The 72,089-nt window shown below is 40.8% G+C and overlaps 1 protein-coding gene and 1 long non-coding RNA gene across 5 annotated transcripts; both read right to left on the bottom strand.

Moving 5' to 3' along the window:
* Positions 1–18,071: 18,071 nt before the first annotated feature.
* On the bottom strand, positions 18,072–23,420 carry LOC147441286 (uncharacterized). The gene is made up of 3 exons (XR_015184362.1): positions 20,556–23,420; positions 20,043–20,157; positions 18,072–18,373 (listed from the first exon to the last, which is right to left on the bottom strand). It is a non-coding gene; the product is annotated as an uncharacterized LOC147441286 (long non-coding RNA).
* A 31,787-nt stretch (positions 23,421–55,207) lies between these two features.
* On the bottom strand, positions 55,208–63,629 carry LOC147441285 (cyclin-T1-3-like). Of its 4 annotated transcripts, none has more exons than XM_086482965.1 (7): positions 63,483–63,629; positions 62,863–63,185; positions 57,008–57,089; positions 56,545–56,679; positions 56,279–56,454; positions 55,995–56,146; positions 55,208–55,920 (listed from the first exon to the last, which is right to left on the bottom strand). In XM_086482965.1, the coding sequence occupies exons 2-7, from the start codon at positions 63,069–63,071 to the stop codon at positions 55,547–55,549; spliced, it is 1,128 nt and encodes a 375-aa protein (XP_086339091.1). In that variant the 5' UTR covers positions 63,072–63,185; positions 63,483–63,629; the 3' UTR covers positions 55,208–55,546. The 4 variants fall into 4 exon arrangements, with proteins under 4 accessions (XP_086339091.1, XP_086339090.1, XP_086339092.1 ...); XM_086482964.1 differs by lacking the exon at positions 63,483–63,629 and adding an exon at positions 63,312–63,476; XM_086482966.1 differs by lacking the exon at positions 63,483–63,629 and adding an exon at positions 63,365–63,389.
* Between the last annotated feature and the right edge of the window lie 8,460 nt (positions 63,630–72,089).

The following is a 72,089-nucleotide window of genomic DNA, read 5'->3' as shown; positions in this document are numbered from 1 at the left end:
TGAATCACATCGTCGAACAAATTCACAGTGTTTTCCATCAAATGTCATCCATCAATATAGCTCTAGAGCTATAGTTTCATGAGAAAAATGACATCCTACCAGACTTGCATGTGCTTGTTCCAAGATAGGAAGGTATTCATGTTTATTGGCATATAATACAAGTTGTTGGTCCTTTCCTCGTTGATAGAGTTTTTGTACAATTATCACGTACTTGGTTGCTTCTATTTTGATTTCTCTTTGTCTTCTCTTACTCATATCTTTAGGGAATATCCTATTGGTTAGATACTCTACCAGATATCTACTCCATTATGGTGTCACAAAGATTTGGAATAACGTGACATGAGGTATGACAACCTTTTTGCTACAGTAAGAGAAATTGTTTACATATTCATGAATGTCTTTCCTCATTATAGGCCAATAGACCCCCAACCAAGTTAATCGTTGTAAGGTTTGGTCTTCAACAAAATGGAGTTCTACTATCGTTGTATGAGCTTGACTAAAATAGTTTGCATGTTTCTCGGGGCCAATGCACAACAATAGAATCCCATACTTGTTTCTTTGATATAGCCTTCCATCCAACAATTGATATAGAGGCGATTGCTCAATCAATCATGGTGTAATAGGAAGTGGTATCTATGAATCTACTTGATCTATGATCATCATAGATACAAGGTCCTCCGACCATCTAGGGACCATCTCCATGGAGAACAGATAAGCATCTAGTAAGTCATCATCTACCTCTTTTGGTGCATCCCCCAAAGTGATCCTTGAGAGGTGATTTCCTCTTTGGTGAGTTGTGCCCTTTTTTACTACCACTGTGAATTCAAATTTGAGTAGGATGATAAACCATCTTACTATTCTTTCTGTATTGCATGGCTTATTCATTAGATAGAGTGAGGCTTGGTGGTCTATGAAAAAAGAAAAACTTGTTAGCTAACAAGTAGTATTGAAATCTCTTAACTGCATACACCATTCCAAGGCCCTCCATTTCAATGGTGGTGTAGTTCTTTTTAACTGAGTTTAACTGTCTGCTAGCATAGGAGATAGGAAAGTCCATTGTCCCCTCACATGGCTGAGCTAATTTGCATCCAATAGAAAAATTTGAAGCATCGACATGCACATGGAAAACTTTGTTCCAGTCTGGAGTCTTCAATATTGGTGTTGATTTCAAGGCTTGTTTAAGCTTCTAGAATGACTCTTCACATTCATCCATCCATTCAAGCTGGGTAATAAGGCTATAAATGGGTTTTTCTTTGACTACATACATGTAGATGAATCTACGATAATAGAAAAAAGGCCCCATAAATGCTTGAACTTCCTTGATGTTGGTTGGTCTCGACATGGAGGTTCTTTCACCTTGGTCTTGTCTGGGTTTCCTAGTTTTTGTGCGTTGATCCATGTTTTTATGGCTAGATATCTCCTTGTTATTTTGTCCTTGACGCAATCTGATGCATCTATCAATGTCAAGAATTGAGTTTTTTTCTCCATCGCTGGTTTCAACTATTTTCTTTTCAGGTTATTTTTCCAATTTCTATGATACCTCTGTTGGCACCTATGATACTGATTTGGAAACTCAAAAAAACTTTTCTCTCCTCCCTTGACTAGAAGTCTTGCCCTTATGTGTTCTTTTTTAGAAGTCGTTTTTCCGTTGTGAGTGTCTCCTCCATCTCATTTGTGGCATCATTTGTGGCATCATAATAATGATTAGAGAAAATGTGTTGCTCCTCAATCTAGTCAATCATCAAGATCTGGATAGGAACTATGTCATAACCCTCCTCATCACAAAATATTGTGGGTGTGGATTTGTTAATGCATACATCCATGGTAGCTAGAATTTGAGTCCACACAGATGGTTCAAAGATTTTGGGTATGTATTCAACATCGTTGACCTCTTAGTCTAGTATCAAATCTTCTCTTCATAAAATACCAAACGCAAAAGCTCCGCACATCTATATTGGAGTGTCTTTATGTATCCATGATGGAAGTTTAGTTTTTATTGAGGTTTTCAAATCCAACTCCTGGATTGGTGTTCTAAAAACATCCTTGTAAGAACAATCCTTAAAATTTACTCGAGTAATTGATCCCACTTATTTCAAATAAAGATACTTGTTCCTCCAATCTTGGATCAATTGTATCTGTCTCATGAAAGTTCTTCCCATGATAATTGTGTAATCGGGTTTCTTTCCAAAACCTACAATGGCAAAAGTGTGCTGGTAGTCAGTTCCACAGAAGCTGCTTATCACATTTTTTTTAAAGTCCATTGGTTTTTCAATATGCCCGTCTGCCAATTAGAGTTTCATTCATGTTTGCCTAAGTGATGGTTTTTCCGGGGCCTCCCAAATAGCTTTTGTTGCTATGGCAATGTATGATCCACTGTACAAAACACCCATAGTCAATACATCATTGTACAGTATTGGAAGGGTTTTGTTTCCTTTGTTCCCCTCACAATAATTCCCAACTTTTTTCATGGGTATGGATTTGACAATTTTAGTCCGCACTTCCTTTTGTTGCAAGTCCATCAAGTTTTCTTGGGTTATCCCCTTTAATCCCATATTTTCCATGATAAATCGCAGATCCGTCCACAGATGTGGTCGTAACTTAAGCAACTCCCTCAATGTGATTGTGCCTTAAATAAGACTTGACATAATTGCCTGCAAGTTTACCACGCCCAAAGTTTGATTATGTGTATTCAATTTCATCATTTTACACACCAACAATTTTTCTTCATTTTCCTCAAGATATGAAGATAGCATCTGGAGCGTTCAAGCTTTTGATAAGCTTGACTGCTCAATTCCCTAGTCTCCATCCAAAGATTTTTTATCTAGTTCCATGGGTGGTTGATCTAGCCTTGCTTCTTTGATAGGAGCTGATTTCAGAGTTAGACTCTCGTCTTTTGCATTCATAACTTAGTCCCAGAGGTGGTTTGGTCAGTCTTCATTAACTAAAGGAACTCCATCCAACTCCTCCTCACTATTTGGAACTATTAGTTCAGGTACATCAGTGTCTACTATAGTTTTTCTCAAATCGTCATCATCTTGTGCTTTGTCTTTGTTCAGTTTGATTTCAATTTTCTATTGATTTTCCTATGATTTCCAACAAAGTTTTTTGTTTCTCTAACATGGACTGTGTGATTTGCACTGTCACTTTTGTATACTTCAAATTTAGCGGCTTCCATGTCCGGTGTTGGATAATTTTTCCATTTAGTTTCTAATGGATGACCCGCTTTCAATCCCACTTGGAAGGCTTCCAGTGCTACATAAATTGGTTCGTACATTTTGTCCACAAGTACAGAGCCTTCCGATCTTGGTTTGGTTTCTTTGATTTCCAAGGACAACGTCTATATCATCTGCTCTACGTTCTTTTGCAATTTCTCTTCAATATCCTTTTGTTGTTTCTGCCTAAGATCGTATCATATGCATCATCCTTTTTTGGATTCTTTTGATGGTTGGCTGACCCCACTTTCATTTTTTGCATATTCTTCCTATCTTGAGCCCTAGTAACTACCCTGAATTAGAACTGTGGGTCCCCTTTCAATGAGCTACTTGGCATAACTTGAACTATGTTTATGGTTGTCTTCCCTTTATTCGCTCGATTCCTAGGACAATCCTCTAAAAAATGTTCGCCCTTGCAACCACATCCTGCACAATAGAGATCTATTGATTTTATACTCTTATCTAGATCAAGAAAATCATTTATTCAATGGTCATTCACCCCGCAATTATGGAAATTCTTAATTTTTGGCTTAGGCATTGGTTTCATCATGGGTGTTCTAGCCCCTTGCGCAATGAAATAGACTAGTGTTACATCAGGTGGTGTCTGATAAGCTTGTTCCATTGTGACATGTGTTGATTGAGCGTATCACTTGCCCTCTACTCCCATTGTCATAGAGCTCGCCTCATTATATGGTATGATTGGTACTAGAGTCTCCTCATCCACTTGCTTTTCATACATCATGTACTTGACTGGTACATCATTGTTTCCTAGTAGTGGAAATTGTTGGTCTAATAAGGGTTGTGGCCTCTCCATCGCCATAGGTGGTTTTTGAACCGGTGCCATGTTTGGCAAATATCTATACATGGGTTGTCCCTATTATCTCATTGGCACGTGTTGGACTATTTTGTCATATTTGGGCTTATAATAGCACTTTTTCATTTCATGGTTCATCCATTTCCCTTTAATGGCACACCATTTCAATGGTTGGTGTTGTCATGTAGGTTGTCCTTGTGGTGGACCCTGCCCTGGCCCTCTCATAGGAATCCTTTGCATGTTATTCATCATGTCGCTCATGTGCATGTCCTCCATAGCATTAACGGGAGCTGCTATGATTTTTCCTAATTATTCTAGCACAATATATGTAGTTCGATCACTTTGTGCATCCTTGGAAGTGCTTTCTTCATTGTAAATCTGGCAATCGTCACTCAAGTCAATCACATCCAAGTTGCATGCTTCCCAAATGGTATGTTTTTTGCTATATAAAATGGCATGCAATTCCTTGTTAAGTAATATTTCTAGGAACAATAAGACAAGTTTCTCCTCGGTTGGAATTTCCAACTCGAGACAGCTATCGATATATTGTCTCATCTGACTCATACAATATCTCACGGTTTCTCCTTGTTTTTGTTTAAAGTTGTTGATTTGTGCCACGATACTATGCTTGATTCCCATTTTTGAGCAAGTGGCAACAAATCTCATAGACAAAGTTGGTAGACTGGTTATTGATCCTAGGAGGTATGGTATGGAACCAAGTCAACGCCTTGCCTTCTAAGGTTATCCCAAACCCCTCAAATTGCTTAAGGAATTCTGTTATATGTTCAGCTCTTAGAACACGTTTGAAGCTTGCTAAGTGGTCATAGAGATCCCTTGACCTGCTGTATTTTTTGGCCCACTTTTGGAAAATAGCTAGTCTACGATTATATTTTGCACTCGCTCGTCTGGCCAGTGTTCCCCCATTAACCCTCAAACCAATAACTTGGTTGGCGTGACTCATGTGGACCTCTTCTTATCCTTGTGTCACTCATTCTTCCCCAGTTAAATGTGGTTTTCGCTTCTCTACCCCCATTTCTATCATTGAGGTGACTGCCTCGAGTTGTACTTCCTTGTTTTGCTGATTAGACATGCTACCATAGGCTCTCTCATTTCTCCTCCAATTTTGCTCTATTTTAGGTATGGTCCACATAATAACTTCTCAGATTGAGTTTCGCTGGTATTTCAATCTCCCTTGAATTTATCATAGCAAAATTATTGCTATAACAATCCCTAAAGAGGTGGACTGGAAGTTCTGATAAACCTTTCTCTTTTACCTTGTACACAATTTTCAAGGGTGTCAATTCCCCTGGTTTGGCATCGGTAGTCTAGACCAAATCTATAACATTGTTGTCTTCCCAAAAATAGAATCTAAGTCTTGGGTTGTTAGTGGATATATGCTTTAGAGGTTTGGTGTCTATCAAGTTGTATACTTATACTCCAACACTAACGGTTCTTCTTTCGCAATCATGTTTGGAATCAGAGTGTCAGCTTCCAATCCCCATCTATCCATGCTGTAAGGATTTTGTCTTTTGTGGTATTGTACTATGTTTCGGTCCATGTATAAGGCATCTTGCTTATTTTCCCTAACCTCGTTTTCAAACTCAATAGTATGATTATATACCCTTACAACATATTCTTCATTAGGATCCAGATAAATTTGGACACTCGTACTTGTTAGTCTTAAAGAAGGTCAAAATATGCTTGAACTTGAGTGAGGTTCTGATCCCCGATTAGGTTGAAAAAGAAGATATCTCAGAACACTCGAGTCGGAGTAAGTATTTAACACCTCTTCTTCTATAGTCTCTGTAGATCTTCTTTGGTTTATTCTCCCTTTGATGGATGCCCTACTGAGATTTTCTCCCAAATTACTAAGATTCCATAGCACCCTACCGGATCTCAAGTTCATAAATGGACACAAGCAATTACAAAACATATACTTCAAACCTGGAAAGATGCTCTTCGGTTCAGACAAAGTGCTTCTAAGTCGTGCTTTGCCCCTTTCTACCAAGACGTGATTTCTTGCACACCATCACTTCAAGTCATTAAATCTCTGACAATTATAATCATCAACCACTTAATACACACTCAATAAGCCAAAATCTTGGGAATTTAGTGCAAATTATCTTAGGCGTGCCAAAGATAGCTACACCCCTTCTGTGAGAGATAATTTGGCTTTGACCACTTGAATGGAATTCTTATGGTCTACCAATGTTGTCCCTGGTGTCAAATCAAGAAAATCACTCTTCTGGTGAAACCTTTATCTTCGATGCGCCAAAGATAAATTTTTCCTATTTTAAGAATTTTTTGTCTGAAGTGATTTTCTTATGTTAGTGAATATAGTTTCAAGTCCCTCCATTGAGTCCCACAAGGTTTGATATGTATGTGAGTATTTTACCACCCTTTTTTGTCTTGTCTTGAAGGTTTTCAATTGTTTTGGTGTTTTCAACATTTACATAGCTCCAACGTGGTTCAAACTTGCTCAAGAGTTGTATATGTCAGTCAAAACTTTTGCAAAATTCACCCCTTGGTAGGAAATCTATCGTTGGTGCACCAAAGATAAATTTCTAAAGAAAATTGACTTGTTACAATTTTTATTTCACATATTGATTTTCCGAATGTTTTAAGGCTTCTCCATACTCTCGTTTCAATGTTTAGCCAAAAGCGATTTAACATTTTAAATGGCAATTTATCACCATATTTGGGCTCGACCCGGTTTTTTAGTGGTCCAAATGATACCCAAATCAATAGGGATGGTTTCAACAAGTTGTTCTTTCACCTTGCAAGTTTAGTTTTCCAAGTTCATCCCCAAAAGGCCCCTATCTATCTTTGGTGCGTCGAAAATGATCATGAATTTTTTTTGGTGTTTTTCACTTCACCTCAAACCAGATGCAGTCCTGACTGTTTCCTACTTACCCTACTCCTACTGAACATAAAAAAGAATATAGTACATGAAAAAATCAACTTTGAGTCTTAGATCTCTAATTATAACTGGGTGCTATCCTTGCCGGCTAACCACTAGTCTCAAGGATCCTTCATCCAACCCTATCTATCAAACTAATGCTACCGAGGTCCTCATTGAGTATCCCTACTCTCAAGCACCTTTCAACAATAATAAAGTCAAATAATGTTTAAATTTAGTCAAAACTAGAGGAAGTAATGGAAAATTTGGTGAATTCTTTAGAGCATGTCCTTAGGAAGCTATAGAGTGCTTCAAAGGTCGCAATCAACTGCCCAAAATAGGTGATTTATCTTTGGTGCAATTTTGCCAAGGCGTCAAAAATGGCTTTGGAGCACATGGGGATGATGATGATACTTTGCACATTCTAGGTATCAGGTTTTGTTGCATTTGGAGCACCGTAGCTACACAAATTCGTTGTATTAGGCTTGTGGTAAGAAGGTTAGCTTTTGGTGTTTGACACACACCTGAGACCTATCTAGGTGAGAGCACACTAGACTTGGATTTTTTGAGAGATTAGCTTTCTCTTGTAGCCTCCATGCACTAGTCGGGTCAGCTACATCCCACGGATTGACATTTTATGTCTGTGATTCTCGCTTTGTTGGCATCGATATGGTAAGGCTTGGCAGCCGACCGACATTTTGGCACCATTGCCAGGGACAAGGCAACCTAAACTAGCTTTAATGTGTGTACGGTGCGTAATGGATGAAAACAACTTGTAGACATGCACTACTAAAAACACAACTTCATCGCAAGAAACTTACATAGAAAGGAAGAGATTTCCCCTGAAACACATTGGTACGCTGAAAATTGCAATGCAACACCACACAAAGGAGACACAAAGAGATGAAACAGTAGAGAGCTTAGAGCACAACACATCAGTGTACGTTCACTTTCATCATCCAAAAACTTAGGTCAAAAGTTACAAAAATTGACTTGTATACCTTAGCCAAGGTTTAAGAAATGGATTCTAGCCAGCATCCACTAATCCAATTGGACATTTCTTCACCATCTAATGTAGTAAGCCTAATAGCCCCACTTGGAGATAGATATTTGATCACAAAGGATCCCATCCCTTGCTTTTTGAGTTTCTTGGCATGTTGTTTTAATGTATAAACTATGACATAATCACCTGTTTTAAATTATTTTGAGCAACATGCTTATCAAAAAACTCTTTCACCTTCTTTTATGAGCGTAGATAGAAGGTGTGGCTTTCAAGTGGAGCTCATCTACCTTTTCAGGGCCGTCTAGTCTTGAAGACATTTCATGGCCTGTCCATTCTAGTTGTTTAGCTACCCTTAGAGTTGGGATTAAAAAGTCCATGGGCAAGATATCGTTGAGACCAAACACCACATTATACGGTGTTGTTCCAATAGATGTCTTATAAGCTATCCTATAAGACCACAATGTAGAGTGCAACTTTTGATCCCAATCTGTCCTTGAATCAGATACTATTTTAGTCAATACAATGCATAAGGTTTTATTTGTAGCTTTAGCTTGTCCATTTATTTGTGGATGGTATGGAGCACACTTTTTGTGAATTACCATGAATTTATCTAAAAAAAATTCAATAGGTTCATTAATGGAATGTGTGCTACAATCACTGACAAGTTCTATTGGTAGACCATATCTAACAAAGATATTTTCATATAGAAATTTTGCATTGGTCCTTGCATTAGCTTTCTGTGTGGCTTGAGCTTCAGTCCATTTAGTGAGATAATCCATGGCAACAATGATATATTGGGTGTGAGTCCTATAAGCGGGAGGTGAAATTGGTCCTACAAAGTCTATACCCCACTTAGCGAATGCCTTGGATCCCATCATTGGCCTTAAAGGCATGTCATCCCTCTTTATTGGCACTTTGGGACGTTGGAAAGCATCACATCTTTTAACATATTCTTCAGTGTCCATATATATAATGTAGGCCACCATATTTCAGTGGTTAGGACAATTTTTGTTATATTATGCCCTGAGAAATGGCCTTTGCTTATTCCTCCATGTACTTGCTCTAAGATTGGCAAATATATACTTTTTGTTGCACATATCCTGAGCTGATTATCCTTTCCTCACTTATAGAGCTGATTTTCAATCAATGGGAAGTGTCGAGCCTCTATTCCTATGGCCCTTTGATGTGCTCTAGAGGTATTTTCAGGAAACGTTCTTGTTGTTAGATAGTCAATTATATATTGACTCCATTTTGGTGCAATTGTTACCTGAAACAGCGTTGCATGTTCTATTGGTGGTTTAGATCTACATGTAGCACAATTAGTAACATACTCATGAACATCAATGCATATATTTGGACAATAAACTCCTAATATTGTTTCAAGCACTGATATGTTTTTGTTTGTGAGCAATGAAATGCCAAGTCTTGAATATGTGCTTCTAAAAGATAGCAGTCATACTCTTCTGAAATTATGCATAATTGTAAAATGTTGTCTGAGCCTAAATGATACAAATGTCCGCCAATTAATTGAAAATTCTTGGATTGCCAAACCGTCTGTTGTGTAAATTCTTGCTCTGTTTATCGACCATAGGATAGTAAATTGACTATCTCTTGAGACCACTTAGGTACCATTTCAACATTGAAAAGATATGCATCAAGAATGTCATCGTCTACCCCTTTTGGAGCTTCTCCATTTGGAAATTTGGAAAGATGATATGTTCAAAGATGCATCTTCCCCTTTTTAACCACTATTGTAAAAATCAAACTCCAACAATATGATAAAGCATCATACAATTCTAATTTCGGTATTGCATGGTTTGTTTACAAGGTATAAAAGGGCTTGATTATCAATGAAAAACAAAAACTTGTTTGCAAGGAGATAATGCCAAAAAACTTTAACAACATATATCATCCCTAGCCCTTCTCTCTTAGTGGTAGTGTAGTTCACTGTTAAGCTGTTTGCTTGCATAACAGACTGGGAAATCCATATTTCCTTCTCCTGGATGAGCCAAGATGCATCCTATAGAAAATGCCACAGCATCAATATGAACATCAAAGATCTTTTCCCAACTCGGTGCTTTTAATACTGGAGAGAATATGAGTGCTCTCTTTAACTTTTTTAAAGACTCCTCACACTCATCCGTCCATACAAAGACTACTATAAGTCTATACAAGGGCTGAGCAATGACTACATACAATGTGTATAAACCTCATGTAATAACCACAATGTCCCATAAAGGATTGTATCTGCTTTGAATTGTTTGGTCTAGGCATTTCTACAATCACTTTAATCTTATCCAAATTTGTAGATATGCCGTTCTTTGAGAGGATTTGTCCCAGGATCTACCTTGTCTAACCATGAATACACACTTTTCTAGGTTAAGGCAGATCATATACGCATTACCCTATACGTATTGCACTTCTCAAATAATTTTTTGAGGTGTTTCATATGTTCATCTCTCAAGAGAGAGTGTATGCATAGATCATCCATATAAATTTCCAAGAATATCCTCAAGTATTCTTTAAAAGCATGTGCCATTAATCTCAGGGATGTTGGGGCATTAGTCAATCCAAACAGCATGACTCTATACGCATATATATCCCACTCTATGGAAAATTCCATCCTATATTGATCTTCAAGCGTGATTGAAGTTGGTTGTATCTAGAGAATCCATCTAAGAAGGAATATGCCCGCTTGCTTGCCACTCATAGTAGAACATGGTCAATGATAGGTTGGGGATAAAATTGTTCCTTATTGTGGATGCATTAACCTTCTTTAAATTGACACACACTCAGAGTTTACCATTTTTCTTAGGCACTACCACAGTTAGAGATACCTAGTCGGTGTGTTCTATCTTGTAGATGAATTTAGCTTCCTTCACTTTATCAATATCCTCCTTGATGCGCTTAGCAAACGTATCATTATACGTGTAGAGTCTCTGTTCGCTAGGCTTTTCATATCTTTTAATGGGATTGTGTGTTGGCATATTGTTGGATCTACTCCTTTCTCGGGGGGGCCACTTAATGATTATGTGACTATCACGTGAGTGCAGGAGAAGGGGTTTTTTATTTTTATTTTTTCTCACATTTTCACATAGATAAGGGTACCATGAAATGAAATTGGGACAAAAATTTACAGATTGAATAGGAAAAGGAAGTATTTTATTTATAAAAAAATTCACAAATAAGGAGTTTTAAAAATATTCCTTGAACGCACCTGATATACACAATTTATACATAGTGATGACCAAGCAAACACGCCCTTGTACTTCATGAGAAGACTTATGAGCTTCTCTTCTTCTTCCAGACACAGATCAGTTGCTATATAGACCAGCTTAGACTCTTCTCCTAGTTTTGCCAAGTCTATCTTCTTTGCATCCTCTGGCCCATCATATGACTCCTTGTCCTTTCTCTCTTGTATGGGATGTGTTATCACTACCTTCTGTCTCAGACAGTTAATTTTTTGTAGTGGGAAGGCACGCTCGTCTTGCTGTCATTTTTTTCATCCTCTTTCTCACCACTCTCTATTTCTGATGTCCACACTTCACTCTGAGTTTTCTTAAGCTCTCTGTATTTCTCCTTTTTCTCAACTCTGGTCCACTTAATTTCTCCAAACTTGTCTAGTCCTAGTTCTTTTGTTTTCTTGGGGTTTTTTTCAGTTTCAAAATTTTGAGTTTGTTTTCTTGGGTTTCTTATGATGTCTCGTGTCTTTGGATCCCGAGCTCTAGAGAATATTCCTAAAATTTTGTCTTTAACACAATCTTTAGCTTTTACAAACATCAAAAATTGTGGTTTGCCTCTTATTCTAGGCATCAGATTCTCTCTAGCCCTATGCTCAACTCTCTTTTCCTTACAGCATTATTGACGTGTAGGTTGTTGATTTGAAAAGTCATAGAACTTGTCATCCACTATTGTTTCCTCTTGTTCACTTGAGTTGTCAGAGCATTCATTATCTACGTCATCATCTCACTCAAGATGCTCTAGAGAAGATCTTACAGATCCTCTATTCCCCCAATATGAGTTTTGGCTCTTCGGGTTGATAATATGTTGAACTAACCATATATCCACTTAGGTCTTTGTCATATGTGGTCATAGGCACTAAGGCTTGTTCCTCCGGTTCTTCTACAGTGGGTGCATACCTAATTCCTACTGGTATTGCTCCTAGAAGAAGCGGTTGTTGCCCCAAAATTGGTTGTGGCCATTCAACCCCTACTGGCCCTGGTAAATTTCCTACTGTATACCTAGGAATTGGTGGTACTTGAGGAGGTTCTACTTGGGCTAGTGGGGCATACTATCTCTCTGTCACATATCTCTTGTTGTAGTAACACTCTTTCATCACATGATTCATCCATTTTTGTTCAATGGCACACCACTTTGGTTGCCTAGCCCGTGGCTTAGCAACCTAAGCCACGGGCTTAGCAAATGGGTTTAGCCCGTGGCTTAGCAAATGGGCTTATCCTTTTGAGAACTTCTTTAATAATTTTCTCTTGGCTTACAACTCCCTCACTCTTTTGTGCTAATTTTTTGGGCTTAGTTCCACTATGTTGTGATGACGAATCATCATCTAAGTCTCTATATTCACCTTCCTTGTAAACAACACAATTGTCTACTAGGTATAGGGCTTGTTTGGTCAACTCGTTTAGAGCTGAGCTCTTTTTCATATGGAGATCCTTTTGAAGGTCCGCATTCCTCAATCCTTGGATAAAACTGAGAATTAGCCTTGACTAGGTTGACAATTCTTCTACTGCCACTTTTCTAACTGATTCCCCCTCTTTTAGCTTGATCTTATGGATTTGCAAGACCGTATTGTGAGCTATCCCTCTTTGAGAGAATTCCTCCATAAATTCATTAAATTCCTCTTCTATGGTCTCAAAATCCCTTCTCTCGTCTAAATCAAAGCAACTCTAAGGTGCGTCCAAATCCTACAAACTCCATGGAAAAGTCTAGGACTTCCTTAGCTCTAATGACACACAAAAATGCTTCCACGTGATCCCTATTTTTGGAATATTTATTTGTTAACCCATTTTTGGACTTGAGACGATCTGATCCTACAGTGATCCCTCAATCTAAACATAGGATCCCCCATTCCTCCTCTATGAGATCTCTCTGGCCTAGGATATGGTACATGTTCCTCACCTAGGGTGCTCTTAATCCACAATTCTTGATTGGTCTAGCAAGTGGTCGTTCCTTTGCTTGTTCTTGTTCTCCTTCTCAATGTGGTGCATTAGTCCTGGCCGGATTTGATGTTCTTGTTCTACTCTCATCTTGGTATTGCTGATGGAGTGGTGGTATTGGTGGTGCTTCTAGCCCTGACATGGCTTGATATCCACCCCCTTTTGTGTTCAGTTTTGGTGTTGCAAACTACTCGAGCCATGCTTGAAATGATAGCGGTGAGGTTTGTGAGTTATGAGGGTTGGACAATGGCTATCTATTTGATTATGATGTGGTACTGTAATCATCTGAGAAGGGATTTGTAGATTTTATAGGGGTTTCTATGGGCTTTTGCTTCTCTATAGAAGCCTGTGCCAACAGTTTTGGCGTTATTACTCTCCCTACATCTTTTGGGATAATTGGGTTGTATTCTCCTTCGTACTTATTGACAAAAATGATATGGGTTCTAGTTGCAGAATCATATGAAAAAATGCACAAGACTTTGTCTTTGCTTAGTTCATTCACATGGGGTTCCATGCAATGGTAGTACTAAGAGATGACTCTCCCATACTCGTGCTTGTAAATCCCAATATTTTTTTGAATTGTAGCCACTCTCACTACTCTCTTGTCATGAATGTAGAAGGCTCCAAGAAGATTGAGTTTAGGAGGCAATCCTTGGATCTCCATAACCATCTTCCCTTTTGCTACATTGTCTCCGTAGCGATTGTAAACTTTTAGGTCTTTGACAATGAGATAGTGGTTTCTCTCTTCATCGTAAAACCTATCACCATCGAGTCACCATCATTGTTTACTAGAATTACTACTAATCCTCTAGCTAGTCGTTCTTCAATACAGATGCATTCACGTCCTCAAACATCCGTCTACACTAGGTCTCCATGGGCATTTGTTCCCTTTAGGAAGATTATTGTATATTTTGGTGTGTTCAAGGGTTTTTGGGGTATCACTGGCCTCTTCTATGATTGGTGCTAACGGATCTATCCTTGCTTGCTTCACACTCTCTTCTGTCGACACTAAGCTACCTAATCTCCTACCACTCTCCGGTATCTTTGAAGGCATTTACTGGATCTTGAGTTCATCAAATCTTTCACACAAGTAACTATCCACCCAAACCTCTTACCTTAGAAGTCTGCTTGTAGCTACCCTTTTCTCTAACTTGCTTTCAAATTGCTTTCCCAACTTGTAAAGTATTTTGCACTCCAAAATGATCACCAACTTACAGGATCCTTGGTTCTGGCTATCTATACAAAACTTTCAGCTCTGCAATTCTTTGTCAAAATAGTGATTCTCACTTCAGTACTCTATATTGTTGATTGGTATAACTAGAGGGTTAATCCCAACCAAACAACTGTATATAAGGACTTGATTCCCTATGTGAGTTCTATGCAGTGATCTGAAAAGATAAATGGGATCTTAGGGTCACAAGGAAGGCTCTTGGCTGGTTAAAACCTTTGTCTGGCTCCTAGGGGCGTCCACTAGGAAATATGTAAGATAGCACGTGCTAACAAAATAATGGATTTATAATTAGGTACATTTACAAAAAAATGTACTTACATAAAGGAACTTTTAATTGAGAAAGTGAAAATTTTCATACATAAGGGCTAGCTTTTTTACAAAAATACATACATAAGGGGTATATATAATACTAAAAAATATACAGGTAAGGCATTAGGAGAACTTTGGACTCACTTTTGGGCCCTATAAGAAGTTCCATATCATCTTAGAGAGAGAAAATGAAAATGTTAGATAATATATTTTAGGTGACACTTTTTTGCACCAACAAACAACCAAATGACATTCATTGTTTGGTAGCCGTCGTCTTCTTTACATGCCCTTCTTTCTCTTGTCAGGAATCAAATAACCGTATGACTAATGATATGAGGTGGATGGGGATGCCACCGGTAACAACAGACGCAAATCTTTGGAGGTCGCTAAGAGCACAATCGCGAGAGGTGGCTGAGAGCAAGATCACAAAAAGGCAAAGGCAAGGGCGATGGCAACGTGGCAGTAACAGACTCAAAGCTTTGGAGGTCACTGAGAGCAAGATCAAGAGAGGTGACTGAGAGAAAGATCGCAAAAAAGGCAAGGCCGATCTCTTTCTCCTATTTGGAGATGGTGATGCAGACACCTAACTCCAAAAGGACATGTGGGTTGGCCATCACACAAGGAGAACTAGTGTAAACGCAATAAACGAACTCATATTCTCATGCAGTATGGTCCACCACCAAACTTCACAAAAATAGAAACGATTCTCATTAAGGAGGCGCATGGTCCAAAGTTTAGAGGTAGTTAACCCCGCCTTTGAGCGTCAGCCTGCTCCTGGCTTGCATTTTAACTCTACCCCCGTCCCAGATGAGCCTTCGTGCAGTGTGAAAACAGTAAAAGGACAAGTACTCTCGCCCACTTGCCGCGTCCTCTTCTACCTCAATTGTCAACGTAGATCTATCTCTACATAATGCTCAGATATCCTATCACTCTTTTCTGTAGTTCAAATTTGAAAGGTCAATACCAAGTTAATAGGGGAGGTAGAACTGTATTTCAGGCTCTAATTTGCTTGGTACTGACCATATTCCTTGCTGTTGTGTTTCTTTTTTTGCTATTTGTAGATCTTTTATTCTTTTTTGTAGTTCAAATTTTCAAGGTCAGTGCCAAGAGAATAGGGGCATCATTACTGTATTTAATGCTCTGGTGCTCTTGATACTGACCATAATATTTGTAGTTGTGTTTGACGCGTGGATCCCTTATGTGAAGGTAAAATTTGCTCACATAATGTGTTTGTTTCTTTGTTATGATGTTTGTAGAGATGGCTTGTGGAAATGCCACACCTAGAAGGGCAACAGGTGAGTCCTTGCATGGTCAAGCAAGAAGACACTGATACGAGGTGCACAGATGCATCCTACAGGAGCTGCGAAGGATAAAAAGGCACATGCAACCAGCCATTCCAAGGCTTCCCTTTCAACGAGTGGTGTGAGAGATATGCAAGAATTGGAGAGTGGGCATGCGATGGGCCAGCATTGCTCTTCTCTGCCTGCAAGAGATTGCAGAGGATTACCTCGTCAAATTTTTCAGTGATGGCTACATCGTGGTGGCCCATATGCATTGTGTCACGATTATGCCCATGAATTTTAACACCCTCCACAGGTTTCATTTTTCCTATGATGGGCTTCTTTAGCGAGTGTCTAGGACAACAAGACAATGGATATTCTTAACATCCCCCCCCCCCCCCCCCCCTCCATCCTCATGCACGATAGGCAGAGCCTTCAAGGGTTGAGAGCAACAGACGCACAAGATCATGGGTCAAGAGGGAGGAGCCTGAACACGCCATAGAGGAGCCTGCATAGGTAGAGAAAGAGCCCAAGCCCGCACAGATAGAGACAAAGACCACCAAGAAGGAGCAACCCGGTTTAGAGCCTGCAAAATGAGAGAGGAACCCGTAGAGGTAGAGCCAGACCCCACCAAGGAGGAAAGAGAGGATCCCACAACCTTTTAGCCAGAGTCCACCAGGGAGAAGCCCACCAATTCAGACTTTGAGCCGATAAGAGAAGAGCCCGATGAGGTAGGGTGAAAGTCTACTCAAGAGAAGCAACAAGCAAGTACCTCTTCGCAAGGGCCAACCAACATAGAGCAACAACAAGCTAGCGAAGAGCAAGAACATGTGCAAGAAGACTGGCATATTGTAGAGTAGATCAATGAAGAAAACAAAGAGGAACTACAAATTCTTGTCAAATCAACACCTCTTTGAGCACATATTCCTCTTCCCGAACAATCATAGGCAACCTCCATTATCAACCTCGATCGACAAGATTTTCTCTAAAGTTGATAGATTTTTTTACATCGCCTATGCTTCATAATAATGGAAAGTCATTTTTGACGTTGCTGGGCTGGTTCAGCAGAGTAAACTAGGATCTAGCGTGATTTTTGGTCATTGTCTACAATCAAAGCTGAGCTTTGTGTCGGTATGCAAAGCTAGGTTGGATTTAAGGTCTTGCTATTTCTCATCACTGATAGTTTTGATGTTTTCTTTTTGTGTAGTGAACATTGGAGTCTAGTGTTATTCGACATGAAGCAAAGGTCGTCTACTACAGAAACTCCGGTCAAAGCAGGGGATTCTATGGGCGTGTAAAGTTGTAAGGATTATCTTTATGCTTTTGCATGTAGTGTTTGTTTCTAATGCCCTACTGAGCAAGTGCTTATGTATGTAGTTCCACAAGAAAATTTATTTGTTGTGTGGAGCACATTTTGTTAGAACATGATCTAATGCTGCCACTGAGCATCAATGGATCAGTGTGCCCACTCAGAGTGATAATTTTAGCTGTGGCTTGAGGACGTGTATGAATTCTATGCTCCTTCTAAGACAAACTTTGGATGTACCAAACATAAGTACGCATGTTGTTTAAGTGCTTGTATCGCTGCAATGAATTTATGAAAAGAAAATACTTCTTTACTTACTTTCTTATTATCACACATCTACAGGACCTTGAATTACATAACTACAGCCCCTATGATGTGCACAAATTTTTTGTAATGGCCATTCAACATATTATAATTTCGGTGCATAGTCGATCAAGAGAGGAAAGCGCACGAGCTAAGGAGTTTGAACAATCCCGCATTGAAGCAGTCACTCAGAGGTACTAGTAGACGCAAGAGGAGGTTCAAGAAATGCAAGAAGCAATCAATCAATATTATGCGGGCTCCACAGAAGTAGAGGATTAGGTTACACATCAACGTCAAGAGAGAGAACAAAGTGAAACTTAACGAGTTCAAGATGCATAAGAAGCCATGTATGAAGGCCAGACATTCGAGAGACGTGGAAGGGCACCTGAGACGAGTGTCCCCCGAGGGAGAAGGAGCAACAACCGGAAGAGAGGACAAGGCAGTAGTGGTAGCAACAAGGTTATGGGGCAACGAGCGGTGGTAGCAAAAACCGAGGCAGGGGGCAAGGGAGCAGTGGTAGCAACACGAGCAAGAGGCAGTAATCATCACCCCTTTGTATAAATTTTGAATAAAAAATTACAATGTATAAAGCTTTGAGACAATGGAAAGTTTGTGATTTTGAGACAATGTATAAAGCTTTGAGACAATGGAAAGTTTGTGATTTTGAGACAATGTATGAACGACAGAAAATGTCTTTGTATTAATCATTTTGGGGTGTACATCTTGGGTGCACTCATTGCGTGCACAGGGTTTGTGACCTAGCCTCCGGTTGAAGCAATCGAGTGAAGTGTATTTAAGAAGGACTCCTTGCACAATGTTGTTTTCTCCTTACGTCTTGGAATCTAAGGAAAACGAAGTGTTAGTATCTATAAATTTAAGGCATTGAAGACAAGTGAAATTTTTCCATTTAGTTAGTAACTTTCTATTGTTGAGACTGAATGCATACACTTGTGGTAGCAGTGGTAGGTCTTCATGTGTAAGATCTACCCTAAGTTGTGCAAGAGTTGTACTTGACATTGTGTCCATCACAATAAGTAGGCTTTCTCGAAAGTAGATCTCTATTGCTAAAGGTTTGTTCTCAGAGTTAGACTCTATATCTTGGTTGAGTGGAATAAGCTACCCGCTAAGAAGATGATATCTAAAATAGTAAAATGATGCTGTGAAATTTTGAGAGCTTACAATGTACTTGCAAATTATGGACTTCTTTTGCAAAATAAAGATTTTTCCCTCGTACTGTTTCCTATCCCAATTATCATCTAAAAAGTCCAAACAACTCTCAGACTTGCAAAGGAACATTGTTGTGGTAGTTCTTATTTTCTCATCGAAAGGTCCTCCACCACACAAGCAACTCACATTAGCTTTCAAATCTCAATTTCAACACTTTTTGTGCTAGATATGATCAATTCAAGCATCCACTTTGCCTTGATCCGTCACTTTTGCCTTTGCAAGCCCAAAAATGCTCCAAATTCAATGAAGTTTTTCCGATTTTCTTCTTAAATGCTCCCTAAAGCTCAAACAAAGCAATTTTCTAAATTTCACTCTACAATTTCTCGCCTTTTGTGTTCCAAGTACCAAATGTAGATACCCTCTAAAGCTCAAACAAAGCAATTTTCTAAATTTCACTCTATAATTTCCCGCCTTTTGTGTTCCAAGTACCAAATGTTGGTCAAAGCTCTAGTCTCAAGGTGTATTTAGGGTAAAACACCCCTTATGAACACTCTAGTGTAGTCATTGCCTTCTGATAGCCCTCAAGACATCAACATGTATGATGTCGAGAGTTGAAGAATTGTAAATTCTCTTAGCAGATCTCTTGCATATGCTTTCTTATATACTCATCATCATTCAGTCATGCACAAATATCCCCAAAGATTGTTTATTGCATTTTTACCCTAAAAATCAACCTTCTCTGGGACTCGAAGGGTTCACAGTTCAGTACCCCCTATATAATGTGCGCTTGTGGGGTATTTAAAAAATCCCTCTTAAAATTGACCCCTTATTTTAGGAAAATTTTCCAAAATTGAATATAAAAACCCCTTATTTTAATGTATCTCTGTTAAATTGCCTAAATCTTTTTTATTTTAAAACCCCTCCTATCGAACTCATGTTATACATTTACATGATTACATAGTGCACCCCCCGAGATCTGGGATCTTAAATGCAAACAAGCACACAAGCAAATAACTATGTGATCAATAGATCATAGTTAGCATGTCCTTCCTAAAACTACTTCTACACATCAAATGGGGTGTTGCATTTATGATTAGAAAAACGCTTCACTACCTCACACGGACTAGATAACATTTTTATCACCTCATAAATCACTCACACACCATCAACACTAAAATACAACTCATACTACCTACGATGGAAAATCCAAGCTAGTCATACGCTCCCTAACACCTCTCTAAGCCCTCATGACTCCAACTCCCAAATCTTACTTAAAATAAGATAAAAAGATTATGGCAAACCAGAGTGACTTCTACCTTATAGGACTAGTTTAAGGTCACTTACCTAGGGCTCTCGTCCCCGACAACGGTGCCAATGTTGGCGTATATGCCAGGAGCAGGCACTAGCATAGCGAAAACTAGACCAACATACCAAATGTCGGTCAAGGACTTAGCTCGACCTGCAGGCGCATGGAAACAAGTAGATGGTTGTCAAACACCTACTCAACCTTCTAATGACAATACACTACTCGAGAAAATAAAACCCATACATCTTATGTACTTGTGACTGCAACAAAACCTTATGACGCTCATGCTATCAAAATCAAGATCAATTTTCCTTGAATCGCCTCAAAAATCATAGGGTATCCTCTACTTACCAAGGGTCACTACCCTATGTACTCTGACTTTATATCCCACCCATAAGTTATAACAACTTGGTGCATCAAATATGTATGAAGGCATGCAGTCTATTACAAGTCACTGATTCTGAACCTACATGATCCTAATGTGTAGCTCTTCTATCCACAATCCTACTGATATGAAGAAATCTCAAAACACAGTTTGCAAGATAACTCACCTAGAAGATCGTGGAAGCTCGCCTCACGTCAAAACCAAAAACTTGCAAGCTTGGTGTTGGTGAGTAGCCCTCACTGTTGCTAACGCATTGGTGGTGTCGCCTTTGCAATGGGTGCTCCGTAGCACGTGCCAAGAAGAGATAAGATCTCTCTCTCTCTCTCTCTCTCTCTCTCTCTCTCTCTCTCTCTCTCTCTCTCTCTCTCTCTCTCTCAGTCACACAGTCACAACACACAATAGACGCAAAAGATTGATTAATTAGAAGTCCCCTTCAGGGTTACAAAACTTCGGCTTTTATGCCACACTATTGAGAGGTACATTCTCACCAAAAATAATCTCTCGTCTACTACAATAGGTTATGCTTATCCATCAAAATTAAATATTACAAAAATGGATGTTTCGTTTCAGTGTTCCTCCAGTCAACAACAAGCTGACAAATTGTCGAAGTTTCCCCATCGCACGCAGCCATCCCCATTGTACCAAATAATCAGGGACCTATGCATAGCAAAATATAGAGATTCCTCCTCTACATGCGCCCCTGCATCCCCTTTCCCCGGCCCATGCAACTCCTCCTCCACACATCTTTCCCCAAAAACCCTACCTGCTCTGCAAGGCACGCATTATTGTTTCAAGCATGTGAAGGGAGATACAAGCTGCAAAGAGAGAGCCTTTGGCTCCAGCTTGTCAAGCCACAAACAACCCGTGGTAGGCAATGGTGCAACACACAGAGCGTGCGAGAGGACAAAGTGGGAGACATTCTTAAAAATATCTGAGAAAGATGTGCAAAGAGAGAGAGAGAGAGAGAAGAGAATAAACATTCTCAAAAATATCTAAGAGAGAGACTAGAGAGAGAGAGAGAGAGAGAGAGAGAAAGAGAGAAGAGAAATCACCTTTTGCTTTCATGCAAGCATGGAATCTTTGATAGAATATTCCATCTAATAAACCCTTTTGAAAATTTTACCCCATCTGCTGCATGGGATTGCCAAATTGGGTGACAAGCTCCATCAACGTAAGGATTTCGTTGAAAGTCACTTGTCAAGGTGTTTGATAGGCTCAAGAGAAGACTTTTGCTAACAAGAAAAGATACAAAATCACTTTTAAAGAGGGGGATTAATCTTTTTGGCGCGTGTTAAGAGTATTTGAAGTTTGAAGGATACCAGTTTCATATATAGTTTCACCTTAGCATTGTAAACCATTCTTTGCTTGATATTGTAAAAAAGGTAGCTCAAGAAGCTTAGGAGCTCTATCAGGGGCCAAAAAGCTGACAAGTGAGAGATATGTAGGACAATCGTCTTGGGTTGGCTTGTGGAGGGAATAGATCATTGTATGGGAAAGAATGAAATTCGAGAGACATGTATACAACACAGAAAAGAGTGGTTCATAGTAGGCTCACAAGATTGAGATGGGCATGGAGTGAAGCTTGGACGTCTCAATTACAAATAATATAGATCCCCTTGTCGATAGCCCTAATGGTGGGGCCCTTGATAATGTTCAAAATGGGTGAATGGCAAGCTCCATCAAGTTAAGGATTCTTTGTAAGATTGTTTTTATATGTTGAAGTCACTGGTCAAGAAAAGTGTGGTCCACATTAGATTGAGAGGTATGGAGTAACGTCTCACTTCCAAATAGTATAAAGCGACGATGCCTAACAGCAAGCAAGGCAATATAATGTGAGAATGTCCGCTTAAAATAAACGCACACAATGCATGGCAGGAGCAAATCCCACATGCGGGGTGGCCGGGCGGTGGCGCAGCCTATGAAGTGAGGGAGGGCGCAGCCAGTTAGGGTCAGCCGTGGGTTGGATGGGTCCTAGGCTGCCACAAGCCCCTCGGTCGGGCCACGGATCTGTAGTATGCCGTGCGCATGAGGGAAGACCTCATCGCGGGAAGACAGTGCGGGCGTGCGTGTGGGGAGTTGGGGACATGGGGGTGCCCCACCGCCGCCCCTCGAGACCACCACAACAAAGAAGAGCGCAGCTGAGCTGAAACGCCTAAACCTAACGAAATGAAATGAAAGGTGGGGGAAGTACTGGACCGCACCACCGCTCCTCGGCGGCTTCGTACCCACCCATCCCACGGTTTTGCTCGTCCCCCTCTCTCTCTCTCTCTCTCTCTCTCTCCATCACCCATGTATGTATCACGATGGGGTGGTTGTCAGCAAATAGTCTAGTCCTTTGTTGATCCAAGGCTCATGCGCCCGCACGCACACACACACACACACACAGAGGAGGAGGAGAAGACAAAAAAGAGAGGACTTTTGTGCTCTAAATACTCACATCAACATTGAGATATGCAAAGATCTCGCAGCACAAAACCCATGTTATTGATGCATGCCACTATGCATCACCAGAGGCCATTGCAAACTTATGCATGTCCTACATGCTACATGACGGCCTGAACAACACATGCCCACATCCTTAGAAGAGTGGCTTACATGCACACCAAAGCTAGTGTTAATGTCTTGTAGACAATCAAAAACTCTGACATGTGTGTGTTTGAAGCCAATGAGGTATCCTTGTTTTACTATTCAAGCAATAAGCAGCTGTCAATAAGAAAAAAAATTGTAACAGAACTTACCCTTTCAGGAGCAAGCCACATCACTGGCATAGCACCAAGATCATGGGTGAAAACATCAATAATTTAGTCATAACCGTTCAAGTAAGCTCAAATGCATGCTACATCAAAATTGCATTGTGATTCCATGATTTGGAAAACTTTACTTTCTTCTTTGCAAATAAAACTTAGAAAATCAAATAAATCTCCAAGTCCTCAACACCCACAAAATCTCCCAGAACTAGCTTTCAAAAGATTTCAAAGATGTCAGAACCCCTGTATATAGGGTTTTCAACCAAATCAAACACTAAGCCCCAAAAAATGGGCACCCCTTTAGCCATGGCTTATGCAACGTGATGAGGGGAAAGAAGAGGATGCACTGCTCATGCTCTCTGTGTGCAAAGACCTCACAAAATTGTTCTTCTCTCATCCTCCACACCTTTTTTGCATGCTCATGAAAATTGGCTCTTTTCCCCTTCTTTTGAAAAATCAACTCCAAGATGGACCCTTATCATAGAATCCAACCTGTTGTGATACCATTGTAAAACCTAGGGAGTACTATCATGTTATTCCCCCTCCCCGATTCTTTCTTTAGGAGAACCCTATACTTAAGATGCTAGTTGTCCTTGCCTAAGACCCTATCTCACCCACAAGGGAATAATACTTTTGTTTTAGCGGTCAAATGCTTGGCAACCACCAAGAATACGACATATTTATTTTTTTACCTTATATTAATCTACGGAATGGACACATGACATCCCAACCTATACTATTGTTGATGGTCCTTTGGAGTCATACCTATCCCTTATCTCCTAGTTGTTGCCTTTTAAGCACTTTGTACCAATTGGATAGGGTGGCCCTTGCTTTGTCCTTGTAAGTACATCTCCTCATGCCTCAACTATTCCTTGGCATCAAAGACCTTTGTTATTACCTCCCAATCACAAGAGTGTGTCCTTTTTTTATAGTAAAGTTGTATGCTCTCTCGTGCTACAAGCTTTGGGAAAAAAGAGGTCCCCTGGTTGGGATGGGTTGACTATTGAGCTCTTCAAGGAATTTTGGGATGGTCTTAAGTCTCCAATCATGAGAATGACTAACCAAGACCTGGTCGATGGAGTCATGGACTTCAACATTAAAAGAGGACTCATTAAGCCTATCCCCAAACAATTCTGCTGCTCCCAGCTAAAGCATTGGTTCCACATAACGATGATGTCAGTAGCCTATAAAATTATCACCAAAATTGTAGCCTGCAAGCTCTCCCCCCTCCTCGACAAAGTCCTCACTCCCTGCCAACATGGATTTATCAAGGGAAGGTCAATTTATGATAGCATCATATTCAATGGTCGGCACTGAATATGATGCTTTCACTAACCAAGAGTGTATCCTATTGCAGTTAGATCTTGATAAAGACTATGAGAGGATAACATGGTCATTCATGGAAGATGTCATGAAGTCATTAGGCTTTGGGCCGTGGATGTGCCGCCTAGTCAGCACCCTTGGTGTTGGTAGCCAACCGGAACTCCTGTTCAATGAGAGAATTATGGGTACTTTCAAGGTCAAAAGATCCATAAAATAGGGCTTCCTACTTGCCCCTCTAATGTTCGCCATTGGATCCCATCCTCTGGTAACATTACTCAAAGATAGTGCTGCTAAAGGGGAGATTCAAGGGTTGGCTCTACCTAACAACGATTGACATTTGGCAAAGATTTTTGTGGATGACTCCCTGCTTTTCCTTAGCTTGGAAAACGTGCAAATGTATGCCTTAGCCTCATGGTGGAAGTGTAGTATCAAAAATTCAAGATTGATCTCTCTCTCCAAGAATGACTCGGAGGTCAGAAGGATGTTTCCAACCTCAAAGAGCCAAGGGGACCAGTGACTAACTTGACTGCTCTCCCTTTTCCAAGGACTTCATTGCTCTGCTGCATTTTCGAGTGAGCTTGCTTGCCATAACCCCAAGTTTTAGGATGGCACATGAAAGGGCCAACAACTTGTCGTGCACCTCGAGCCCTTTCCACCAACCACCTTGTGAGCATACTCTAGAGCTTTCCATCATAGCCTTAGCCATAATAGCCCAAGCCTGGACTTCCTTTGTGAGTGCTACCACAAACTTGGCACATTGGGCCTCCACATAAGTGCTAGGGTTGAAAATCCCGAGACTTGAAACAACGCTTATCTTTTCGATAACGCTCTAACTCTTCAGGAGAGATTTATTTTTGCCTTTATAAAGCCCCTTCTCCTTACCTAGTTGTTGTTGGCGTTGCCTTTGGGAGACTTTTGGAGGTTGTCCTTCCCCTTAGGCTTGTTACGGTCTTTGTTTTCCGTGGGCTTAAGATTTCTCTTAGCCCCTTGTTGGAAGTTGATTCTTAAAGCCACCATGGTATGGTGTATGACCGCAAATATGGTGCGTGGCCTTTGGAAGTTAACATACTCCGCCATTTCCTCAGTTAAACCCGCACAAAATTGTTGTTTTTGTTCTCCAAAATCCATCTTTTTGAAGAAGTGGCTTTGAGATGTAAATCTTAAAACTTGTCTACATATTTATGAATAGATTCGTAGGGAGAGAGCTTCAAGCTTTGCCATTCGGTGAGTACTTTGTCTTTGGCATCGGTAGCCAGAAACTACTTCATGATGAAATCTCTTAAAGCTTTCCATGTTCGTGGAGCTTCACCGTTTGCTTGTAGGCTAGACCACCATTGCCTGGCGGACTTTTGAAAATGCATGGCTACGTGACGTAGCTTAGAGGACTCCGTGAAGCCCTCATCTCCAAATGCGGCATCGAATTGTTGGATAAAGGCCAAGACTTTGTCCGTAGAACCAAAAGTTCCATCGTACGTACGGAAAGAGATGTTCTTTCCTCCCTCTTTGAACTCTTTGAGCTTGGACGACCTCTTCCACGAGGCATAGGATTTCCTATGGCCTCTTCTTTTAGGTGGTTTGAGATCTGCACCATCACTTTCTTCAGAAGAGGAAGAGTATGAGGAGGATGGAGAAGAGGGTGACCTCTTTCTTGCCTTTTCCTTCCCTTGTTCCTCCTTGTCTGCACCATCACTTTCTTTAGAAGAGGAAGAGGATGAAGAAGATGGAGAAGAGGGTGACCTCTTTCTCCCCTTTTTTTTCTCTTGTTTTCTCTCTTCTCTCTTTGAATTATGGTGTAGAGAAGTATGTGATGATCTTCTCCGTTTATGGGGTGTTGGAGAGCGTTTTGCCGCCGTCTTCGTGGAGCCATCTCTAGCGAGGTGGCAAGAGACTTACTTCTTTCTCGTTCTTTTAGTGGGGGCTCTGCCTTGAAACTTGGGTTCTCCTTTGGGAGGGAGAGATGCCTCATCAAATAGTAAGTTTTTGAGCCCTTCTTACAAATCCTCCTCTTCTTCCCTTATCAAAGAGAGTCCTCTTTTGGAAGTCTCACCAAGAGCTTTCTTAGGTACTCTCTCTTCTTGGTGGGGAATTTGGAGAATACCATGGGTGCGCAATTGCTGTAGCACTTCTCCTTGGAGGGATGGGTTGCCCAGGGCTTGTTGAAGCCTAGAAACAAGATAGTTTACAAGCATAGGGGCATCATTAGTTTCTCTTTCATTAGCAAAATCAAAGCTATCAACATTCATTTGAATCTCTTTTCCATTGTCAACCATACTAGCAAATTTTAGGTGTAAATTTTTACTTGTACTTTGGCACTTCAAGCCCTAGTTGCTACTCCTCTTTACCTTCAAAGTTAAGCACTCAAGCATTTATACCCGTGGCTCGAATATTATTAATTGCAAGGAATAGAAGATAGAGTTCAACAGAGCCAAGACAACACGTGTTCCTGTCAAGCTTCTAATAGATCAATAATGGTTAAGCCATAGGCAAGCCCCGTAGGACTCCTTTCTTACGACCATAGCTCTCGATGGTATCCTCGTTAACTGCATAAACTAGGCGTGCTTCAAGGATGAAAAAACCCTATTCTACTTACTCTTTTGCAATTTAATAACACCAGCCATTTGTAGCAAGCTTGAGGAACTCTCTTCTTGAGCAAGAAAAGAGAAACCAATAACTCTGATACCAATGTAACATTTAATGCACTAGTGACTTGTGTGTAGCAAAAATTGATAACATAGTGAGAATTTCATTTAGAACAAGTTCCTAATGAGCATAGAGAGAGTATTTAATTTAATAAAGCAACATAGCAATTTACACCTAGCTAATTTGGCATTAACAATACTTGAAAAGAGAGAGAAATAGAACAATTGACAACAGTTGAGGACCGGATTGACATGGAGCCGGTCCTCCCTCCATAAAGGCTTTGCCATCTTGAGAGATAATGTGACCTAAATACTGAATCTCTTGTAAGAAAAATTCACTTTTCTTTCAATTAATATAAAGTTTATTCTCTCATAAAACTTGAAATATTACCTGGAGGTGTTGCTTGTGTTCGTCTAATGAATTAGAGTAGATGATTATATCATCAAAGAACACTCCAGTAAAGGTTCGGTGAGGTCTGAATAGCTTCTTCATCAGGCAGTTAAGTGTGGTTGGTGAATTGGTCAAGCCAAAATGAATGACAATGTACTCATAAAGACCAAAATGTAGTGCGAAATGCGGTCTTTACAATGTCTTGATCAACTATCCTTATTTGATGGTAGCCACTTTTTAGGTCAATCCTACTGAAGTAGGTCGACCCTTGTACCCGCCCTTGTAGCTTATCAAATAGGTCTTCTACCTGTGGAATGGGAAACCTATTCTTGATAGTGATCCTATTTAGTGCTCTATAGGCAACACACATACGATATGTGCAATCTTTCTTTTGCACTAATAACACTGGTGAACAAAATGGAGATGAGCTAGGCCTAACCATGCCTTTCTCAACCAACTCATGCACTTGTCGCATAATCTCCTCTTGTTGAGCTTGAGAAACTCGATAAGGAGGTTTATTAGGCGGTGAGCTTCTTGGAAGAAATTCAATTGCATGGTCATCATCCCCTCGTTTGGGAGGTAGTTCACAAGGGATGTCGTCAATTAAAACATCTTGGAATCCCTTGAGGAACTTGGATAACTCTAATTCCTTTTGATTGGTTATATGTTCTTTTGCTAAAACATTAGGTTCATTTTGAGAATCTTTGACAAAAATCATGTACATGGGAATAATGCTCTTTATTGAGTTAATAAAATCTTGCTTATGTAAAAAATGGGTATGGTACTACCCAACTCCTTAGCATCTATGTACATATCTTTTTCCCTGAACCTAAAGTAGATTTGCCTTTCAGGGAATTTAACATTTGAAGCAATAAGCAGCTGTCAATAAGAAAAAAAATTGTAACAGAACTTACCATTTCAATATGAGGAGGAGCATGCCTCATCAATGGCATAGCACCAAGACATGGGTGAAAACATCAATAATTTAGTCAAAACCATTCAAGTGAGCTCAAATGCATGATACATCAAAATTGCACTCTTCTTTGCAAATAAAACTTAGAAACAAGATTAAAAAATTAAATAAATCTCCAAGTCCTCAACACCCACAAAATCTCCCAGAACTAGCTTTCAAAAGCTTTCAAAGATGTGGAAACCCCCTGTATATAGGGTTTTCAACCAAATCAAACACTAAGCCCCAAAAAATGGGCACCCCTTATGAAAAGAAGCAAGAGCCATGGCTTGTGCAGTGTGTGAGGGGAAAGAAGAGGATGCACTGGCCGCTATGAGCCTCGTGCTCTCTATGTGCAAAGACCTCAAAAAATTGTTCTCTCATCCTCCATGCCTTTTTTTGCAAGCCCATGAAAATTGGCTCTTTTTCCCCTCTTTAGAAAAATCAACTCCAAGATGGACCCTTGTCATGGAATCCAACCTTTTGTGATACCATTGTAAAACCTAGGGATTACTATCATGCTATTCCCCCTCCCCGATTCTTTCTTTAGGAGAACCCTATACTTGAGATGCTAGCCATCCTTGCCTAAGACCCTATCTCACCCACAAGGGAATAATAACTTTGTCTTAGCGGTCAAATGCTTGGCAACCACCAAGAATATGACATAATATTTTTTACCTTATATTAATCTACGGAATGGACACATGGCATCCCAACTATACTATTGTTGATGTTCCTTTGGAGTAATACCTATCCCTCATCTCCTAGTTGTTGCCTTTGAAGCACTTTGTACCAATTGGATAGGGTGGCCCTTGCTTTGTCCTTGTAAATACACCTCCTCAGGCCTCAACTATTCCTTGGCATCAAAGACCTTTGTTATTACCTCCCAATCACAAGAGTGATGTTCCTTTGGAGTAATACCTATCCCTCATCTCCTAGTTGTTGCCTTTTAAGCACTTTGTACCAATTGGATAGGGTGGCCCTTGCTTTGTCCTTGTAAATACACCTCCTCAGGCCTCAACTATTCCTTGGCATCAAAGACCTTTGTTATTGTTGATGTTCCTTTGGAGTAATACCTATCCCTCATCTCCTAGTTGTTGCCTTTTAAGCACTTTGTACCAATTGGATAGGGTGGCCCTTGTTTTGTCCTTGTAAATACACCTCCTCAGGCCTCAACTATTCCTTGGCATCAAAGACCTTTGTTATTACCTCCCAATCACAAGAGTGTTCCTTTTGTTTTAGTAAAGGTCTTGTAGCTCTCTCGTGCTACAAGCTTTGGGCAAAAGGAGGTCCCCTGGTTGGGATCGGTTGACTATTGAGTTCTTCAAGTAATTTTGGGATGGTCTTAAGTCTCCAATCATGAGAATGACTAACCAAGACTTGGTTGATGGAGTCATGGACTTAAGCATTAAAAGAGGCCTCTCCTCGATAAAGTCCTCACTCCCCACCAACATGGATTTATCAAGGGAAGGTCAATATATGATAGCATCATATTCAATGGTCGACATTGAATATGATGCTTTCACTAACTAAGAGTGCACTCTGTTGCAGTTAGATCTTGATAAACCCTATGAGAGGATAACATGGCCGTTCATGGAAGATGTCATGAATTCATTAGGCTTTGGGCCGTGGATGTGCCGCCTAGTCATCACCCTTGGTGTTGGTAGCCAACCAGAACTCCTGTTCAATGGGAGAATTATGGGTACTTTCAAGGTCAAAAGATCAATAAAATAGGACTTCCCACTTGCCCCTCCAATGTTCGCCATTGGATTCCATCCTCTAGTAGCATTACTCAAAGACAATGCTCCTAAAGGGGAGATTCAAGGATTGGCTCTACCTAACAACGATCAACATCTGGAAAAGCTTTTTGTGGATGACTCCATGCTTTTCCTTCTCTTGAAAATTGTGCAAATGTATTGCCTTAGCCTCATGGTGGAAGTGTAGTATCAAAAAATCAAGATTGATCTCTCTCTCCAAGAATGACTCGTTTGATCTATTTATGTAGACCGGGGAGATAGCACCAAAAGGTAAGATATTCCAGCACCTAGGAGCCCCACTAGGGGTGGATGTAACTCACAAGAAAATATTCTTATTGGTCATGGAGAAATTAAGAAACAAGATGTGAAGGTGGGAGTATGTGCTTCTCCCCTTTCCGAGCAGAGTGAAGGAATTCAATTCTATGCTCCACTATATAGACTTTAATGGTCCATTTCTTAAGCTATCTAAGTGCAACTAGAAAGAGTTTTTGTTGACGGCGGGTCAACAACACGACATAACTCAATTTTCATACCAAAGTCTTATCTTCTGAGAGTTATGAAATGCTGCGGATTATGGTCATAAACATCATTTGTAATAAGTAGCTAGTCTAGTTGTAGAAGCCGGGGTGCAATGGCACTTCCAAATTGTAAATACCAAGTCATTTGACCCCTCAAAATCTATTTTAGGTTAAAACTAAGGTGACCTTAGTATATAAGGTACCTAGGTCATTTTTGTAGAGGACTTTTATCATAATAATAGTTTTAAGCTGCCGTCGACTGTGTGTGAGAGAGGAAGAGAGTGAGCGTGAGCTCTATCTTGGCGCTACTCCCTGCTCGCTCATCGCATTGTAGATCCGACTTCACCATCATGCTAGCCTTGGCAAGAGCTACGCAACAATGCCAAGCATTCCTCACGGAACGGAGCATACGCGCTCGCGCATCTACGAGCTATTTGTGGTTGTAAGTATATCAAATGATGTCTGTTTTCTATGTGCAAGTAGTCATTGGAACTGTGGAAACATAAGCTATGCATAGGTACTCATAGATTTCAGTTTCGGGCACTTCCAGAATTCTGCTTTGTCTTCATACGCGTTTTCCACAGATGGGTTTTGAGCTAGGATTTTTAGTGTAGAGGCTTTGCGACAGGTATATCCTAGTGAGGGGATGGTGTCCCTTACGTTTCATGAGATTCTGGTACGTTTTGGTGAGTTTCCTTCTGTTTGTGTGTATGTGGCCTAGGTGGTGTAGTTGAGAGTAGTGAGATTCTAGGTTGTGGTTTAGTTGGCCTTCCAGAGTGTTGTATGTGTAGGATGGTCTCAGCCTGACAAGCTAAAGAGATTTCCTCTGTGTGCCTATCGTGTCATCTGTGTCCTTGATTGACATTATGTTGATCTAGGTTGTGTTGCATGCACTTTATGGGTGGTGTGAGTCGCTCCCACAACAGTTCTTGAAATGAGTAAATACATTTCTATGGAGGAAATATGCTAAAGATGCGACGCACTGGCGGGGGGCTAAATGGGAGATAGTTGCGAGACCTATGGATCAAGGCGATCTCGGGATTTTCAACCCTAGCACTCATGTGGAGGCCCAATGTGCCAGGTTTTAGAGGTGAATTTTTGCAGGTTTCCTAAATCCAAACTTTTAGGGTACCCAGAACTAGTTTCCAGAAACCAAAAGAGTCACAAACTCCTGACTTTTGAGAGTCCTGATCAAGGGCAAAAAAGAACCTGACAAAGGGCCAAAGGGGCTTATTAAGGACTATATTGAAAGTAGAGAGTGGGCCTGACATTAATAAAGCTAAGATCATCAGGATGGAAAGCCAATCTACCAATCCTTTTGTAGATATGACCAGAGGTATGGCAAGCCAAGCTAAAAGTGTTGAAATGCCAATCTATCCACTTTTTGACACAAACCCACACAATGCACTAGAAAGAGGTAGATATTTGGTCAATGAAGGACCACAAATACCTCCACCAAACATGAGAATTCCTACAAGAATTCCAAAGAAGGAGCCACCCAGATTCCCTTCTAGAGCGATAATGAGAGATGAAATGATCACAGAGATGGCAGACATGCCTCCTCAAGTGAATCTGCGTAATGGATCATGAATGTATCACGATGCAACCATAGAGCATGACTTTTATAGAGGTGTACTTACGGTCACAACAGGACCATATGTACCATCACCACCCCCTATAACTTACTCCTATCCAAATCAAAGCAGAACCTTGAGAAGATATGATACTGAGAGTGACACATTTTCTCAGAGGAGCAATTCACCAAGAACCCAACCCACAATAAAGCCAAAGGTATTTAGTGAGCACATTAGTTTATAGAAGGATTAGCTCAGAGACTTGCTCCTCTAGTCAAATCTAACCTCCAAGAACTTCTATGGTGTGAAATTGAGAGAAAATGGACAAACCATATAAGAGAAGAGTGTTACTATGGCATGGGATATACTAAGGAGAGGTATGTAAAACCTATTCTAGTAGCATCTCCTCCACCTCGATACGCTATGGGGAATGTGCCAGGTCCAGTAGGAGTTGCAAGGCCATGTCATATCTTAGGACAACAACCTCTACTTCCAGGTGCTAGAATGCCTATAGACATGAGATACATGCAGATGATGGAACCATACAACAAACTAGCGCTAATGCCAGCTCCAATGTATTATAACAACCAAAGTGAATACTTCCCTTCAAAACGACAAAAGATGAGAGAAACACATGGAATGGTGAGGCCGGTACAGCCTCCACCTCTTGTGTTTCAACATGAAGAAAGAAGATATGAGATGGAAAAAATGACATTACGGTTCATTGCTAATAGAGGCTTAGCAAGGTCAAACCCTGTTTACAGTCAAGAGGAATTGCAAGAAGAAGCTCCTCAACCAAAGGCAGATGGTCACAAAATCCATGACAACCACTTGATCAAACAAGGTCCACAAATGGAGATCACTCAAGTGAATGCCTATTGTCTTGACTGTGGTGTTCACTTGATCCCTAACTATCCAAAAAACCCAAATAAAGTCAGATAAATCACGATAAGAATTGTTCAGCTACCCAGTAGCTCGGAAAATGACAACGTTGTACCAGTTCAAGTAGTTACGAGAGTGCAAGCTCAAAAGGAAGCTGCTGAGAACCTAGAGACAAAGAAAAGGGAAACTAACACGAGTCAAGAGATGGGTGATCCAAAGACCGATGCACCTAGTCAGAAAACCAAGAGCAAACGAAACAGCTAGAAATCTAGAAAGGCTAGGATGAAAGCACGTAGCGAATGAGAGCAGAAATCCCTAGCTGAGAAGCTTACCCAAGCTGAAGAGAAGATAAGACAACATGAGGAAAGGATTGCATCTTCTCTTGTGGAGGCATCTCAACCTCCAACAGAACCATCAACGAAAAGTGAGCCAAAAAGTGCTAGTTCGAGAGGATCAGTATTGGTCAATAAGGTTAATGAGCATTTAGACGACCTCCTAAAATACTATGAAACACGGCTAGAAAATAACCAAACCCAAGAACAGAGGTGGATGACGTATCCATATGCGGAACTAGAAAAGGATAAGCTTGAAATGTGCTAGAAAATGATTCAAAAATCCCAAGCTTTACTAGAACCACCAGTTGAAAAACTTGAGGGTGTGATCTCTGTCCCACCTACACCAGTAATCCCACCAAACCAGGAACAAAAAGAGGTAAATTCTAGTCAAGTCCAGGGACAAAAGCTCAAGGACCCCACATTAGAGCCAAGGATAGTTTTGAATACCATGGATAACTCTTCCGAGGGATTTCACATAGCTATACCTAAGAGTTGTAAAGAAATAGAGGTTCTTGACGAATTGTGGAAACATGTCAGGGAGGCCAATGAAGCAAGTGAGCTAAGCAGACGAGTAAACCAATCGAGTGATGTAAGAGGAGTGTCTCTTCCACCAATAGAGGAATTTGAGGCTGGATCTCAAATGAATCTAGAAATGGAATCATATTGGGGAAACAAAGGATCTGTACAGTCTATGGACAATCAAGCCCATTCATTGAAAACACTACCATACTATACGGGAGAGTACGAGGCCAAGTCAAATGTTGTTGCAGTCCCATCACGGAGACTGTCTCCTAACAAGCTCATCGATTCAAAAGGGCTGATAGATATTCTATCTACCCCAATCACCTATACGATAACGTTAGCTGAATTGCTCAAAATAAGGCCAAACATGTGGGCTATTGTGGAAAAATGCTTAGAGAAATTTGGTGTCAAAAAACCAATGACTCAAATCGAGGAAGGGATCATAGAGCTTGAAATGCCTCAGCTAAACACCAAGCCAATGCCGTTAAACAAGGTCGAAGAGTATTATGAAGGAGAAAATGGAAACACCACTCTTCCTGTGGAATTCCAAGGTGTAAAAACCATGGCAATCCTTGACAGTTGAGCCGGTGTTTCCCATTGCAACAAAAGAGGTCTGGAAAACATGGGGAAAGCCAGCAGTGAGGGCTACAAGGATGAAACTGCAACTTGCAGACGAACACATGGAAAGGCCCATAGGACTGCTAGAAAAAGCAGTTGTCACTTCTTGTGGCATTGAAAATGAGCAAACCTTTGCTATTGTTGACTTTGGCAAGAAGAACAACTATGGTATCATTCTAGGAAGACCATTCATGAGACAACTGAAAATGGTCCAAGATTGGGGTTATGACCATATCCACTTGAGACATAGGGAAACCACAACAAAGATAAACTTGAAAGACCATAGTTACAGGGATGTGATGAGAACACCTATGGAGGAGTTTGATTCCGCTAATGTAGAAGGATCATAACTTCCAGCATGGTTGGGTAAGCCTAAAGAACTGTGGATATGTGGAGCTTCACAATGCAAAAGCTTAAAGCGAGAGGAAGGCATCCTACAAAGGGCAATTGAAGATACATATTATATCATGGAACCCTTTCCTGAGGAAGAATTAGAGCCACTTGAATGGGAACACATCTTGGCTACTCTGGATGTGTGCACTATTCGAGAAAGTCCCACAACGAAGTTTTGTGATGAAGATGGATATGATTTTGTTCCTTACTTTGCAGTGAGCGTGATTCATGAAAATGAAGACGAAGAAGAAGATGAGTTCTACGAATTTGTCGAACACTTGGAGCTTCAAGAAGATACGGACAACGGATATCCAGACGACCCCAAGAACGAATGTCACCACTACAAGAATAAAGTGCATCAGAAGTGGATTCCAAAATCCTCGGTGGAAAGGCAACTGCAACAAGCACCCTCATATGTGGCTCCCATACAAGCAAAAAAGAATTGACCAAAAAGAACACATTCATGTCAAGGAGCTACCAAAGCTCTAATCAAATGGATACCAAAGTCATCCCAAAAACAACAATCCAATGAGCAAGCAGATAGTAACTTTCCATAACCAGACAAACCACAAAGGGAAAGTGCTAGAATGCAACCTTGCTGAGGATAGCAGTGATAGTGATGATTCTTATGACATCCCCTACCAGGTACTTAGGTCATCACCCTCACTAGCAGCTTCAGTGACAACCAAGGAAGGCCAAAAGAAAAGAACAACAAGACAAAACCAAAAAGTTTGACAAATCTGGATACCAAAGAGACAAATTGGCCCAAAATAGGTATGTATCAAGAGGACAAAGATCTTTGATGAAAAATCACAAGATCCAATGCCAAAAGGAAAACAGTCGAAGCTTGCAAGAACAGCTAACCAAATTACAAAGTCGCAAGCTTTCGCAAATTGGATTTGGGTTTCAAAGAAGTTGACTCAAGCACAAAGAGTTCATGGATTTCATTTGGATTCCGAAACGGTTAAATGGTCAACTCCGAAAGTATCAACTCCCAAAGTCTGAATCCCGTCCTCAACCAAGAGTACAAGAGCTAAAGCAAAGACCACTGAAGACTCACACATGGACAAGGTGGATCCCAAAGAAGTCTCTTCAAACACAAACAAAGCAAGGACAAGTATGGGCTCCCAAACAAGTTGCATCAACAAAACAACCGGTAATCACAAAGAAGTGGGTCCCAAAGGAAACCAATAAACTTGTTGCCATTGCATTGCCGCTTGAATTCTTTCAATTCCTCCTACAGTTATAGTACAGTTAGAAGAGAGCCCACTCTGAGGAACAATGCCAAATACAAAAACCAACCACAAGGCTAAACTGGATTCCAAAGAAACATCGAACAGATAAGTAAGCCTATGAAATACTCTACAACCTTCCATCAAGCGAACGACACAGGAGCTTTAACAAAAATCACATTGCTTAGAATAGGAAGCTTCATCATCAGCAAATGCCAATAAGCAAATTGCTTATACCCACATCTTGCACAGCATAAATCTTTTCCATGCATTGACTGTGTATGCATAATAGGGCTACATTACAAGGCCTACATAGGCATATTTTTTTATTGCCCAAGCACAACACATACCCTTGGTGATACCCTGTCATCAAGGAGGACTCCAAATAGGAGGGGGGGAGGCATTCTAAATGCGGACCTAATATATGAATATTAGAGGGCAATGTTTGTGAGTTGTATTGAATTTTTGCGTTTGATTTTTACATTTTTGACACTTCAGAGTATATGCCCTCATAGTAGAGTTACAAGAGGAGTACGGGGACAAAAGCCATATATGAGCCCCTAGGGACATGTGTACAGTGTACATAGCGTTTAGATTTCTATTCGAATAATATTTTCTGTTTTGTTGAGTTGATTTTTGGTTTTATTTTATTATTTTTGAGATTTTGAAAAAAAAAAAAGAGGCAGGAAAAATCCATAATCCAGATGAAGAAAAGAGTGAAGAGATGTCGAGCAGTACAAAGAGAAGCAGGTACAGGAAAATGACGACACTGAATGAAGCATGTCTCAAAAGCCACTATCTTGTATATGACTTAATGAAGCCTAACAAACAAAAGGGACTAACAACACTGACAAGAATAGAAGGTGCCAGAGATGCCCATCAATCATTTTTGAGACTGAAGTCTAAAAAGTACCAAATACAAGTCCAAATCAAGCCAAACTTTGTCGGGAGGCTACAAATAGATAACACAAGCTAAGGGTTCCAAAAAAGAAAGGGTATAACCCCTAGCTAGTCAAAGATGTAGTTTTTTCAAATCTGAACCCTGTACATCATGTATATGAATTTTGGAGACAAATGGACAATGATAGCTCATCGATGGTCGTCTATCGCGAATGATGTTGGATAAAGCCCTTTTGATGCAAGTTACTAACTTGGGGAATTAACTGGGGTTTGTCAGGCTTTACTTAAGTCATGTATCAAGTAGAGGAAGTATAATGATTTACAGCACATAAAAGCTAACAGTGGCAAATGCAACTTTGATCACCTTGATGCAGGAACAAACAAGTCACCAATGAAGAAGTCACCAATGAAGAAGAGCAGATACAAATGGTAGACAAAACCGACCTTCACAGGGTTACATATCTTGTCCTTGATGAGGCGGATCGAATGCTAGATATCGCTTTTGAACCTCAGATCAGAAAAATATCTACCACATTCGGCCTGATAGACAGACTTGGCATTGAAGTGCAACTTGTCCTAAAGAAGTTGAAGGTTTAGCCAGACAGTTTCTACAGAATCCTTATTAAGCAGTCATTGGCTCACAAGATCTGAAAGCCAATCACTCAATTCTACAGATTGTAGAAGTTGTTTCTCAAATTGAGTACGGCACAAACTTGGCAGATGTTCATCATCAATTATGATTTTCCTAAATCATGTGAAGACTATGTACATCTTGAACGAATAGGACGAGCTCATGCAAAGCCTACAACCTATACTTTCTTCATCAATAAGACGACAACAAAGACCGCACCGACATCAACAACCAAGTCATGTTAGGGACGACATGATCGTGGAGGGGGGGGGAGTGTTGACGGCAGGTCAACAACACGACCTAACTCAATTTCCATACCAAAGTTTTATCTCTGAGAGTTATGAAATGCTGCGGATTATGGTCATAAACATCATTTGTAATAAGTAAGTAGTCTAGTTGTTGAAGCCGGGGTGCAATGGCACTTCCAGATTATAAATATCAAGCCATTTGACCCCTCATACTCTATTTTAGGTTTAACCTAAGGTGACCTTAGTATATAAGGTACCTAGGTCATTTTTGTAGAGGACTTTTATCATAATCATAGTTTTAAGTTGTCGTCGACTGTGTGTGAGAGAGGAAGAGAGTGAGCATGAGCTTCATCCTGGTGCTACTCCCCGCTCGCTCATCGCATTGTAGATCCGACTTCACCATCGTGCTAGCCTTGGCAAGAGCTACGCGACAACGCCAAGCATTCCTCGCGGAACGGAGCATACGCGCTCGTGCATCTACGAGCTATTTGCGACTGCAAGTATATCAAACGATGTCTGTTTTCTGCGTGCAAGTAGTCATTAGAATCGTGGTGACATAAGCTACGCATAGGTACTCATAGATTTCAGTTTCGAGCACTTTCAAAATTCTACTCTGTCTTCATACGCATTTTCCGCAGATGGGTTTTGAGCTAGGATTTTTAGTGTAGAGGCTTTAGGACAGGTGTATCCTATTGAGGGGATGGTGTTCCTTAAGTTTCGTGATATTCTGGTACGGTTTAGTAAATTTCCTTCCGTTTGTGTGTATGTGGCCTAGGTGGTGTACTTGAGAGTAGTGAGATTCTAGGTTGTGGTTTAGTTGGCCTTCCAGAGTGTTGTATGTGTAGGGTGGTCTCAGCCTGACAAGCTAAAGATATTTCCTCTGTGTGCCTATCGTGTCATCTGTGTCCTCGATTGACATTATGTTGATCTAGGTTGTGTTGCATGCACTTTATGGGTGGTGTGAGTCGCTCCCGCAACAATTCTTGAAACGAGTAAATACATTTCTATGGAGGAAAAATACTAAAGATACGAAGCACTGGAAGGGGGCTAAATGGGAGATAGTTGCGAGACCTGTGGAGTAAGGCGATCTTGAGATTTTCAACCCTAGCACTCATGTGGAGGTCCAATGTGCCAAGTTTGTGGTAGCACTCACAAAGGAAGGCTAGGTTGGGGCTATTATGGCTAAGGCTATGATGGACAACTCTAGAGTATGCTCTCAAGGTGGTTGATGGAAAGGGCTTGAGATGCACAACAAGCTATTGGCCCCTCCATGCGCCATCCTGAAACTTAGGGTTATGGCTCGCAAGCTCACTTCGAAAATGCAACAAAGCAACGGAGTCGTTGAAATAGAAGAGCAATCAAGTTAATCATTGGTCCCCTTGGCTCTTTAAGGCTAGAAACATCCTTCTGACCTTTTTTTGGAGGGAAGTTGCCTGCAAGGTTAATAACAAAGGTATTTGACATATAAACCAACTTTGGAACTACATAAGAAGTTGCTAGAAAGGAATGGATCAATTGGATCTCCAGTTTAACCTCAATGTGATAGAAAGATTACTGATCAGCATAGCCCTAGAATGGCTTGATAGGTGGTATCTACCAACTATGAATCCAAGTCCGAGTGGAAAGCTTGGCAATGGCCTATGAATACACATTTCTGAAACCGCAAACTAAGGATATGTACCTCACCCTTATGGCTTCAAAGGATTGGTTCTCCTTGCTAACAAGCAGTGGGGCAAAATTTGGTCAGGGCTAAGATGGGGGACGATTGTGAAGAACATATGGAGCCCTCAATAGCCACATGGGATGAAGCTTTCCTTATTGAAGGTACTATGGGGAGCCATGCCAATTGGAGTGAAGATTCTTGCTAGGAGAATTGGTCATGATAGATTTTTGAAATGCAGAACGGATTGTGAAGACCTCCCTCACCTTTGTTACCATATACATGTGGTAGTGATGTGTGTGAACACACTTAGGATCGTCAGGGCATTTTTTCCCTCACTAGGAGGTTTTTTCCCCTATGCATTTTATATACGCCCATCACTCTAGGGCTAACTTACCTTTCCATTGCACACTAAGTAATACACTCTCTATTGTGTGCTTTGAGATTCCTTCGTCTTCTCCAAGTTGTATTTGTTTTCCTGCAACCCTAATTCCAACAATTGGTATCAGAGCAAGTTGCATTCTCCCGGGAAACTTTAGCACACACATGTTCACTTTCTCCCATTTTTGTGAGCTTTGGCGAGCATTTGCAAGTCAACAAATATTTCGGGTGGGCTAGAAGAGCCCAGCCTGCTCAAATTTCTGATTCAAACTCATTTCCACTGTCGTTTTCACTACACGAAGTCTTGCACAGGCTATTTTGTCATTTTGTACAGAATTTTTATCAGTGCTGTTTTTTGCATAACAGGTCCATTACAGTCTTCTACGGTTTGTGCTATAAAACAGTTGTGTTGTTCCCACTTTGTTTCTCCTCTTTTCAGGCAATTTTCACATCAGGTGCAGGTATTCGCCATGGCCGACAACAACACAAATGTGTTCAAGATGTTTGATGCTGAGGATAGATTGGATGGGGACAATTACTCTATGTAGGCTTGCATGATGTAACATGTTTTTGTGTCAAAGGGTGTCTAGAATATTGTGCACGTCATTGATGTACGTCCTGGTTCTGATGATGTAGGCGATGTTGAGGATGTTGCAGGTCTTGCTACAAGGATTGCTATTGTTAGAGTTATTTTGCCTACGACAGAACAAGCTCGTTGAGATGTAAAAGATGCGCAAGATGATGCAGTGATTGCATTGTCTGTGAAGTGCACTATTACTCTTCACATTCGCTCAACGAAATCTGCAAAACAGGCTTGGGATATTGTGGTTGGTCTTTATGCAAGTCGCAATGAGGCAAAAATTGCATTTCTACGTAAAGAGCTGGAGTTAAAGATTATGCATGAGGAAGATGATAGGGACACTTTCCTTGCTGGTGTCACACTACAAGAGGTTATGTGCAATTGTGACGGCTGTAGCGATGGAAATACAATGGCTCGACGTTGCTACAAGCGCCACAACGGGAATGTCGCTATGAGCGTTGCAATGGGGACGTCGCTATGAGTGTCGTTATATTCGTTGCTATATGCGTCTCTAAATATGACAGTCATAGAGATGAGCTTAGCAACGCATACAGTCCTAATTTAGCAACGTGTATAGCGATGTTGCAAAACCTTACATAAAGACACCTATAGCAACACCCGAGAATTAAAAAATTTGGGTGGCAGGGCAATGAATTCCCTGCCACCCATCAACCATATTGAACATTGTTCACCCATCAATTATATTGAACATTGTTTCCAAAATAAAGATGCAAATCTGACAAAAGTATTTCGATGAAAGTGAATTGACGAAAGTAATACAATGACAAAATTATACACATCATAGGCAAAATCACTTGATTGTTAAGCTTTAACCAAAATGTAATAGTTACAACACAATTGTCATTGTTGAGAAAATACATCGTTGACCAATAGTTACAAAAATGACGTATGCACGTCATCTCATTATACATGCCATGACAAAAGAAAACTAGTGCTATCTGGCTACAGTTAGATAGACGTTGTCTAATCAGATGTCTCATCGCGTCCAAGCCGTGTATCTGTCAGATTCTGTTAAAAAAAATAAATAAGACTTTCTGTAAGTATACACATATAATTACAAAACAATCTATTTTTTAGCTTATCATTAAAATAAAACAAATGTAAGAGAGTAAAGTGAAATACTAACCATGCCAGAGCGAGAACTGAGAATGTCCATAAGGGTGTTTAAGCCCTTCTGCCTGCATACTCGCGCTCGTACAGTGTGGGGTCACGTCTTGTCATCGACCATTGTTCAAAACACACAAAGAATACATTATGTTAGAATTTAAGAGTACAATTATCCATAACTACCAAACCTAAAGGGTCGCTCCCCAAGTGGTGCGAGTTTCGTGCCTCTACTCGCGCTTTGGATGCCTCTTTTGTTGCTTCCACTTGTCAAGATTCTTGCATGTTGCTCGCTTTGCATTCTTCCAATCTTCTTGCCAGCCAATCTTGCCTATTCCACCCATGCTTTATTGCTTTTTGCACTTCAAAATTCTTGTGCTTGCAGTATTCGCGCATCCGCACCTTCATCAGGTCTTCATTGAAGCGCTCATCCCGACTTGACACAGGAAACTCATCATGCAGTATGCTAATGACTTTGTCTTTTAATTCATTTGGCACTTCACTTCAGGTGTTTAGTATGTAGTGTTGAAACACCTGAGAGCAAAGGCCGCGCATGCACGAGATCACCTTCTTACCGTAGTCATCCATGATGATGCCACCGCTAATGTCGATCGAGTACGGCAAGCCCTCTCGCCTGTGACGCGTGAACCTAGGTGTCTTGGCAGGGGTCTCGATTGGCGTCTCGATGGGGGTACGGACGACAGGTGTCTCCACTGGAGTCTGGGTCCCGAAGCGAGGAATGTCGACTGGGGTGACTCCCGAAGGAGTCACGAGTGGTGTGTAGCCAAGAACTGGAGTAGATGGACATGTCATGGCTGGTGTGGGGAAGGGAAAATAAGGGAAAGGTAAGGAGCCTCGTTGACTACAAGGCGGTGTCGAAGCATCAACGGTGGCATCTCCATAGCAACCGCCACCACCACCACTAAAGCGTCGGTTCCTAGAAGAGTGTGTAGATCGTCTAGTTGACACCGAACTCTTGGAGCGTGCTGATTGCTCCGAAACAGAGGGAGATGTTGAATGAGTGGAACAACGCAACGATGCTCCAGAGCAATGACGCTTCTTGTACCACCTCCTCTGCTCGGGTGACAAGGAAGAAAGAAACTGATCATCATCCATACCTGCATTAAATACACGAACATTAAATCTTAATGATGAATGGAGAAGAAAATCTAAACAAGTTATAATTTGATTGATCACAATTTATAATTTGATTAATCACAATTTAAATTTCTCAAGTATAGCATATAGACAAGAATGGACAAAACTACCTCAAACACGGGAGGTAATCGAACATATCGCTAATCCGGTAAGATAAATTTATAATTTTGCATTGTTATTCATGTTGACATGGAAAGCTAAGCATAGGGAACCCCTTAAAGTGTCCAAGAAACGTGATTCTATCACAAGAAACAAGCATATGTTTTTCATAGATTAGCGAAAGAACTGTTTGATAAATTGTCATTGTTTGTTGAATTGTTATTGCTTAATAAATTGTTATTGTTTGACAAGTGGTTACTGATTGATATGAAGAATTGGTTGATCATATTTGAAGAATCATTTAAAGAGAAGGATTGTTAAAAGAATATCTTTTGTTTCTCGCGGATAGCGAGGTGATTCCGTGGTTAGCGGAGATTAACCTGAGGTTATCGGGTAGCGGGATGCCTGGCGGTTAGCGAGATGCCTCGCGGGTAGCGGGATGCCTGGCGGTTAGCAAGATGCCTCGCGGGTAGCGGGATGCCTCGCGGTTGGCAAGGTGGAAGGTTGCACAATTCGCTGTTAGCGAATAAATCCTTTGCAAAGGCTCTGTTGGTTAGACAGAGGAAGTCCGCGGATAGCGGCAAACTCATGAGCAATTGGAAAAGTTGTTTTTGTTGAAATATAGGACTGTCTTCATTAGGCCTTGTTTGAATTTTTTTGGTATTGTTTGAAGGACTGTATAAAAGAACTTGTGTTTGGAATTAATTAAGGAATATTGTTTGTATATGTAAAACAGTGTGGTAAAAAGTGTGCGTGTGGGGTGGAAAGTGGGGGCTGACTTTGGTTTCCAGTCAAGGATGGGTGGTCTTGATTAGTCAAAAAACTCTCCACTCCCTCTTATTAAGAGAAGTGAAATTAGAGACTCATTGTGCCATGAGACGAGATGGCCCAAATCAACGTGACACAAGATTACTATTTAGTTTAGACTAAGTCTCATATCATATTTATGGTTTACAGATGGCGGCCGTGCCTCTTAAACGTGGGGAAAAGGCGTTTTTTATGGATTCTAAATATGTCAATGGGATTTCATCTTTATGCTAGGAAATAGCTTCATTAGAATCTTAGATTTATCGACCTGGCTTGTGGCGTATGACCCTTATAACCACGTAAACAATGGATAGAGTACTTTCTCTCTTCTGTTGCTCGTATCTCTACTTTGTGGAAACGGAATAGGGTGTCGTCAACGAAAAAGGAGAATAAAGGAAGGCCATCTATCAAGTCGCCCCAATCTTCTCGGGGTTGGGGACCTCACGTTTCTGCTCTCCAATTCATTTTGACTTGAAATCCACTCATCACAAACCATTCAGTAATAAGAACCAACATGTTATTACTATCAAGAGTTTTTGAGTAGGCTAAGCCAAGGGGTGGGGGCCATTTTAGACTTTCATGGTCTGTTCAAACCTCAAAAGTGGCACCATATAAATAGTGCCTCCAATTTTTAGTTCATGTACTATAGCTAGTAACTCTTGCTCATAGGCCGAGTAGTTACGATGGGCACGATTGAATTTTGTCTTTCAAATGCAATCAAAAATCCTCTTTGCATAAGTACGGCTCCAACAATCTCATTACTTGCATTTGTCTCCAAGACAAACAGGTCATTTGGATCCACTATAGTCTATATGGGTGCAGTTGTTAAAGCCTCCTTAAGCTTTTCAAAGCTTTTCTATTGGGCTTCCCCCCAACTTAAAGTCCTACTTTTTGACCTTAATCGGTCTATCAACAAGAGTGTGATCTTTGTTTAGTCCATGTATTGTTGGTAAAACCCTGACATACTAAGAAAACTCTGTAGTGCTTCGAGATTTTTTTGTGCTAGCCACCTGAGAATAGCTTCCACTTTCTCAAGTTCCATCCACATTCCCTCTACGACATAGTGTGACCCAGATAATGAATCTCTATCTTAAAGAAATTACTTTTTTTCTCCTTTGCAAATAATTTATGTTTTCTCATTAACTTAAATGCTAGACGCAAATGTTCTAAGTGTTCTTTTTGAGATTTATTGTAGACTAATATACTATCCAAGAAAACTATTATAAATTTTTCTAAGTATGGATGTAAAATGTTGTCCATAAACGTCATAAATATTGTTGGTGCATTGGTTAGCCCAAAGTGCATAACAAAGAACTCAAAATTCCCAAAATGGTTCCTAAATGTTGTCTTTTGCAACATCTTCTGCTCTAATTCTAACCCGATGATAACCATATGTCAGGTCTATCTTTGAAAAACACTTTGACCCAAAGAGTTGATCAAACAAATCATCCATATGCGACATCAGGTACTTGTTCTTGATCATTATCCGATTAAGAGCCATATAATCTACGCACATCCACAAAGATCTATCCTTCTTCTTTACCAGCAAAAGAATAGATGATACCCAAGGACTAGAACTAGGCCTAATCAAGCCTTTGTTCAAGTATTCCATTAGCTGTTTTTCCAGTTCCTGTGCTTTGGAGTGGCTTAATAAAGTGGTTTTGCTTTTAGGTTTTGAACCTGGCACAATATCAATGCCATTAGTCCAGATGATGGCAAGCCATCTAGTAAATCACCAAAAAATACATCCTAAGACTCCTCTAATAAATTCATTAAATCATCTATGTACTTTTCCTTAAGGGTCTTCTTTGCCTTGTATTTTTTTGTTTTAGAAGTTCATGATGTCAAACAGGGTTCTCAAAGAGTGGATCTCGTCCAAGGCCATCTTTTTTGGTGTTCTTGTCTACGCAAGCATTGCTTACAATTTTAACTACAAAAACACTTCTATTTCTCTCATTTTTTTAAAAAAAATTAAACGACGGTAACAAGAAAATACCTCTACTATCTGGCCTCTATCGGCTGCTCTATATAGCTCCATGGAAGAGATGAGAGGAGTAGAGGCGATACTACAATCACCCTATAGGTAACCCTACCACCATGCTCAAACTATAGCGTGTTGTGTAAATAACTCCTCACTAGACTATAGCATAGATTATACAACCACTCCCTACCTCGGTACACATTTGCTCTAGCCAAGTGCATGACCTGAAAGCCAAGCAAATCCTTGTAGCCCTTCATGGCTAATGGAACTCCCAAGACTACGGTGTTCTATACCGTCTTATCATAACCATTGGCCAACCCAACAATATAATAATGATTGCTCATAGTCTTGGTCAACCTTAACTTCTCAACCAACGAGTAGTTTAAGAAGTTATGTCTAGCTCCATCATCTATAGAAACAGTGACTCTACGGCCACCTGGTGCACAATAACACATCAAAGATGACGGTGTTAAAGATCCGACAAAAATAGATTCTTTCCTTTATTTATTCAATTTTTTCTTAAAAATTTAGAATTCATTTACCGAGCATTCGTTCACTCAAATCGATGTTGTATTGATGCAAAATGCGATAGTCGTCCCCATGTTTACTTTTTTAGCCAGGATATGTAAGGGAGTAGACACTGCCTTGGCAAGTACGATGACATCAACGGTAAGACCTCTCCCCATGAATTATAAAAGCCCTCAATTGTTTGGCAAATTAACGGGTAAACCTAAACCCAAGGTTTGGGCGTAAACCAAAAACCCCTTGTGTTGGTAGCTCGGTAGTAGCACCAGGTTGTGAGACAATCTAAAACTCATGGTTGGCGAGTATACCAAAAACTTGTTTTGTCATGAGAGTGAAGAACCCAGCTCAAGGGGGAGTACGATGATGATGATGATGATTATGCCAAGTTTGGTTGAAGCGGGCGATTGTTGGGACCGGCCCAACTTGGGCAGTCATGAGGTGTGAACAACATGTGAGAGCCTTTAAAAGGCACAAAACTTAATTTGATGTCTCTCTTTCCTTTGTTTCTAGTCGTGTGCTTATCTTGTTATCCATCTTCTCTCTCATCTACTCTCTTCTCCGTGCCATGTTTTGTGAGAGAAGCTATTGGTTTCCGCAGTCGATGGTGGTGACAAGCGGTAGGTGGAGCTATTGTCATCTGGTGATGTTGCAGTGGCATTGCTACAATGACTTCTGACCCCTCCTCTCTTCCCTTCTTCTCCCTCTACCCTTATTCCTATTCTCCTCCTTCAGTTGGCTGAGGCCTTGGCCTCCTACTCCTTGCTTAAATTGTTGGCCACCTTGGCCTTGGCCTCCCTTCTACCTTCACAGTGCTCCTCCTCTATCGACCTTGGTGCTTCTCTTCTTGTAAATTGCACCTCCTTGCAGTGGTAGTGTATTTGCAAGGAAGAGAAAGACGAGAAGAGTGTGCTTGTGAGCAAGAATATGAGTGTGTGGGAGTGAGAGATCAAGATGGTGTGTTTGTATAGAGCTCTATTTCTTTCTGTATTTCCTTGTTCCCCCTTGCACGCTTGAATGAATGAAAGTGACCTTATCTCTTCACTCAAAACATAATATAATATAATACCTAAGGCCCACTAGGCTCGTGATCACTAGATTTGACAAGCTTTGATACCAATGTTACCACTTTGTAATGGCACTATGGTCATTCCTCCTAGAGAGGGCTAGATTGCCAAGCTCAACACCTAGCCTATGAGACAATGAAAAATTCCCCTCATCTCGGACCCTTTATATAATTATGGCTTGCCGTCCACATCGGTCCGGTTGCTCGGGCACCATGATAGGGTGGTCTCCCCCATGAACCCCACTTTCTTGGCTCTATGATTGAAAGGTGGTTGACTTGGTCACTGCCAGTAGACATTAAATGACAATATCAATATACAGAATGTTCAATGATTCAATGAAATGTTTACTTTATCTCAATGTGCATTAAAATGTTCTTTGTGGACACACAAGAACTTTACAAGGCAAAATATGGCTTATGGTGGGTGGGAACTGGATGGGCATGAAGATTTTGACAGTTCATATGACTCCTCATAGTTTCCAAAAAGAGTCTAAACCTCCATGTGTCATACTTTCATGCTTTGGACTCTTCCACCTCCTCATACAATGTCGTATTGCAAAAAGAAAATTTAACAAAATTTAGCTCTTTCAAGCTCTACAACTTTGTAGAAAAACTCGAGAGCTAATTTTGAGATTACATAGGTCATCTAACGAGATCTTCACAGACTGTCTGAAATTTTAGGAGCCTTTATTAGTATTCTCTGTACTACTATACAGTATAGCTTCTTCTTGTTAAACTCATGATCAAAGACCTATGCATTCCACTTCGATCTACTATATACGTACATTGAACATTCATTTAGCTTTAAAGAGGAGGAGAATGACAAATGATGTTCAATGAAGTCGCTAAGTTGCTTGGGTCATGGAGATCTTAGCTTCCATGGTCCTATGTATACTCAAGCTTCTCTTTGTTGTAAAGAGCTCCAAGATCATGAGTAATGAAAAGCCTTTTGAGGGGGATCGCCTTATGCAATTTGGCCCTCAATGTTGTGTCATTTCATTCTAATAATCTTCTCTTTATTTTGGTTATAAGCGTACTAGTATGTGGAAATGATGCTTGGTTATGCACCTAAAAATATAACCTATGCTAAAGTGACTTTATGCATAAATCAAGCTAAAGCTAATTATGGTTTCATTAGAGTGTCTCTAGGAGGGATATGTTTGGTAAGGGTAGCATGCCTCCATGCCCTTGTTGGTTCATCTATCTCCCTAGTTCATCTATGTCCCTAGTAGACAATTTTTTATGTTTTTTGAGATTCTCATTGTGCTATAGATGTCAAGGATCAATAAAATCTTGCAATAGAGGATTTGATTCCACTTGTGAAGCTTAAATCTTTATTTCTTGTTTTACAACGACTGGCTATTGTGCAGCTTACTTAGCAATTGTACCAGCTTGCTTTGTTCATGCCAAGCATTGCGTAACTCTGAGCTTGAACATCCCAATGTGCTATCTAATTCAAAACTAGAATTGTCACTTAGTTCCTAGAGTCGAGCTAGATCCCTAGTGACTTTTACCAATTGTGAGGTCTTGTAATGTACTAAACAATTTGTTTAATGTTCACATTTTGTTAAGTCATAAAGCATTCCATCGGAACAATCGGATCAAAAATCGGACTCTAGAAGTATTAATTGTGACTCTTATTCACTTGGAAACAATAGATTGATATGGGAAACTCAAGCCTCAAAACTATATCTAAGATAAGAGTTGACCCTTAAGAAAGAAGGAGTAATTTTAGGAAAGAGAGAGTCGCTTTAAGAAAGGATGACTATTTTTAGGAAAGGAAGGGTAAAATAAATATTTTTTAGGAAAGAAGGAGTATTTTTAGAGAAGAAAAAGAAGTAAGTCAAGTTTCGAGATTTTTTTCTTGAAAATCGAGCTTCTCCTAAAATTAGAGACTCAAAATCGTGAATCGGGATGCGTGCCCATCAAAATAATAATAATAATTTAATTTCTTTTTTACAATCACTAACGCGCGCGAACACTTACCTCTATGCTTTTTGCTATTCTTATCTTGTGATTTTGGCTCTTGAGAGACTATAAAAAGGCTCCTCTTCTCTCACTTTCAAAACACACACACAGAAGTTCTCAGAAGCGGAAGTTCTCTTGCCTTGACGTCGGAGTTACCTTCTCTCCTTCAAGCTCTCACTCTCAACCATCTCCATCTTTGCCATCATCGTGTTGTCCCTTGAATTGTTGAGTACTCTTTCTCTCTATCTCTCTTGCCATCTTCTCAGCAAGCAAGGAAGCCATAACCCTAGTTTTCATGGCAGCAAAGTTTTCCCCTCTTCTCTTTCGTGATACGATGGCCCCAAAGTGAGTGACTCGAAGCTCCAAGGATGCTCCTGTTGTTCCACCTCTAAGAAAGGTGCAAAGAAAGGTATCATTTACTCCAATCATAGCTCAAGCGGATGTATCGGCTGCGGAAGAAGTTGAAGCCGTCCAACCTCCAACACACAAAGTAATCAAACATGTCGCTAATCCAGTAAGATAAATTTATAATTCTGCATTGTTATTCATGTTGACCTGGAAAGCTAAGCACACGGATTCCCTTAAACCGTCCAAGAAACGTGATTCTATCACAAGAAATAAGCATATGTTTTACTAAAATACTGAAAGAATTATTTGATAAATTATCATTTGATAAATTGTCAATGTTTGATAAATTGTTATTGCTTGATAAACTGTTATGATATGAAGAGAAGGTTAATCACGTTTGAAGAATCATTTAAGAAGAAGAATTGTTGAAAGAACATCTTTTATTACATGCGGGTAGCAAGATGCCTTGCAATTAGCGAGATGCCTCGCGGTTGGCGAGATGATCCCGCGGTTAGCAAAGATTAAGTTGATGTTATCGACTCTCTTTTTATCCCTCGCGGTTAGCGAGATGCGTGGTGGTTAGCAAGATGCCTCGCGGTTAGCAAGATGGAAAGGTTGCGCAATACGCGGTTAGCAAATAAATAAATCCTTTGCAAAGGTTTTGTTGGTTAGACATAGAAAGTCCGCGGGTAGCAGCAAACTTATAAGAAATTGGAAAATTCTTTATATTAAAATATAGGAATGTCTTCATTAGACCTTGGTTGAATTTTTTTGGTGATGTTTTAAGGGTTGTATGAACGAACCTGTGTCTAGAACTAATAAAAGAACTCTATTTGTATATGTAAAAGGGTGTGGTACTAAATAAAAAACAAGAAGAACGGGTGAGTGTGGTGTGGAAAGTGGGAGACTAATATCATAACGTATCTATGTCTACAAACAGGTGGACCCGATTAGTCGGATACTTTTCACAAGAGTACTAGTTAGTTTAAACTAAGTCTCATATCATATGTACGATTTATGAATGGCGACCGTGCCTCTTAAACGTGGGAAAAAAGACGTTTATTAATTCTAAATATGTCAATGAGATTTTATCTTTGTGATATAGGAATTAGTTCTCATTGAAATCCCTTGATTATCAACGTGGTCTATGGCGTCTACCCTTACAACCACGATCGCAATGGATAGAGGACTTCCTCTCTTATGTTGCTCGTATCTCTGCTTCATGCAAACGGAGTAGGGTAACGTCAACAAAACTTGAGAATAAACAAATGCCATCTATCAAGTCGTCCCAATCTTTCGGGATTGGGGACCTCACAATTGGTATCAGAGCTTTAGGTTAAAAGTTTTCATTGGTTACTCAGAGCTTGATTCGTTCTTTATACTATTACCCAACTCTCAGAGATATTACAGCATGCCAAATTGATGTGTATTACAGTTTTGGTTGAAACCTCTATTGCATTTTCTCATTGAGAGATTTTTATAGATACTAATATGACATTTTGATGTCTTTATGGATGGAAGATTCAGTTGTTTTTCTTCAAAAAAAAAAAGTCATGTGATTGAGATAACTCATGACTGGCTAAGTCATGTGATTGAGTTTTGATGATGGATTGGATAAGTCATGACTGGCTAAGTCACGTGATTGAGTTTTGATGGACTGGATAAGTCTAAGTTTAAAAAATACCTTAGTATTTTGAGTTATTATAAACATTAATGTTAATATATGCATACACTCATGGGAACCCTCAAAACACTCCTATGTTGGAAAACCCTCAGAACGATGCTATTTACATAGAAATTCAAGAGAAGAAATTGTTGCTCAAATAAATGCAACCACCTTCTTTTAAAGAAAAGGGTGCTGATATTGAGAAAGATACATAAGTATGGATTGAAGCTGTGGATGATTACTTCTCTAGTGCAAGTACTACACGTGCAAACCAAGCGATGCTAGGAATGTTTCGTCTCTCAAGAGAAGCAAAATTATGGTGGAAACAACATTGTCGTGACATGGGAGTGTTGGAGAACTCCCATAGTTGGAGGGAAATCAAACATGCGGTGAAGAAAAGATACGTACCTCTTACCCAAAAAGCGTTAAAGATGAATGAATTCTTTAGCTTGAAACAATACAGCTTATCCTTGGAAGAGTACTACTCAAAGTTTATAAGCCTTAAACGTTACGCACCACCAATGACCATAGAACAACAGGTAGCTCGCTTTTGTCAAGGTTTAAGAGACCACTTAGCTCGGGATTGGAAGCCCTGAAACTTACCACTGTAGAAGATGCTTTACTACGAGCTAAACCTTTAATAAAAGAGCAAAGAATTACAAGAAGAATTGAACAGAATCAGAGCTTCAACAATAGATAAATACAAAGAGCTTATGCCGCTAATGCGTAAGATCCTCTACGTTTGGACGTTCGATACTTTGAATGTAGAGAGTTGGGACATTATTGGAACACATCGACTACCAAAATACATTTTCAATAGTGGATTTTGGCAAAAAGTCCCAACTACAAAATAAAATTGTGGTGTCCATTTATGTGATAGCTACATATTATGCAAGATTGGGGATACAATTATACAAACCTTAGATAAGCTGGATCAACCACTCAAATCACATTAGAAAATCATTATTTTTGGGATGTAGCTACAATCCCCATGAAGAGCTTGACTCAATGTCATTAGAGTTGAAACTTAGATAGCATGAGTGGCAATCAATGGACACAAGACTGAGGCATAATTGAATGGCCATGCCCAATGGATTTGGTGAGCCTATAGCTGAAGGGGTAGCCTTACTCCATGATGAGATGCTACCTACTATCGACCCACTACAAGGATGACTGATTCTATCGAGGTTGGCCATCCCCTGAGGTAGGGCTTGGAGGGGCAACTTTTGTACAGCCATGTAAGCTGCATGATAGGTTGATGCTTCATACCTTTTTTGGTGCTTTCAAATTGCAACCATGTGCCTTCCTTTGAGCCTTAGTTTCATTATCGATTCACATTTTTTGCCTCAATTGCTTTGCATGCTACAATAACTTTCCAGCTTCTAGGTCTTTGTTGAGGAGTTGCCCTCCAAGAACCAGCTTAGTTTGAGCCATTCGAATGTCATCTTTGCTAGCATGGACAATGAAATTCCCAAACTAGTAGGTTCAAGCTTCTCCATGAAGTTAAGCTTGCACTTTGTGGGTTTACCGAAGGTGTGGGCAAGTTCATTGTCTAGGAAAGTTTGGATGTGATGTGTTCATAATTCATGAATGGGGATTGTTGGATATAGTGTGGTTTATAATTCAACTTATGTGAGGCAATTGGTGCTCAAGATGGCATTCTTCTACGGTAAAAAGTTGGTGGTAGCATAACTGAGGTGTATCCAATATCCTGACTAGTGTTGGGCATGGTAGCTTCTTCATCTCCTCTTCCTACATATGTCTACTATGAGTTGCAAAGAGAGTGTTGGAGTCATAACATCTCAAGTGAATGGCCCAGTGTGATCCCAATATTCATTTTGGCTTTATGTATTTATTTTACTTATTTGTCACAGTCTTGGGTAGGGCAATTATTTTGAGGGGAGTATATAAACACACTTAGCCCCCATTGTATAAATCATCTGTCATTGCCGAGTTGGTTGATCTCTCTCTCTCTCTCTCTCTCTCCATTGTTCTACGCTTTGCATTGTCGACTTTGTCACATACATCCTCCTCCTTTGAGTCCGTTGGGGATCTCTTTCATCCGCGGCATCATAATATGCATCCTTGTGTTGTATGCTTGAATTTTTGCTTTCCAATTTTCCTTTTCTATTGTTTGTTGTTTAGCCTAGAGTTGGGCTCATTCAATAAGGCACAAGGTGATAACCCTCCTCATCACTCACAAAATTTTGTTGGAACCATTTAATTCACACTTAAATTTGGGTCTAACACAGGTGTCCTAAAACGGGATACTAAATATAAGCTTATCAATGATTTTATATGCTAGTATGCTATCCTTCTTTTGTCAGTTTTTCTAGTCTCAACCTGCATGCATCTAAATATGCATTTTGTAGTGATTCTAAGCTGGAGATTTTGTCTCATTTGTGAAAGCAAAGTCCCAATCTTGGATCATCTTAAGTTGTCTCCTAAATGGTCACCTAAGATCACGGATTTTCATTATGTCCATAATCTAGTTGTGGCTACATTCTCTTCTTTCTTAAAGGGCTAAGATTCGGACCAAAGGGTCATTGATGGACACTCAAATTGGGATGGTTGGCTAGGTCAAACTCATTGTATGTATACAACTCACACTACACCCTACACATAGGTCCAAATCAATTGTAGGTCCTTTTGCCCCTTTTTGATGCTCACAAGCCTCTCTCTAGCGGAAGCATGTTGCAACAATTGCCATCGGAGTAGAAATCTAGCATCATGGCCACCACCACGTGTGCCATGCCAATCTCCTAAGTCAAATCTTTATCACTGTTATCTTTGTCAATCTTGCCTTTGCCTTCGCCTTTGTCCTCTTGTGAGCTCTTGCATTTGCCTTTTGCTTCACATTCCCAAGCCAAACAAAGCATCTTCCTCTCCCTTCAGGACTCCAACTGCTTTTAGAGCTTTTGCCTTTGCCAAAATGCCATCACCCACAGCTCACAATGCTTCCTTTACTTGCATTTTGGAAAGTCACTACCATGACTTCGTTTTCTTCGTGTTGCAATCTCCTCCCAATATCAATGACCATGCTTTGATACCATGTCATAGTCAACGAAGCGAAAGCATAGAGCACTGAAGAGGATACTTTTCAAAACTACGAGTACAAGTTATAGATGAAATTTGAAGCAAAACAAGATTATTGTGGACTAGGTGTATGCCCAAAATACAGAGCAAAACTCAAAATACAGATTAATGCTTGTTAAGCTCAAAATTGGGTCAAGAATAACGCCACATGATGATATATGACTTAATTCTTTGGAAGCAAACAAAGGAAAGGGAAAAGAAACAAAGAATGTAGCTTTAACAAAACATTCATACAATCACAATACCCTAGGGTACAAAATTAGTGCATCTCTATCAACCCGTGGTAAGGTGATAAAACAGTTGCTTGCTACATGTCTTCTTCAATATCAAATCTCAACCATAGACCACATTTCACTTCATAACAGAACCCTCCCCCCTATAATCACATTTTAAACCACCAAAAACATACCTTATAAAACGTAACACTCCAGTACATTCAAGCTTACTTTCAAAATACTACCCTTTCACTACTGCCCATTAAATGCCTCACCTTTCAGATTACATGGCTGTGCGTGACCACGCAGAGAGAGAGAGAGAGAGAGAGAGAGATTCTACAATTGGTGCAGAATCACAGGACTAACATGAGAGCAAAACAAACTACAGGAAATTTCACATCCTAAGCACTACAAAATAACATCAGTAGAAAACATCCAAGATGAGTTAAGAATCAGCTGTGAACTTCATACAGAATCAGCCAAGAACTGACCCAAAACTAAATCTTTCAATAATAATCACACAATTCCAATGCCCAAACAACACCTTCCAGATCGTGCAGCCATGGCACTAAGCATAGAATATCGTAGCGGCACTTTTCCCAACCCATTTGCTGAGTTTCTCATAGTATCCCCACCTTTCGGGGCCTCAAAAACTGCTGTCAGAGCATCCAATAGCAAGCTAGCTGAACACTCCATTTCAAGCAATTCAAGGACTCCTTAAACAGACAGCAGGTCTCACCGTGCAAGTCCGGAAACCGAATCATGATCCCAAGTTACACTTGCAATAGGAATTCAATCCCAGAAACTACAACATTCAGAGATACACTCAAGTCACTAAACCAGAACAAGGCCTCTTTGATTCCCGCTCGTGACAATCTTGAGAGCCACAGCGTGGGTGGATGCGCTTGCTCTCTTCTGCAACATCTAGACTTCCAAGGTCACTAAGCTCTGGTTTCTCAAAGTTCTCTTTCTCAGGGGAAATATAGGGGGATTTCGACGCATGTATACTTGAGACATTACCCTGTATACTTGAGCAGTCGCAGTCGGCTTCCTTCTCTCTCAGCTTGGTGTTCCTTTTCACTGTCACTTGGGGTGTGGCAGGAGGGGCCTGGGGGGGAACCACGCTTCCTGTAATACCGCTAGGACTAGGAGTTGAATCCCGGTGATGCTCATACAATTCCAGCATCTGATTACTCACATCTGCGAAACCAGAACGCTCAATGTCTAGTATTGCCAATGAGTATCAGCACACTAGAAAAGTTGATACAAATCACCTTCTAATTGCCGGGCAGTAACCTCCAGCTCTTGCCACCAGGGCTTTTCGCAGTCGGTTGGCAGCTTCATTTTCAGAAACTTTGCTGCAAGGAAAATGCCCCCAGCTGCAATATAATGAGCCTCATACTGCAGGCATAGCGATGTCCTCAACCTGTACAGAAACATTGGCTGAATGGGTCAAAACAATACGTCCATTGCAAGAAAGAACTTTTATCCACAGGAAATTGGGGTGTCATTAACCCATTCTCATATATAAGTTTGGAAAAAAAAATGAAACACTTACGCATCATTTAAGAAATTCCAAGCAACTTGAGCCAAAGATTTCTCTGTAACTTTGAGCTTCTTAACAGCTGCTACCAAACGCTTGTACGGATGGATGACATTGAGCTCAAAACCCAAAGTTTGAAGGACTACATTTTCTGCTAGCAAAACTTGCTCCTTCTCGTGCTCATAGACCTCCTAAAAGCATGAAACAAGCAATGAAAAGAACATCAGATCACACGCAAGCGAACACATGCCTGTCAATTCAATAAAGACACAAAACAATACCTTCTGTTTAATTCGCTCCGCAGCTACTTTGTCTCTTTTGTGTCTTATATCATAGGAAAGAGAGAGGACATTCTGCAGTAATTTTGGAGTCTCCTCCACCTTCCCAGCCAGGAACATGCAAGCTGTTGCAATCGTCTGCCAAAAGCAAAAGGGTTCAAAAGTCACTTTCATACAACAAAAAACAATCTATATTTCGCTTCCAAAGTCAGGTCAAGGCTTCAGCCACACAAATGACCAGGACCTATGGTGTTTGCAAGCATCATTCCTGCTGAAAAACCATTATAAAAGCCAATCTTCTCATCAAAACTTATGTACACTTATTGAGAGCAATGACATAATGCTCAATTTACAACTGCTTAAACAAGCCAAATTAATTTGTCTACTTTGACAATGGAGCATCCAAAAGCCACAAGCCCCTATTGATGAGGAAAAATTAAAAGGTAGCTCATGAAGACTAGCTTACATAGCGGTCATTCTTTGCATGTGACTGCCGAAGATAGAACCGATGGCAAAACACGATTGACGTCGCAATTGTCAATTGAGGCCTGGAAAACCCACCAAATGAGACCTCTCTCTCTCTCTCTCTCTCTCTCTCTCTCTCTCTCTCTCTCTCTTTTTGCAAAAGGGAGGCCTTGACCCTTTCGTATTACATAACCAAGTTAAAGGCCTCTAGGCATCACTGATAACCATGACTGGTAGTGAAGAAACCCCTGAAATACAGCAAACCATAGGGAGAAAACCACTGGTCACGCAAAGTTACAAAAAACGGGTAATACATCAAAGGCTAGAGATAGAGGAGGTAAGGACAATTATAGCAAAGAGCTAAAGCAGAAACAGGCCACGCAGGCTTCGAGGAGGAGGTTGAAAACTCCACCAAAGATATATAGAACTGGTAGTGAAAAAACCCCTGAAAAAATACAACAAACCATAGGGAGAGAATCATTGATGATGCAAAGTTACAAATAATGGGTAATACATCAAAGGCTAGAGATAGAGAGGTAAGGACGATTGTACCAAAGAGCTCAAGCAGAAACAAGCCACCCACACTTAGATGAGAAGGCCGAAAACTACCCAATATAAACAAAACTAGTAGTGAAAAAATCCCTAGAGTAAAGACATAAAACCACCAATGATGTAAAGTTACAAAAGGGTAATAGAGATAGAGGACGTAAGCAGGGCTCGGGAAAAGATAGGTTCGGTTTATCCAAAGCCTGTTCAAAATGAAAAATGGCCAGTTCAAATTTGGGCAAGAAGGTTCTTGAGCCGGTTCAAATTATGGAATTTTTAGTTATAATTTGAGATTTTTAGTTTGATTATCCCTCTCAAATTTAGAGTTAACCTGCACATATGTATGTGAAAAGGTTCCAAAGCCAAGTCCACAAAAAATGTTTCCCATGCCCTGGAGATAAGGACGATTGTAGCAAAGAGCTAAGAAACAGGCCACCCAGACTTCGACGAGGCAGCTGAAAACTCCACCGAGGAAACTTTCCAAATCTCCAAGGCCCACAGCGCACTCAGCAGAATAACCATCACCACTGCACATTTACTCTGCACCATAATCGGGGAGAGACCAAGGAGCAGAGGAAAGGGTAACCTCCAGCATCTCTAATAGCAATCCAAGAGCTATGTCGTCAATACCTGCAAATAGCAGAGGATGTTGGGCAAAAATGCAGACAAGGCCACAGAGAACCCATCCACTAGCTCCGCACCCCACAACACCAGCCTACAAGACACCCATCAAAAAGGGGAATAAACAAAAACCACAGGCAAACAAAACAGGCACATGCAACCACACCCCCCCTTCACCCACAAGTGCAAACCACGTGCACATGCATTCTCAGACAAAAACAAAAACAGCCAGCGACCAGGCAATCAAGGATAAGCTCATCTTTAAAGGGTAAGCGCAAGGTATAGACTCATAATAGTCATCCACAAGACAATATAACCATCAAATCCAACATGCATAATGCTGACTACATACTACGACATCCCCACTAACGTTGTCACTGCCCAATAGTTGGGTGTAGAACTAGGTACTAATGTATGCTCCTGCACACACACGCACATCTGTGTACCGAGTTTCTTTCTCAATTCTAGAGATATAGGGCTGACTCCGCCATTATGAAGCCTAGTACTAAAAGAGTATTAACTAGGAAAGATTGCCGCAGAAACAAGGTAGTTGATAGGGCATACGCACACAAGATGCAAAACATTACACAATATCAACTGGTAGTAAAGCAGACATAAAAGACTAATTTGGAAAGATTACCACAAAAACAAGGGCATAAGCACCACAGAAGATGGACAGAATTAACACAATATCAGCTGGTCGTAACTCGGCTGAAACCTTCACAACTGTAAAGTCAGCATGTCCGTTGTACAACTAGAAAATATACCTAAATGAGTCCAGGATGAGCCCAAATTCACCTTTAAAGGTAAGTGCAAGGTATGGACTCATGGTAGTCATCCACAAAAACAATATAACCATCAAGGTCCATCTTGCAGAGCATTGACGAAATACTACGACAGCCCCACTAGTGGGTGTAGAACTAGGTATGCTCCCATACCCACATCGACACAAAGATCTACGTACTGAGTTATGTCATCACTTTGGAGATGCAGTAGAGATGCATGGAAAAAAAGGTAAGGAAAACGATGCAGAGGTCACAAAGGGTGGAAAGAGGAAGCAGAGGGGGAGATGTAGTCAGACCCTTGAAGGCCACCAAAGGATAGACATAAACGTTGAATCCGCGTCAACATTGGCAGCAGGTCACAACACAGACAAATGTATGGGGGCAGCCGCTTCACATGCTGTCACGAGGGGAGGGAGAAAAACGGCAGCAGATTGAACAAGACGCAGTAGCCCTAGCACCCTGCACTCCTCTCAATGCAGTAACCATCCTAGATCCTTTCCTGCTCCCATACACAAATACACTGCTAGATGATGTAGCCGGACGTCAGATGCATTCTATTTTGGATGGAGAAAGATACAAGCTAAGAGCTCAAAGGATAGGGAGAAGGGAAGAACGTAAATGAGACCTGTAGTAAGAACAACCCAACATTGCCAGCGAGAAGCACAAAACTCCACTAAAGAATCCCCAATATCAACATCCAAGCTCTAAACAAGTCCAGCAAATGGAGAATCTGCATCAGAAAGCAGCCAAAGAGAGCAAATCACCAAAGGAACAACCCAGAGCAAGTTTCATCCACTTGCAAAAGCAGGACCAAGAACTAAGATGAGTATGAAGAAACCTGCCAAAACCACCAAAGATACTCTCAGCATACAAAGGAGCAGAACCAGAAGTAAAGAAAGAGGAAACAACAGTGACAAAAGGGAACACTACAAAGCAAGAGAAAAACAACCGCCAAGGAAGCCAACAAGGGAGAATAGAGACGGAAAACACCTCTATCAACAGAAAACAGCAGTCAAACAATAAAAAGTACACATATAGAGGGCACAAATAAACCAAAAAAAAAAAATTATCTGCAAAGAATACAAATCTGAGGGGAAAACCCAACAGATGAGTACAAGGATCAACCTATGTGCAAACAGGGAGGATAGGAGAAGCTGAATAGGCTGATGACTCCAATACACCTAAAGACACAGAAAAGACTTCAACACGTTTTGTTTTTTTTTTGGGGTGGTGGTTGGGGTTGAAGTTGGAATGACTCACACAGATGAACAGAGGTAGCATGAGACAACTTGTGCCAGGCGAAGGTTGGCGGTGGACTAATACCACCATTTGGATTACAGTAGAAGAACCAACAGATGTAGATGGGAACGAAGCTCTAGTAAAGCCTTCCACACAGCCACCTTTGCTCAAGAACATCTTTGTCCTAAGACCAGCCCTGGAAGCACCAGAAGTGAACCTTATGAACAGCACGGACAGATCCATAAAAAGAATGGATACCGTATCTGTATGGTACCACTAAAATTCAAGAAACAGGACTCTTCACCTGGTGGAGCAAGGAATTGCCCAAACATACTTGGAGCACTTACCCAGAGGTCTAGGGCCCATGTTCAATTTTCAGGATCAAACAAGTTCAGTCTGCCTTTCAGATTGAAAAGAAATAATGAATGTCAAAAGAAGCAACCATCATCTGAAAGACATACTTGAGTATGTACTCTGCATGTTTTGGTGCCAGTGCATGCTTTTTCATTCCTCAACTACACACAAGTATATGTGCATCTGTATCTTAGTATACAGCATGCAAATGCCCAAGTCACACAGGATACAACCATACAGCATTGTAGTCCCATTGCAACCTGTATTTTCTTGCATCCAAAATCACGCTACCTACCTCAAGGTATTGCAAGCTCTAGTACAACCCAACCTTCCATACAGCCATGCCTGATTTTGGAAGGCAAGGCTTCAAATTTCAATAGCCTTCAGAGGCACTTTTACCCTTGAGAAGTACAAAAAAAGATGTTGCCCTTATCAGGGACAAATATGCTTAGCTTAAATATGACATATGACAAAACCAAAGAGAAGGTAATAATTTAACCTTCATAAGAATGACTCCAGTCACCCTTCTTCAGTCATGCCACAAACCACACCACGATGAGCACATAGGCCGTACAGGATCTTTGTTCACAAATAAGTTCAAAGTCTCTCTTACATCAATCACAATAATATTTCCATCTAAAGCACCTATTGAGAGAGTGAAAACTTCACCTCTAAAGTCTAGGTCCATAGATCTCCATTACAGCAACTTGCTCCATACAAAACCATCATTTGATACTTTTAAAGACAGCTATGATATTGAGCATGTACAAATAATGATTTCAAGCAGGTAGTCTGCTAGCCACTGCTAGAGAGAAGTGCACATAAAGACCGAGAACTCAAAAAACCATTTCAGCTGTACAGATACAAGTCTAGCACGTAGTATACCTAAACACTGTATAAGCAATCATGTGGACCCACTCGAACACAACTGCACTCACAAATAATAATTAGTTGAGTAAGAGGAAGTACCATGTCAACAATTTTACAAACGACATAAATACATCTGGACCGAAGAATATTTCATAAAAACAACTCCTGTCACAGAACTGTCTTACATTGATCAAATAGTTAGAGCTCAAAGCACTCGATACAATATTAAAGGATGATCAAAATGCAGCCAATGGCAAGTCCCACTGTTAGTGCAATACCGACCATCTCTATTGTTTCTTGCTCAACCCTAGTAATTGACAAGAAAAACAGAGAGCCACAGCTCACTAAAAATGAGAAAGTCCACTCGCCACACTTTTAACAACCCTCAATTATCATAAGAGAGTGGAATCTGAAGCAACCACCCATAGCCAGAGCTCAATCACTTTAACAAATACAAGGCACATAAGCCTGAAGACTTGTCAAACTTTCTTGAAAAAGCAGACACAAAAAAAAGGGATGCCCAGTCCTACAGAGACAGATTGGGAATGAAAAGATTGATTTAGTATACAGCTCCATACACCCACAAACACCTGAGCCTCTGCATCAGATACAACTCAGAGACTGCTTACTCAGGCCATTGCTAGGAAACGCATGACAAAAGGTTCCTGCATCAAGCGCTAATGCCTGTACAGTGAGGTGATCCAGTAATCCTGGCAAGTAAGATCTGATGACACGTGTTCTAGAACAACCCCTATTCTATGTAAGCAAGCCAACCCCTGATCCATAGACAGAAAGGTGCGCTGTCTTATCTTTGCAATTGAAGCCCTTTGGTTCCTTGTTGCCATTGTCACTTGCCAAGGTGAACTTCAATTGCGCACTATGGTAAATTATACACAGATTCTGAACCTCTTTGAGTATCGCATTCCTTGTCACCATCTGTGACAAAAAAACCCAGACTTACTACATAGCCTGCCCTACCTTGTTCGGAGGCCTCGATGCACACTCCCTGGTCGATAGAGGGGGCATTAAGTCTTATGCAGCAAGGTTAGGACGTGCCTAAACAGGCAAAAACAAGTCCATAGCCTTCAACCCGTGGGGGCACGCTGATCCAAAACATGCACAGACAGTCCAGCACCTGCACAACAGTGCAGGTGAGGACAGAAAAATAGACTTTGTCCAACCTAGTTAAGAATCTAGGGTTACAAAATATCATTTTGCACCTCTAACAGCTCTAAGTCCAGAATTCACTTTTTTAACTTAGATCGACTTCTGGCGTAGATTTGTAAACATGTATTGCGTGGGAAAATGATAAGGTTAAAGCGCCCATTGCACTATTGTCCTCTGGATACACAGTTGTCATCACTTTCGGTACATATTTGGTAAATGGCATACTATTACACATCGATATGACAGATAACCCAGTAACCACAAGGGAGCTTACACTTTCAGGCGCATGCCAAGGTCTTGCAGAAAGACACAATAAGACTTGCGGAGCTGGTTCTCCTTCGCTAGGCTTATACCATCCCTTCTAGACAAGGATCGCTGCTCAATCTGCTCACGAGGAAAGAACCAGCCAGAGCCAAAAGGATACTCCTCCACTTGTAAGGACTCTATCTGGCAAACCTCCTCTTCAGCAACACCTGCCATCATTCACACCCTGCTACACTTGCTTTACCCGAAGCTGCGCAGAAGGGCACACACACAGAGGCATGCATGTGCCCTGCTTTTCTGTTCTCTTAGTAGCCCGGTCGTTACTGCACAGAACTGCAAATAACGTGTTCAAGATTAGAATGAAGACAAACACAAAATTTCATCCTCAGTCAGGAATATAACACATCCTCAGTGAAAACGCAGGAAAAACCCTAGCACAGATGTGAAGTAAATAACAACCATCTCTGAAAGCGCACCAAATGCTTCCCGTGGCAATGCCGTCTGTGTAATACCTAGTGAGACGTTGCATCTGTGTGTAGGTCTATGCCTGGGTGAAATGCGCGGCGTGTTGTGTGTGCCTAATATGAGGAAAACCTGTCGAAAACCCTAGCAAGAACGCGAAGAAGTTACCTCGGCGATGGGTTTTGGGAGAGGAAGAGGGTCAGATTCGATGGACTCGGGAGTTAAAGTTGGGACCTTAATAAACTTCAGTTTCAAGACATCGCCTTCTATAGGTGTTTGCTTTTCACTTAGCTTTTTCACTCGGTCCGGTGTGTGAGTTGTAATTTCGAGTTCCTATACATCCGGCGGCAATGCCAATTGCGTAGTACCTACTGAGACATTGCATCTCTGTGTAGGTCTATGCCGGGGTAGAATGCGCGGCGAGCTGTATGTGCCTAGTATGAGGAAAACATGTCTAAATCCCTAGCAGAAAAGCGAAGAAGTTACCTCTTTGCCCAAAACCCATTTGGCAGCTGTGCATTAGACAACATACTTCTGACCTTCTCTTGTATGGTCCTATTCATCCTCTCAGCAACACCATTTTGAGGAGGATTGTAAGGAGCAGTAAGTTCACGTTTTATACCTTTTGACTCACAAAAGTCCTGAAAGGCCTTTGAAACATACTCTCCACCATTGTCAGTGCGTAAGCATTTAAGCTTCTTGCCACTCCGATTCTCCACAAGTGTCACAAACGTTTTGAAAACACTAAACGCTTCATCCTTGTGCTTGAGAAAGTAAACCCATACTTTCCTCGAGTAATCATCTATAAATGTCATAAAGTAAGAAGCTCCCCCTAGAGATAGGTTAGGCATAGGTCCACACAAATCACTACGAACAAGTGCCAACTGTGTATCTCTTCTACTGCTTCTTTGCTTATGTGGCTGCTGTGTTTGCTTACCATACAGACAATGTTCACAGAATTCAAAATCAATGACAAGCCAGGCAAATAACCAGAACGAGACAAGATTTCCATTCCCTTCTTGGACATACGTCCTAACCGGCTATGCCACAAAGAAACGTTCGGCTGCTCAGTTACATTGATTACATTTTTAGAGACATTTGATGCATAAATCATGTAAAGTCCTCCAGACTTTACTCCATGTGCTACTGTCATAGAACCCTTGGATATCTTCCACATGTTCTCTCCAAAAGTGGTGACATAGCTAGCATCATCAAGTAAACCTGTGCTGATGAAGCTCTTTGTAATTGCGGGAACATGTCTCACATTCTTCAGTGTGAAAGAATAGCCATTCTGAAACTCCAATTGAACATCTCCAACACCTAAGATCTCACATGTCTGCCCATTGCCTAGCCGAACATGATCTTTAGTGGTCACATAAGAGGTAAACCACTCCTTGTTTGGAGACACATGAAGTGATGCCCCTGAGTCTATAATCCAGTCACTTAGTGCATTTCCATCAGATGTTGTAAGAAGAGCTGAGTCCATTGTATTCTTCAAGAAGTAGATGTCTCCTGACACTAGACTGTCATCCTCTGCAACAGTGTTTGTCACATTTATTTCTTGAATCTTCACTGAGGACTTGTTCTTCTCACCATGGTCTTCAGCTTTCTCTTTGCCTTTTTGTGCTTTCCATTCTCTGCAGTCTCTTTTCATGTGACCCTTCTTGCCACAATGGTAGCATTCTATGTCACTCTTGCATTTAGCACTGCGGGACTTGCTACGAGACTGATCCCTCTTTCCACCTTTGTACTTTTCTTTGGTCCTTCCCCTGACAACTAAGGCTGTTCCTTTGCCTTTGTCCATTGTCTTTCTATTGGTTTCTTCAGTAAGCAGACTGCCTTCTACACCTGCTATGGTCAAACCATCTGGAGGTGCAGAATTACTCAAAGTTGTGCGAAAAGTGTCCCAACTTTCCGGCAATGTGATCAACAGGAACATAGCTCTAACAGGTTCATCAAACTTGACACCTTGAGCTGACAACTGACTGTAGATGGTGTTGAATTCATTCAAATGATTGGACATAGGTGTCCCTTCTTTCATCTTCAAGTCAAAAAGCTTCTTAAGCCAGTATACCTGTGAAGCTGCACTCTGCTTCTCATAAAGATCACTCAGCTTTGTCCATGCTTGATAAGCCGACATCTCGTCTGCTACATTGAAGTAAACGCTTTCTGCCAAAGTCAGCATAATGGTAGAAAGTGCCAATTCATCTATTTCGCTCCATTCATCTTCGTCCATATCTTGTGGTTTTATCCCCTTGAGCTTTATAGGTTTTATCTGCTTCTTTTGTACCAACACGTGCCAAATCTGCTTCTTCCACAATGGGAAATTGGTTCCATCCAGCTTCTTGATATTGTAAAGAGTAGTATCCTGTGATCCAGCCATAGCTACGCTTCACAGCAGTTTACTTTCCTAGGAAAAATTCGACAGAGTTTTCCTTGTAAACTGACCTCTGAACCAATATCAACCTGTCAAATGAACCAAGAAAGCTTCAGATTCTGCAAAAATTTCGGCAGAGTCTCCTTTGTAAAATGGCTTTGGTGTACTCAAAAAACAGACCAAAAACAGCTCAAAAAACCACTGTCTCTCTAACACTGTAAGCTGTGGGTAAACCTGTCTTGCACCTATACTGTCTCTCACTGTCCTGTAAACATAGACTGCGACAATGCCTCAACGGCAGTAAAGCAAAGATGCAATCCCAACTGTCTAACTCACAGTCAATACATCCTAGCTGCCTATCTAAGGGTGCTCGAGGGATCGCTCCAAGACCTGTATCACCGAAAGGATCTCAACATTCGAGAATCCCCCAGCTCAATAAAACCTCACTCAACCCTCAACAAAGGCTGCAATAAATCTGACAGTACATAGACTTCCCACAAAGTCATACATCCACAAATTTCCCACTGTATGCTATAACCGCTGCGGCGGTTGTTTGCTGCGTGACTCACAACCAGCAAACCCTCAACAAACATACATCATCTCTGACAATACATCCCATGTGGAAGTACCTGCAATGTCAGGATGAAATCTGGAATATCAAGCAGCAAACACAAGCTACCTGATGAACTAGTGGATGTCGCCTACAATCTGTGTGTAGATGCGTCCGTGTCGTATGTGACACGCCTCCAAGAACTGTGAACCGTCCTTCGTTGTGTAGACAGCCACAAATCAGCACTCTAGAAGTGCAGATATTCTCAACACTTGCAATCGTAGGCCAAAACCCCAAATTTGTAGAGTTGGATCTGCACCCGCCAAGACCACGTAGTCGAAAATGGCCTGCGCAGAACTTTGTCGAAGCCGAACGGTGGCCGAGATGACCTCAGAATGAAATTCTGAGAACACCAAGCCCTTTGGGCTTGCCCACAGGAATTGGGGCCGTGTCTTCGCCTGTCGAATCTCACTCCAATCTGAGCAGGTGACTCTGGCTACCTGCAAATGCTGCCTCTAGCCTCGATCTGAGCTCTGATACCAGTTGAAGGAGTACGGGCGGAAGTGCGACGCGAGACAGAGTGCGAGAAGAAGAGCACAACGATATGGTGAACTCGCTCTACTGTAATGTGTAGAGCATAGTGAGTTCTTATTAGGTTTTAACAAAAGAACTCGCTCTACTGTAATGTGTAGAGCATAGTGAGTTCTTATTAGGTTTTAACAAAAGAATATGTGTACATACCTGGCGGCCCACCCACTTACCTGGGCGACCACATTGGGCTTTATACCCCAACACCAATGAGCTTTCACCAAGAGCTAGAAAAGGGGGTCGCGACCAAAGCAAGGAGGGGGCTAGCTTGGGGAGATATACTCTCCCACACACACACACACAAACACACACACACTCATTGTGTGAAGTGCAAAGTGCAAGAGCTCCATCTCCTTCTCCAAGCTTATTGAGAAGTTCAGAGCCTACACCAACACTCTTGGCTATGGAATGCAAATCCAACCAAGAGCCATGCTTCAATTCTTAAGCTTGCCATCTTCTTCATCTTCACTACTATGCTATTATGCTATGCTAAGCAAGCAGAGTGATGATAAGTGAGGAACTATTTCTTTCTCGAAGTTCGTAGGCCATTTCCATTACATTGGTATCAGAGCTAGCGAGGAATGAGGGTAGGGAAGAGGAAGAAGGAGATTCTCTTTTCTTGCTTCAGAAGAGAGGTCCTTAAGTTGTCCATGAAAGGTTCGACCTGTTCATTAATAGAGTGAGTGGGATACGGATCTATTATCTTGGTCGACAAGGATGCTAACCAAAACATATGGTTGCTTTTGCCTCACTTTTTTTATTTTTTGGTAAAATAACTATGTACAAAACAATTGCATTTTTTCCCTTCTACGGATCATAAAAGTTTCTATAGTCACACTCAATACAAATACCATATACATGTTTTTTAAGTTCATTTTTGGCCTTTACATTCATAAGGAGTCATGGAGCATGTCAAAACAATAATAGATCTCTAGTGGAATCTTAGGGACAATGATGAAGTGCTAAATACAACAAACATGAAAAAACTATGTTTAGCATTATGACCTCTAGAATCCTATAGAAAATACTCAATATCTAGCCCAAATTGAAGTTTATCATTAAATATGGATACTACCTACAAAATGCATACAATCATCCTAAGAAACTAACAATATATACTTGCTACACTAGAATGTCTCGTATTCTTTTGCAATTGGAAAACTCAGCCATCGTCGTATACTATGCTATATAGAGTATTAGGTGCCCCAAAAATCAAGGAAGATTAGTTTTATGCTACACTTACACAATCAAAATTGCATTTAGACGTCCAGAAAGCCATCAAAAAAATCATAAAAGTGTTTGTCTTGTAGTCTGGTCATAACTTTCAACTTTTAACACTTAATTCTCCCTAGAAGCATCAAAACATGTTGAGAACTACTAAGGCTAATACTCTAGCTCAATGTAAACCTCCCAAACATGTATTTTAGAGTGGTTAGGATATGTTAGCCTCTTTGTATCAAGTGGGTACAAATTTGGGAGAAGTTCCTTTTGTGTGTGAGGAGCTAAAGTTTAAGGTCAAGCACAAGGAGGAGGATATGGATGCATTTCTTACGAGGATCAAAGTCCTCAATGAGTACTTAATTAGATTGGTGAGATAATTCCTCATAGCACTCTTGTGCATATAGCTCTTGATGCTTAGCTAGATTCTTAGTAGACTTTTTCTCCACCTTTAGGCTTGTGAAAGAGGGTAAAGATGAGGTAAATTTTGATGGCCAACCCAAAATTTTTTTGGCTAAGCAACATGCTGTTGAGCAGGAAAATGTGGCTACATAGCAATAGAAGAATGTCATTTTTGCCACTTTCAATGCATCTACATGTAGTAGGCATATTCCCAAAAGTTATACTTCTTCAAACAACAATAGGTATGAGAATTCTAGTTATAAAAGAAAAAAGATACTATAAGGAAAATGATCATCTCATAAAGCAATACCCAAAACTTAAGGCTAAAAAGGCTCGAAAGAAAGAGGCAAATGTAAGCATTGTAGTTGCCTCTTTGAATGTAGATTTGAAAAATGTTGTGTACAATACTGAATGGGATTTTAGTGCACAATGGAATTATGACCATTTTCTCATTGTATTGTAGAATCTATATTTTACGTGTGTTACTTTGGCAATGGTCCAACTAAGCACATTACATCTCATTGTGATTGGTTCACTTCCTTCGAGACTATCTCTGATGGAAATACTATCATGTGTGCCAACAATTGGGAAGATTGTGCTTACTATTATAGGTAATGACTTGTTCACAACCTTGGATGCTTTGTATGTGTTAAGTATGGAGCATGATTTACCCCTTGTATCTTTTAGTCTCAAAAACGCACATTTGTAAATTCCGGTGCGTAAGAAAAATCACTCATCTAAAAACCAAAAATTCATGCCCATCGCTAGAATATTCCTTTTTTGGTGGAACATTATGGCCAGACGGCGGTCGAGAAGTGGTCCAAAAATGGTCGATTGGCCGTCGGTGGTCAAAAGTCAATGGCCGATAGCCGAATTCAATGGTCGGTGGTCAATTTCTAACCGGCTACACACGACTGCCTCTCATGAGAGAGGGTAACCCTTTTGGCCTATAAAAGGAGGCCTCTTATACACACAAAAGGCATTGTGAAGTTGATGAATTAGGTGTATGTGAGGTGGTGAGAGTGAAGCAAGGTGGGATGTCAGGACAAGGGTCCTGTAACCTAAGAACTAGGATGGTCATGGACTACGGCCAAGGGTCGGGCTAGACAATGTGGACAGGGGATCCGTCTAGGGCAAGGGGCTAGGAGCCCGCCTATATAATGGGAGGTTGGGAGGAGGATCTTCAGTCTAGTTTCCCCTAGTTCTTACACTGGTATCAGAGCTTAGGTTAGCTAGGAAGTCTCTCTTCCACTCTCTCTCTAGGCGTGGTCACTTTTTGCTCCTAAAAATAGGGCCTCGAGGTGAGAACCGTGGCTTTTATAGGGTTTTTACCAAATTTAGTAAGGGGACTGCCTAAATCGGGCACGCTTTTCCGTTTTGGAAGGGGAGCTGTGGTGCACGAAATTCCGCCATCTTGGTCTTGATAGGAGCGCCCTGGGGAAGAAGGGGGGCTTCCAAGAGCTCGCGGCCATTAGCCGCTTGAGCAAGCTACACACAGCTTCTGTAGGCTCGTGCTACCTGCTCCACGCTGTCTGCGTTTTTTTTCATCAAAAAAATCGTTGATTTTCACATGGCAAGGCCAATTGATAATCGATTTTGAGCCTTGGCCATTCTTGGTGCCCCTTCCCACAAGCAAGGGCTCACAAGCAAGAGCCTTCATGTGCGGGGCTTTCCATCGAGTCTCACTATAAGAAACTAGGCAACTAGGCTCTATTGGATCCTCCTCCCAACCTCCCTTTATAGGTGGGCTCCTAGCCCCTTGCCCTAGACGGATCCCCTATCCACACTGCCTAGCCCGGCCCTTGGCCGTAGTCCTTGCCTAGCCTAGTTCTTAGGGTACAGGACCCTTGTCCTGACATTACTTCCCCCTTAAGGAAGAGTTTTCGTCCTCGAAAACACAAGTAGTAATATCTTCTTAAGAATACTGATGTTCTCTTTATTAACGTCCCATAAGTGAGCCAGTTGTCTGTATGATCGATAATTGGTGCAGTGAGGAGGTTCAATGAAACCAAGAGGAATATCTTGATTTTCAACATTGTTGTCCGTTTGCAACCACGTGGGTCTAAATGGTAACTCCATATATAACTCACTTGAGTGTTGTAAAGGAGTAACCACAACTAAGAGTCGCTTGGCTTTAAATGGTAACTCCATTTATAACTCACTTGAGTACTGTAAAGGAGTAACCACAACTAAGAGCTGTCCAACGGCATAACCAGTTTTCAGATCTTCTGAAGGTATTGGAATAATGCAAGGAAACCTTGGCGTAACTTTCCATGCAGTTGTGAGCCAGATTTCCTACTCGCCTGAGTATCTTGAAAACTAACCCGTTACATGTTCATCCCTAATGAAGGTTACTTGCCAACATACTCTATCAGCACACCTGGTAAGTCCTTGACGTATGAAAGTATTGACACAATCTCCAACCCCACCACAAGAGGTGTTTAAAGTCGAAAATCGTACTTAAGCAAATTCTAGAATAGGGAGAAAATCATCTATTTAGAAATGCATTGTGTTAACGTATCCTCTTAGCAAATCCTGTAGCACAAGGTTGCTCTTTGTAATCTTTGTAGTTTGCCTATCCCCTTGGATAACTGACAGTGCTGAGGTGTGTTTTCCTCACGGTTTACAGACAGTCGTTCCAGATGACTGGTAAATGGGAAATCACAGTAGTGTTTAACATTGGTGAAGAATCAACAATGTCCGAAATAACCATCGTGGTTAACTTGAAAAAAAATCCAGAAACGCCCAAACCGAGCCATGACCTCTATTGGTGATTAGTGGATTTAAAAGTAATCTCATAGAGATAGTGCACATAGAGTGCAAAATGCTTCATAAGCAACTACCTGTGGAATATGCACGCCCTTCCAAATCAGCCTTTGCTAAACACTAGGGCCCATAACACCAAGTGTGCATGCATTTAGCAAAAACTAACCCGAACCTGTATATCCACAATGATCCTTGCCAATACTTATGGCAATTGTGATGCGCCTAGCACACAATAAAAGGAATGTAAATAGTTCTGAAAGGAAACTAAATATTGTTAGTTTGCAATCTTTTGTAAGCCTTGCTGAAACGTCTGAATCACAATAAAAGGTGAAACCTTGATCACTTCTAGATACAGACAATGAAACTTTTTCATTAACAGCTTATAGCCTTGCTATATGTATAAACAACCATCTGTAATGTTGTTTAGCAGTACTTGTACCTTAACAAGTTATTCTATGTATCCGACAATTTCTGTCCACGAAATTGCGCCTGATATGTCGTGCTAAAAATGGTCTAGAAAACAGATATGACCAGCACCTAGGGACTTTGTCGTGACACATAATTGACATAATGGCGCCAGTGTCAGTCCAGAGACTCATATTCTCCACATGTGAAATATGTCTCATATAAGGATGTGTGAAAAGGAACATCCTTCAAGTACAAGACGTACTTGTGTATGGAGGCAACTACAGATACTCTACGACGGGAGTGAGAGGGATCCTCATTCATTGCTCCACACTGGCTAAACCGAACTCCTTGAGTTCCTAGACCATGTTGTATCCCATGTGACAATATGTGCCATATTGAATCCTACAAGTGGATTCATAACAGCATAAGGCAGAAAGATAGATTGGACATTTGGGCCAAAATACTG

This window comes from Adiantum capillus-veneris, chromosome 15 (genome assembly GCF_014529385.1).
Source record: "Adiantum capillus-veneris isolate H3 chromosome 15, ASM1452938v2, whole genome shotgun sequence".
Taxonomy (NCBI): Eukaryota; Viridiplantae; Streptophyta; class Polypodiopsida; order Polypodiales; family Pteridaceae; genus Adiantum; species Adiantum capillus-veneris.
This window is presented reverse-complemented; position numbering and strand designations above follow the sequence as displayed.

Coding starts and splice junctions, on each gene's coding strand:
- LOC147441285 (XM_086482965.1), bottom strand. CDS start 63,071: ATGATGGCAGGTGTTGCTGAAGAGGAGGTTTGCCAGATAGAGTCCTTA. Junction 56,680..57,007: donor ATGCAAAGAATGACCGCTAT/GTAAGCTAGTCT, acceptor TGCTTTTGGCAG/ACGATTGCAACAGCTTGCAT. Junction 56,455..56,544: donor CGGAGCGAATTAAACAGAAG/GTATTGTTTTGT, acceptor TCATGCTTTTAG/GAGGTCTATGAGCACGAGAA.